Source organism: Piliocolobus tephrosceles, chromosome 15, assembly GCF_002776525.5.
Source record: "Piliocolobus tephrosceles isolate RC106 chromosome 15, ASM277652v3, whole genome shotgun sequence".
NCBI lineage: Eukaryota > Metazoa > Chordata > Mammalia > Primates > Cercopithecidae > Piliocolobus > Piliocolobus tephrosceles.
This window is the reverse complement of record NC_045448.1, coordinates 70,512,645-70,584,045: the sequence shown is the minus strand read 5'-3', so window position 1 is coordinate 70,584,045 and position 71,401 is coordinate 70,512,645. Positions and strand designations below refer to the sequence as shown.

At 43.0% G+C, this 71,401-nt stretch overlaps 2 protein-coding genes and 2 non-coding genes across 5 annotated transcripts; all 4 read right to left on the bottom strand.

The window, feature by feature from the left end:
* Nucleotides 1–5,659: 5,659 nt before the first annotated feature.
* Nucleotides 5,660–5,763, bottom strand: LOC111550632. Its single transcript, XR_002734129.1, has one exon. It is a non-coding gene; the product is annotated as a small nucleolar RNA U13 (small nucleolar RNA).
* A 12,917-nt stretch (nucleotides 5,764–18,680) lies between these two features.
* On the bottom strand, nucleotides 18,681–47,068 carry MXD1 (MAX dimerization protein 1). The gene is made up of 6 exons (XM_023223974.2): nucleotides 46,730–47,068; nucleotides 45,913–46,012; nucleotides 40,362–40,391; nucleotides 26,095–26,209; nucleotides 24,221–24,380; nucleotides 18,681–23,515 (listed from the first exon to the last, which is right to left on the bottom strand). The coding sequence occupies exons 1-6, from the start codon at nucleotides 46,800–46,802 to the stop codon at nucleotides 23,328–23,330; spliced, it is 666 nt and encodes a 221-aa protein (XP_023079742.1). The 5' UTR covers nucleotides 46,803–47,068; the 3' UTR covers nucleotides 18,681–23,327.
* Nucleotides 47,069–49,313: 2,245 nt separating this feature from the next.
* LOC111550633 lies at nucleotides 49,314–49,418 on the bottom strand. The gene has a single exon (XR_002734130.1). It is a non-coding gene; the product is annotated as a small nucleolar RNA U13 (small nucleolar RNA).
* Nucleotides 49,419–55,110: 5,692 nt separating this feature from the next.
* Nucleotides 55,111–65,770, bottom strand: SNRNP27 (small nuclear ribonucleoprotein U4/U6.U5 subunit 27). Of its 2 annotated transcripts, XR_002734068.3 has the most exons (7): nucleotides 65,652–65,713; nucleotides 64,470–64,590; nucleotides 63,289–63,401; nucleotides 62,381–62,460; nucleotides 57,083–57,147; nucleotides 55,912–56,083; nucleotides 55,111–55,825 (listed from the first exon to the last, which is right to left on the bottom strand). XR_002734068.3 is itself a non-coding variant. In XM_023223976.3 (6 exons), exons 1-6 carry the CDS (start codon nucleotides 65,683–65,685, stop codon nucleotides 56,029–56,031), a joined length of 468 nt encoding a protein of 155 aa, XP_023079744.1. In that variant the 5' UTR covers nucleotides 65,686–65,770; the 3' UTR covers nucleotides 55,111–56,028. The 2 variants fall into 2 exon arrangements, 1 of the variants encoding a protein (XP_023079744.1); XM_023223976.3 differs by having other exon boundaries at nucleotides 55,111–56,083; nucleotides 65,652–65,770.
* Nucleotides 65,771–71,401: the final 5,631 nt, after the last annotated feature.

Sequence of the window (71,401 nt, the reverse complement as noted above, 5' to 3'; positions counted from 1 at the left end):
TTGGAATAGTTTCAGAAGGAATGGTACCAACTCCTCCTTGTACCTCTGGTAGAATTTGGCTGTGAATCCGTCTGGTCCTGGACTTTTTTTGGTTGGTAGGCTATTAATTATTGCCTCAATTTCAGAGCCTGCTATTGGTCTATTCAGGGATTCAACTTCTTCCTGGTTTAGTCTTGGGAGAGTGCAAGTGTCCAGGAAATTATCCATTTCTTCTAGGTTTTCTAGTTTATTTGCATAGAGGTGTTTATAGTATTCTCTGATGGTAGTTTGTATTTCTGTGGGGTCAGTGGTGATATCCCCTTTATCATTTTTTATTGTGTCTATTTGATTCTTCTCTCTTTTCTTCTTTATTAGTCCTGCTAGCAGGCTATCAATTTTGTTGATCTTTTCAAAAAACCAGCTCCTGGATTCATTGATTTTTTGGAGGGTTTTTTTTTTTTTGTCTCTATCTCCTTCAGTTCTGCTCTGATCTTAGTTATTTCTTGCCTTCTGCTAGCTTTTGAATGTGTTTGCTCTTGCTTCTCTAATTCTTTTAATTGTGATGTTAGGCTGTCAATTTTAGATCTTTCCTGCTTTCTCTTGTGGGCATTTAGTGCTATAAATTTCCCTCTACACACTGCTTTAAATGTGTCCCAGAGATTCTGGTATATTGTATCTTTGTTCTCACTGATTTCAAAGAACATCTTTATTTCTGCCTTCATTTCATTATGTACCCAGTAGTTATTCAGGAGCAGGTTGTTCAGTTACCATGTAGTTGAGCAGTTTTGATTGAGTTTCTTAGTCCTGAGTTCTAGTTTAATTGCACTGTGGTCTGAGACACAGTTTGTTATAATTTCTGTTCTTTTATATTTGCTGAGGAGTGCTTTACTTCCAACTATGTGGTCAATTTTGGAATAAGTGTGATGCGGTGCTGAGAAGAATGTATATTCTGTTGATTTGGGGTGGAGAGTTCTGTAGATGTCTATTAGGTCCGCTTGGTGCAGAGTTGAGTTCAATTCCTGGATATCCTTGTTAACTTTCTGTCTCGTTGATCTGTCTAATGTTGACAGTGGGGTGTTAAAGTCTCCAATTATTATTGTGTGGGAGTCTAAGTCTCTTTGTAAATCTCTAAGGACTTGCTTTATGAATCTGGGTGCTTCTGTATTGGGTGCATATATATTTAGGATAGTTAGCTCTTCCTGATGAATTGATCCCTTTATCATCATGTAATGGCCTTCTTTGTCTCTTTTGATCTTTGATGGTTTAAAGTCTGTTTTATCAGAGGCTAGGATTGCAACCCCTACTTTTTTTTGTTTTCTGTTTGCATGGTAGATCTTCCTCCATCCCTTTATTTTGAGCCTACGTGTGTCTCTGCATGTGAGATGGGTCTCCTGAATACAGCACACTGATGGGTCTTGACTCTTTATCCAATTTGCCAGTCTGTGTCTTTTAATTGAACCATTTAGCCCATTTACATTTAAGGTTAATATTGTTATGTGTGAACTTAATCCTGTCATTATGATATTAGCTGGTTATTTTGCTCGCTAGTTGATGCAGTTTCTTCCTAGCATCGATGGACTTTACATTTTGACATGTTTTTGCAATGGCTGGTACCTGTTGTTCCTTTCCATGTTTAGTGCTTCCTTCAGGATCTCTTGTAAGGCAGGCCTGGTGGTGACAAAATCTGTGAAACTTAGTTTGGCTGGATATGAGATTCTGGGTTGAAAATTCTTTTCTTTAAGAATGTTGAATATTGGCCCCCACTCTCTTCTGGCTTGGAGAGTTTCTGCTGAGAGATCTGCTGTTAGTCTGATGGGCTTCCCTTTGTGTGTAACCCGACCTTTCTCTCTGACTGCCCTTAACATTTTTTCCTTCATTTCAACTTTGGTGAATCTGACAATTATGTGTCTTGGAGTTGTTCTTCTTGAGGAGTATCTTTGTGGCGTTCTCTGTATTTCCTGAATTTGAATGTTGGCCTGCCTTACTAGGTTGGGGAAATTCTCCTGGATAATATCCTGCAGAGTGTTTTCCAACTTGGTTCCATTTTCCCCGTCACTTTCAGGCACACCAATCAGATGTAGATTTGGTCTTTTCACATAATCCCATATTTCTTGGAGGCTTTGTTCATTTCTTTTTACTCTTTTTTCTCCACACTTCTCTTCTTGCTTCATTTCGTTCATTTGATCTTCAATTGCTGATACTCTTTCTTCCAGCTGATCAAGTCAGTTACTGAAGCTTGTGCATTTGTCACATATTTCTCGTGTTACGGTTTTCATCTCTATCAGTTCTTTTAAGGTCTTCTCTGCATTGATTATTCTAGTTATCCATTCATCCATTCTTTTTTCAAGGTTTTTAGTTTCTTTGCGCTGGTTACGTAGTTCCTCCTTTAGCTCTGGGAAGTTTGATCCACTGAAGCCTTCTTCTCTCAACTTGTCATAGTCATTCTCCATCCAGCTTTGTTCCATTGCTGGCAATGAGCTGCATTCCTTTGGAGAGGGAAATGAGCTCTGATTTTTTGAATTTCCAGCTTTTCTGCACTGCTTTTTCCCCATCTTTGTGGTTTTATCTGCCTTTGGTCTTTGATGATGGTGACGTACTGATGGGGTTTTGGTGTGGGTGTCCTTTCTGTTTGTTAGTTTTCCTTCTAACAGTCAGGACCCTCTGCTGTAGGTCTGTTGGAGTTTGCTTGAGGTCCACTCCAGACCCTGTTTGCCTGGGTATCAGCAGCAGAGGCTGCAGAAGATAGAATATTGCTGAACAGCGAGTGTTGCTGTCTGATTCTCACTCTGGAAGCCGTGTGAGATGTGAGGTGTTGGTCTGCACCTAATGGGGGATGTCTCCCAGTTAGGCTACTCAGGAGTCAGGGACCCACTTGAGCAGGCAGTCTGTCCATTCTCAGATCTCAACCTCCGTGCTGGGAGATCCACTGCTCTCTTCAAAGCTATCAGACAGGGGCATTTACCTCTGCCGAGGTTTCTGCTGCTTTTTGTTTAGCTATGGCCTGTCCCCAGAGGAGGAGTCTACAAAGGCAGGCCAGCCTCCTTGAGCTGCGGTGGGCTCCCCCGAGTTTGAGCTTCCTGGTGGCTTTGTTTACCCTCTTAAGCCTCAGCAATGGTGGGTGCCCCTCTCCCAGCCTTGCTGCCGCCTTGCAGTTAGATCTCAGACCACTGTGCTAGCAATAAGGGAGGCTCTGTGGGCGTGGGACCCTCCCGGCCAGGTGTGGGATATAATCTCCTGGTGTGCCGTTTGCTAAGACCCTTGGTAAAGTGCAGTATTAGGGTGGGAGTTACCCGATTTTCCAGGTGTTGTGTGTCTCAGTTTCCCTTGGCTAGGAAAAGGGATTCCCTTCCCCCTTGTGCTTCCCAGGTGAGGCGATGCCTCACCCTGCTTCAGCTCTTGCTGGTCGGGCTGCACCAGCTGACCAGCACTGATTGTCCGGCACTCACTAGTGAGATGAACCTGGTACCTCAGTTGAAAATGCAGAAATCACCCATCTTCTGTGTCACTCACGCTGGGAGCTGGGGGCTGGAGCTGTTCCTATTTGGTCATCTTGGGCGCGGCCCCGCATCAGACTTCTTGACAGAAACACTTTTGTCAGGAGGCCGCTGAAGAGTGCTGCACCACAGTTAGGAAGGCGTGGATTCAGCAAACAGGGGGCATTCTCTTATATAACCATGATGCAGTTATCAAAATCAGGAAGTTCACTGATAAACTACCACTATCACCTGATCTTCAGACCTGACTCCAATGTTTCCAATTATCCCAACAAGAACATTGTTGGCCCCCGAATTATTTTCTGGTCCAGGACCGAATTCAGCTACATATTGCATTTAGTCGCTGTGTCTCTTTCATTTCCTTTAATCTGAATAATTCCTCTGTCTTTGTTTTCATGACCCTGACAGTTTTGAGGACACCTGGCCAGTTATTCTGGAGAATGTTCCTCAGTTGGGCTGAACCTGATGTTCAGCTGTGGTGAGATTTGGTCTGTGTGTTTCGGACAGGCATACCCAGAAGTGATGGTGTGTCCTCAGTACATCGTGTCAGAAGGCACAGGTTGCCGACTTGTTTCATCACTTGGTCAAAGTGCTGTTTGCCAGGTTTCTACTCCATAAATAACTATTTTACCCCCGTCATGAGTAAGTGTCTTGTGGGGAGACACTCTGAAGCCATATAAATACCCTGTTTCTCATAAGACTATCACCACTAGACTCAGCACCCATTGATGGTCCTTGCCTGAATTGTCACTGTGATGTTACCAAATTACCAAATGATGGTGATTTTCTAATCTCCTTCTCCTCCTCTTCCTCCTCCTCCTCCTTCTTATTCCTCTTCCTCTTCCTCTTCTCCTTCTTTCTTCTTTCTTCTTCACAGGGTCTTGCTTTTTTGCCCTAGCTGGTCTCAAACTCCTGGGCTCAAGTGATCCTCCTGACTCAGCCTCCAAAGTAGCTGGGCTTACAGGACTAATTCTGTCCTTCTATACCTATTAGCTGGCCCTCAACTCTACAGGAGAGCTTTCCCTACTCATTTATTGGTTGATTTATACCATGTGGACTTAGAGATTTTTATTTTTCTATGAGTGATACTCATTTACAATCATTATTTATTTGGATGCTGAAATTCTTTTAGATTTGGCCATGGGAGCAGCTTCACACTGGCTTCTGTCTCCTTGGGATGTGTCCCCATCATCATCAGGGCCCTTCCTTATTTTCTGCCACAAGATGTTCCAGGCAGGCCGGGCGTGGTGGCTCATGCCTGTAATCCCAGCACTTTGGGAGGCTGAGGCAGGTGGATCACTTGAGGTCAGGAGTTTGAGACCAGCCTGGCCAACATGGTGAAACCCCATCTCTACTAAAACTACAAAAATTAGCCAAGCGTGGTCGTGCACACCTGTAATCCCAGCTACTTGCGAGGCTGAGGCAGGAGAATCACTTGAACCTGGGAGGTGGAGGTTGCAGTGAGCCAAGATCGTGCCACTGCACTCCAGCCTGCTGAAGGGGGAAAATCTGTCTCAAAAAAAAAAAAAAAAAAAAAAAAAAAGATGTTCCAGGCTCATCTTGTCCCTTCCCTGTACCAGCCCTGGGATCAGCCATTTCTCCAGGAGCCCTGGCTCCTTTGAGTAGGGTCAGATATTCAGAAACAAGGATCTGGGTGTCAGGTGTGTGTGCTTCTTGCTACCGGCATGTCATCACTCCTAGGATCTCTCAGTGGTCAGAGCTAAGAAGAAAACCATAGAGTACACTTCTCTATATTTCTTTTTTTTTTTTTTTTTTTTGAGATGGAGTCTCTCTCTGTCACCCAGGCTGGAGCGCAGCGGCGCGATCTCAGCTCGCTGCAAGCTCTGCCTCCCGGGTTCACGCCATTCTCCTACCTCAGCCTCCTGAGTAGCTGGGACCACAGGCGCCCGCCACCACGCCCAGCTAATTTTTTGTAGTTTTTCTTAGTAGAGACGGGGTTTCACCGTGTTAGCCAGGATGGTCTCGATCTCCTGACCTCGTGATCCGCCCCTTGGCCTCCCAAAGTACTGGGATTACAGGCGTGAGCCACCGCGCCCGGCCCACTTCTCTATATTTCTATCTCTTCCTCTCTCTATATATTAAAATAGGAGTTCATGCTGATACTTCCAATGCCAACCCCATACTTAGGGCTTAGTCTAAGCTTCCCCTTTATTTATTATTTCTCATGTTGCACCGCTAATGTGCCGATGTTGTAACAAGATGTGAGGGTGGCACATCACACACGCTCTCGCAAACACCCAATCATCACGCTTACAAGCTGCAAAAGGATCGTAACCTTCCCCTTGAGATTTGCAACTTCTTTCTCTAATAATGAGAAACCTGGCTCCAGGTTACTTATTTGCCCGGTTCTAAAATACCCAGAAAGTAGTTTCCGAATTGCTAACCCATGCGCCTATGAAAAAGAAGTCTGGGAGCCACCAGTCATTCAGGTCACCCACCCAGTGCCAGGCGTGGGTGGCCCTTGGCAGCAAATGAGAAAGACAAGTGAGGAATCCGAGTGCCACTGGTGGCGGGAGACTGGAGGCCTCCCAGGTGTGCAGGGATTGCCTCGAGGACCAGTGCGAAGGTGTGTCCTTATCTGACAACACGATGTGTCCATCAAGAGGGCAGCTGGAGTTACAGACTGAAGGCTACGAGTCCTGCCCTTGTGGCCATGCGAGGGAAGGGCCAGCCTCCATGCTCCAGGGAGGTGACCTGGTCCGTCCACCTGGTCCTCTACCACTGAGGAGATACTGGGGCAGCTGTCAGAACTGACGCCACCCCACGTTCCAGGCCCATCAGTCACTGCTCCTGTACTGACTCCACCGTTGCCAAGTAACCTTGGGTAAGGAAGCCTCTTGGCTGGGTAGCAAGGAGGGCAGACCCTGGTCAGGCCACTGTGACCATCCACTCCACCTGACTGTTATGTTTTCACTGCGGGCTAATCAATTGGCTTTCAAGTTTTCACTGCTTGATACTGTGGGTCAGTAAGCCCCAAGCCTGGAGAACTGTTTAACTCTGAGCTGGACTGTGGTGACTTCTCCAAGGCACATGTGGTGCTCTCCCTGTCTCTAGTCGCTCCTAGCAGAGCCTCTCCCTGCACTAGGAAGGGTGTGAAGGGAGCCCTGTCCTCTAGGACAGTCTGGGAGAGGGAGGTAGGCAGGACTTAGGGTGACCTTGTGCTGTGACCTCCTCCCCACGCCTGTGCTGGGTGGGACATTATGCGGTCAGGGACAGCTCCCTAGAGATCTTTAAGTGAGTCTTGAAAGACAGATGAGTTGATGTTTCCCAGAAATATTTAGGGTAGAGGGAGGAAAGGGAAGAAAACAGAGAGGCAAGGACCAGCCTGCTGGTGTCAGCTAACGGAGACAGGAGAAGACAGGGGCCAGCATGGATCCTCTCATGTGGCCTTTGAGGAAACTCCAGGAGACCAGGGAGGGAGATGCTGCTTTTATTTCAGCTCTAAAATGCACTCAATTCAAAAGTGTGTTTTAAGTGTATTAATATTTTTGGAGGAAACAACAACCACCTCTGCAATGTAAATGTATCTGCCAGTGGTATATCTGGATCTAAGAAGCAGTAAAATGGGGAAATGAGGGTAAAATAGAGAAACTACCTGACTTCTCAAGGACCAGCTCAGACCCAGGAGGCTGCCTAGTGGGCAGTGCTGCAAAGGATTCTGGGACGGTATTCAGACACAGCCAGCGAGATGCCGTGATTGATTAGTGATGTCTGGCCTGGGAGCAGGAGTGGAGGCTGAGCCCCTGCTTCCTCTGTGGTGGACCATGAGGAGCCTTCATTCTTAAGTAATGGGGAGCCAGGGCAGGGTTGGAGGCAGGGAAGTGACGTGATGGCTTCTGCATCATGAGATGCATCTGAACCTCAGTTTACAAACTCATAGATGCTGATGTGAGAGATGTCATTTAAGAAAGTTTTCCTTAATTAAAGTGAATTGGTCGGGCATAATGGCTCATGCCTGTAATCCCAACACTTTGGGAGGCAGAGGCAGGCAGATAACCTGAGGTCAGGAGTTCAAAACCAGCCTGGAAAACATGGTGAAACCTGTCTCTACTGAAAATACAAAAAAAATTAGCTGGGCATGGGGGTGTGTGTGCCTGTAATCCCAGCTACTTGGGAGGCTGAGGCAGGAGAATCGCTTGAACCTGGGAGGTGGAGGTTGCAGTGAGCCAAGATGGCGCCACTGCATTCCAGGCTGGGCAACAGAGTGAGACTTGCTCTCAAAAAAAAAAAGAAAATTAAGTCCAACTCTGAGTCCCCATTCAGCCAGGCATTTGAGAAATCCATTCTCAGTCACTTTGGCGAGCTCTTTTTACCGTGGATTGGGGGAAAGGTCCCAGAAACTTATGCAGCAATGAAGCATTGGAGAAAGGGGACCCTGCAGGTCAAAGCTGCCCAGTGGCAGTCACACTGTGTCCATGGAAATGCCCAGCGTCCCTGCACATGTGAGCCCTTCCGGCCACAAGGTTGTGCTGCTTTCTCTGCCATGCACGGGGCACAAGGAGGCCCTGTCTTAGGTCCTCCCTCTCTAGGGATGCCAGGCACCCACCCCTTGTGATGTCCTGCCACTTGCTTGAAGCGAGGCTCCTGAGAGGTGTGTGGGTGCCAGTTGTCCCCAAGATGGACCACTGTTGATCCCCTGTCAAGCCAGATCTGCCCTCTGCATATTTCCTTACTCATTCAGAGACCACCCACGACTCCCTGTCCAGAGCACTGGGACATACACTCATCCAGGGTTTAGGCATGCACAGAAGATAGGGAAGAAAAGTGTCTTGGGTCTTACACGCGACACTGGCTTTTGGCCCAGTAAAATGAAAGGCCTGGATACTTGCCTGAGCTGGGAGAAACAGGAGAAGATCAAAGAGCAAAAGCAGACCTTCATGTTTTCGTGTCTCACCCCTCTGTGCAGCCCCTGGAGGGAGGCAGGGCAGAAGGCCTGATGGAGGGAGGTTACCTTGGGGGTTCTGTGCTGCCCTGGTGAAGACTGAAGGGCTAAGCCAGCTAGTAAGAAAGGGGAACAGATTCCAAAGGTAACATGAAGGAGGAACCAACAGGACTTAGGGGCATTTGTTATGGAGGTGAGAGAGGGACAGGTCTAAGGCAATATTGGCAATGTTGGGGACATTTTTGGTTGTCACATCTTCCAGAGGACGGGGGATGGGGGGGACTACTGGCATCTAGTAAGTAAAGGTCAGAGGCTGCAAAACATCCTACAATGCATCAAGCAACCCACACAACAAAGAATTGTCCAGCCCCAGATGAAGTAACTCACAGCTTGCTTATGTGGCAATCTCTTTTCTCTTTTCTTTTCGTTTCCTTTTCTTCTTTTCTTTTTCTTTTCTTTTTTTCTTTTCTTCCCTTCCCTTCCCTTTTCTTTTCTCTTCTTTTCTTTTCCTTTCTTTTTATTTTCTTACAGGATCTTGCTGTGTCGTCCCAGACTGGAGCACAGTGGCACGATCACAGTTCACTGTGGCCTCGACCTCCCAGGCTCAAGCAATCCTCTCACCTCAGCCTCCTGGGTAGCTGTGACCATAGACGTGCACCACTATGCCTGATTTTTGTATTTTTTGTAGAGACGGGGTTTTGCCATGTTGCTCAGACTGGTCTGAAACTCGTGAGCTCAAGCAATCCTTCCGCCCAAAGTGCTGGGAGTACAGGTGTGAGCCACTGCACACAGCCAGGCAATGTCTTTCTAATTCTCGCAAAACATCTACAAAGTAGGTTTTATCCCCATTTAGTAGATGGGGGAATTGAGATTGGGAGAGGTTAATTTGCCCAATGTTGTGCAAATGGTAAGGGGCTGAACTGAGATTGGAATTTAAGCCGGCTTGACTTTGGAGCACTCAATTTAGTTAGCTGGAACAGTTTGGACAAACAAATATTTTATAAAAATGAATTTAGGTTGTTTTCATCTATTATAAACAGAGCAAGGCAAGACAAGGTGGGCAAAAATGAATTTGAAAAGCTAAAGTAACCAACAACTAGGTCTTGGTTAACTAAGCAGTATATATGGTTAACTGTGTATAACAAAACTCAGAAACCGTTAACTGTGGTTGGAAATATTCATCTAAAAATCAAATTATGAAAATAAAAAACTCACCAAAAAAAATCATCAAACAGGTAGAGGAGACATAATTGGCTAAAAATAAACTGGGAGAGAAAAACCCTCTAAAACCTCCCTAAAACTCCAAATCCTCTTTTTTGATTGTTCATTTTTATTGCTTTGTTTTTTCTTTCATGGTTTAAATTCCTTTTAGTATTTTCTTTTTTTAAATTACAAAAGCAACGAGTGAGCCTTGCGGGAAAAGCAGAAACTTCCATCAATCTATATCTAGATCTACATATCATACACACACACACACACACACACACACACACACACACTCACTTTTTTTTTTTTTTTTTTTTGAGATGGGGTCTCGCTCTGTCAGCAGGCTGGAGTGCAGTGGCACGATCTCGGCTCACTGCAAGCTCTGCCTCCTGGGTTCAAGTGATTCTCCTGTCTAGGCCTCCCGAGTAGCTGGGACTACAGGCACCTGCCATCATGCCCGGTTAATTTTTGTATTTTCAGTAAAGACGGGGTTTCACCAAGTTGGCCAGGATGGTCTCGATCTCTTGACCTTGTGATCTGCCTGCCTCGGCCTCCCAAAGTGTTGGGATTACAGGCGTGAGCCACTGCGCCCGGGCCACACACTCACATATTTTATATACATATGTAAGAACCTTGAACTCACTCACCATGCTTAGGTACAACACGGTGTATTTTTCTAGACCTTTCTCTATATACACTCATACGAATGTATTTTCTTTCTTTCGCTCTCACTCTCTCATTGTTGCCTTTTCTTTCTTTCCTTTTAACAAAAGTAGGATTACATCGTAATTTCTGTTTTGTAAACTTTCATCTTTATTAAACCAATCCTCTATTTTATCTTTTTTTTTTTTTTTTTTTTTTTCTTTTGAGACAGAGTCTTACTCTGTTGCCCATGCTAGAGTGCAGTGGCACAATCTTGGCTCACTTGCAAACTCCTCCTCCTGGGTTCAAGTGATTCTCCAGCCTCAGCCTCCGGAATAGCTGGGACTACAGGAGCCAGCCACCATGCCCAGCTAATTTTTGTGTGTTTGGTAGAGACGAGGGTCTCACCATGTTGGCCAAGCTGGTCTGGAACCGTTGACCTCAAGTGATCCACCCGCCTCGGCCTCTCCAAGTGCTGAGATTACAGGGATGCGCCACTGTGCCCAGCCTTCCCTATTTTTTAACATTTAGATAGTTTCCAACGTTTTGCTGTTATAAACCTCACAGTATGGTAACGAAAAGGAGTGTACTGCAACCACACAAGAAAAACGAATGTCACAGTGTTGAATGAAAGAAGCCAGACACAAAACACGTACAATATGATTTCGTTTGTGTAGTATTCTCAAACAGATAGGCAAACCTAAAGCCCAGCCACAGAGATGCATTCTTAGGACGCAAAAGGACAAAGGCAAAAAGGACGCAGTTACCCCAGCAGCAGGGTGGCTATGTCCTTCAGGGCTAACGAGGGTGCTGTGTCGGGAAGGACACTCAGGTGTACCTGGGGGCCAGTGATGTCCTGGCTCTTCACCAGTTGTGTTTTTGTGGGTTCTTACTTTATAACTATTAAACAGTACCTTTATGTTTTATGCACTTCTACATCTATATGTGCTGGCTGGGCGTGGTGGCTCATGCCTGTCATCCCAGCACTTGGGGAGGCTGAGGCCGGTGGATCACCTGAGGTCAGGAGTTCGAGACCAGCCTGCCCAACATGGCAAAACCCCATCCCTACTAAAAATACAAAAATTAGCCGGGCATGGTGGCAGACATCTGTAATCCCAGCTACTCAGGAGACTGAGACAGGAGAATCGCTTGAACCCGGGAGACAGAGGTTGCAGTGAGCTGAGATCGTGCCATTGCACTCCAACCTGGACGAAAGAGTGAGACTCTGTCTCAAAACACAAACAAACAAATACATATACATGTGCCAAATCATGATAAAAAACGTTAAAAATGAACAGAATGAAAATAGTTAACTAAAAAAATAACTAGAAATTTAAAGCACGGGGTAAAACTAAATATCCCGAAATGTAAGCAAAATACTTGAAAAGGCACAAAATGATGCAATTCACCTTCATGCTGCATTAAAATTCTAATTTTTGAAAAGTAATGTGGGGTATACTTTTAGACCAAATTGTCCTTTGGGTTGAATTGTTTCCGCTGCAACTTGTTCTCAACCAAATTGTTTTCTGTCCAATTGCTTTTGTTTTTGAACCAGTCACCTGGATTCTTCCAAAACCCAGGCATTTTTTGTGGCCCTCACTGTACTGTACAACTCTGATGGTGATCAAGTCCTTAGTTTTTAGTAGAAACCTCACTGGCTGTGTTTCACCACCTCTGCTTGGGGCCATAGGATACTGGAAACTCTTGTTCTGCCTTAGCTTTGAGCCTGAAGTTCACTTCTGTCTCTCTTGAAAAGCATTCATTCGTTCATTCGTTCATTCATTCATTCATTCATTCGCACATCCATCCACAAGTGGCCATTGCTGAGCACCCACAGGCTGGGCACTGGGTCAGAGCCGCAGGGGGCCTGCAGTCTCTGCTTCGGCAGAGCTCCATGTGAACATCAAACAGGTAAAATACAAGGTGTCAGGTGGCGATAAGAGAAAGTGAAATGCATCACTGCGGGGACAGCAGATAGAAAGTGACCAGGGAGCTGCGATTGTATACAGGTGGAGTCGGGGGTCCTCAAGGACACGGGGACGTTTGCAATGAGACCTGACTGAAGCGCAGTCTGCCGCAAGGGTGCCCGGGGGAGCGGCCAGGCAGGTGTCCCAAGTGGGGGCCCCCAGGTGTCCAGGGAAGAGTGAGTGAGGAGAGGGCTGGGGGTGGCCAGGGCCTGATCAGGTGGGGACCCGCCGCTGGGGAGGCCTGAGTGCTGTCAGCCGGACGGCATTTGCGGGAGGGCAGGGTTTACAGGGGAGGCGGGGGGCGTGGGCAGAGCAGGGAAACAGGGAGAGGAGCTCGGAGGCTTCTGTGGGGTCCGGTGGCCCTGGGGGCAGGGCAGCCCCCTCCCTCGGGGCCTCTTCCTGAGACCAAAGGCCTCCACTCTGCCGGAGCAGCCCGCCCCCTTTCCTCCAGGGCGCGCCGCGGTGTTCAGCACCGCCCTCCGTGGCTGCAAGCCTTCCCAGCCGGCCCTGAGCCTCCACTGATCCCTCCTAAAGGCATCTGGTCCAAGCTGCTCCCGCTGCGGCCTGTCAAGCACTTTTGGATCCTGGTTCTGTGAGGCCCTAAGTGCCGTCTGGCAACCACGGGGTCATTCCTAGACGTAGAGAATGTGCCATCCACACCCGACTGCAAATGGCTGTATTGAGGTTGACTGGAACAGGCTGAGGACAGTGTCCCCTCCATGCTGCTGGACAGCTTCCTGCAGTGACCTGTCTCCGCTAATCTAATCTTGGTGGGGCCGAGGGATGGGGTAATAAAATATTGAAATTTGCAAGCTATTAATTTTGATTGTTTGTTTGAGACAGGGTCTCACTCTGTGGCCCGGGCTGGAGTGCAGTGGTGCAATGGTGGCTCACTGCAGCCTCGACCTCCCTAGGCTCAAGCAGTTCTCCCGCCTCAGCCTCCCAAGTAGCTAGGACCACAGGCACAGGCCACCACCTCAGCTAATTTTTTTATTTTTTTTTTACATATGGGGTCTCCCTCTGTCTCCCAAGCTTACTCTTAAAAAATCTGTGGCCAGCCTCGGTGGCTCACGCCTCTAATCCCAGCACTTTGGGAGGCCGAGGATCACAAGGTCAGGAGGTCAAGGCCATCCTGGCTAACACGGTGAAACCCCGTCTCCACTAAAAATACAAAAAATTAGCCGGGCGAGGTGGCGGGCGCCTGTAGTCCCAGCTACTCGGGAGGCTGAGGCAGGAGAATGGCGTGAACCCAGGAGGCGGAGCTGGCAGTGAGCCGAGATTGCGCCACTGCACTCCAGCCTGGGCAACAGAGGGAGACTCTGTCTCAAAAAACAAAATAAAACAACAACAACAACAACAACAAATCTGTAACAGAGCGGATTCAAAGCTAGTTCCATAGAACAATTATTCTCCTTTACTTGCAATCCAATGAACTTTCTCCAGTTGAGGAGAAAGGGTGGCATTCCTTCCTGTTTCTGACAGGGGACTCAGACCCAGGTCAGCACTGCCACTGCCTCTGGCCTCTGGAAATCCCCCGAGGAGCCCCAGTTCTTCTAGACAGGAGGGATTGTTTCCAGCCCTGGGGCAGCTCCCTCCTACTCCTTGGCAAGTTTGTTTCCATAACCAAAACAACAAACAAAAAAACAAAAAACCCCTCACACTCACCTTCCCTTTCCACACCCTTGACCCCAATAACCTCACTCCTGCTTAGTCAACCTCACTTCCCTCTGCTTGCAAAGCGTTTTTTATTTTACACAGTGATTCTGCATGGCAGTATCCTCCTGTTCCCTACAAAGGTGGATCAGAAGTGACTTCCAAAATTACAAATACTAAAATAGGAAAAATGTTGAGTAAAAGTCAAGGCCAGAGAAGAGACTAAGGGGCAACTGGGTCACAAACATGCAAATTACAGGTTCTCACAAAATTACTAAAGGTGAAGTGTGAATTTGGCTCTGAGTTTCCTGATGGCCAAAGGGAGAAGAGAAAGATGATCTATTGCATGATTCACTGTTTCCCTGAGGTAAACACACCTGTTTTTCAGGGGAAAGCAATGGGATTGCTGCAATTAGTCCCAAAAGAATACTTTTCGCTGACATTAGAAAATGTGGTGACGAGAAAGCAGGGCAAGGTTCTATCCTGATTATCTCTTTACACTTCCACTGATACCTCTTCTGGGCCCCATGTCGTTCCATGCCCTGTGCTAGTCTGCATTGACTGGTGGCTTCTTTGACCAAGGTTATTAACTGCAAAGTAGCCAAGAATTGTCACAACCTCTGCAGTTGCTCAGAGGTCACACTGGAAGTGTAGAGTTGTTCCTGTCTTGGTAGAGGTCTAGCTACTGTTATTCTGAATTCGTAGTGCAAAGGTACATGTGAATGCTGGAACTGAAGTCATCTTGCACTCTTCTGACGAGATACTTGCAACATACGGGCATTTTAGCAAGGACTTCCTTCTGTCTCTCTTTCTCTGAGTCACCTCTGTATGACCTGGACTCTCTTTCTATGAGAGGAGCTGCCTTGTAGGATTGAAGGGGTCTTAGGTTCGTTTTGACCTTCCGAACAGCACCTAGGTGAGGTACCACCTGGAAAATACCCACCCCCCCACTGTCAATGCCCACATTCTGTCCCTGAGTCACCCTCTGCTCCCCCTTTCGGTTTAACCACTTCCTGCCCACTGTTTGTTGTCTAAACAGCACAGTCAGAATGACATATTTGAACACTTCCCCACCCTCTAGTGTAATTTTCCCTTCCAAGCTTCTTTCTTCTCTGAGTGTTGGAATTTCGTATTCTGAAAATCCAAGTCACGTGCCAGACAGTGTTCGAACGTTCTCTCCTTGGCTGGGAAAATGATCGTAATTGCTCATATGTACTGAATGCTTTCTGCATGTCAGGCATGGGGAAAAGCCGTTTGCATACTTTACCTTACTTAATCCCCCCAGCAGCCCTGGGAAGTACGTGCTGTTATTATCCTCACTCTACAGACCGGGTCGGTAGAGCCCCAGATACTTGCTTGGGGTCACCTAGGGTGTAAGGGTGGAGTTGGCATCGACCCTTAGCTCCATTTGACCAGAGTCTGTGCATGTGACCATCACCCAGGACCACCTTCCGGGGTACCTAGGGGACATGGGCACTCCCCCCGAGTTTCTGTTTCTACTTGGCCAGCCTATTCGTCTCTGTTGGTCATTATTGGCTTGAAAGCTTCGCAGCAATGGTGTTTTCCACCTTCCGGGGGATGACAGTATCAGCGTGGCAAGGCGAGTGTGTTGGATGTTCTGCTTGTAACTAAACGGACTCCCCAGCAGACGCTGGGTCTCCCATGCCTACTGGCCCCTGTACATGGCTGGGGGCTGCCTCCAGGTGTCACCCAGTCCAGCCATCTGGCTGGCCAATGGGGTTGGTTGGCCTGTGCCTTTCTTTCTTTCCCTTATCCCTCAGGCCCTCCCAGGTGCCTTCTCCTCCAGGATGGCTGCTTTCTTTGAAGGCAGACATGTTTCTGACACAGAGCTCCCTGCATTGACTGTCTTCCTCACCTCTGCCCCCAGGCGAGGCCAAGAGCGTCCTAGAAAAACCCCCTCCCTTTTCTCCAGGGCCTGAGTGGGCCTCTCCAGCTCCAATACCCCCAGTCCACCCGCTCTGACCTGGCCTCAGGTGCATGCCCTTGGCCTCTGTGCTGGCTCTTCCTGTGGTCATCCCTTTGGATGAGATGGTTTGCCTGTCCCATTAAATCCTTAGCCTGTCTTCACCAGACACGCTGCCTTCACCCACAGCCCGGGAGGCTCCCGGAAGCTTCAGCCAGTTAGAGCCTGCCCTGCCGTCTTCCTGAAAGGGGGTTAGTCACTCTGTCCCAACATAAAGCTTCCCTTTCCTCTGGGCAACATGTTCAACCCAGCTAGCAGCCAGCAGCCACATCTACCTCATCCAGTCCCACAGAGAAACTCACAGAGGCAATGACTCCAGAATTCTGCATGGAACAGAGTGGGCAGGGAGCTGCCTTGCCACCCAGTTTGGCCTGAGCCCTGAGCAATACTGCCTGCAGAGACCCTGCCTGTAGGGCCCTTGGCCACTGGAAGCCGAATGTCCTTTCCTTTTATATATATTTTTAAATAATTCCAACTTTTGTTTTAGATTCAGGGGGTGCATGTGCAGGTTACAAGGGTTTGCTTTTTTAGTTTTAGTTTTTTGAGACAGGGTCTTGCTCTGTCACCCAGGCTGAAGTGCAGTGGTACAATGATAGCTCACAGAAGCCTTGACCTCCTGGAATCCCATCCTCCCATCTCAGCCTCCAGAGTAGCTGGGACTACAGGCCTAAGTATCCTTTATTGACGGGAAGGCCTAAGTGGGCAATGGGCCTTCCATAATCTCTTGGCAGAGAGCCTTGGTGTGGCCCTTCTCATCTAGGTCATAGTGACATAGTAGAGGTGGACCAAAACTGCACTGGGTAATGGAGACCCCAAGGCTTAAGTAGGAGTCGTGTATGGTAAATACTGGTTGAATAAATAAGCAATGTCACAGGGTTCGCCACCAAGAAGACATGGGATAGAGAGAGTGTCTTCCTCTGAGAGCATGCTGGTTTACTCCCACCAGATCCCCAGGAGATCAGTAGTAGGAGGTCCTTCTTCACAATAGGCACAGAGGGAAGTTAAGTTTGAGAGGAGAGCCATGGCTTAGTAATTGCATTGTGAATTTCCAGTTTTCTGCTCCACTGTCTGGAATCTAAGGTCCCCTCCATAGAAAATAGGTAGCCTCGTTCAAAGGCTTAAAAAGGAAAAGATGCTGTATATGGAAGACTGATGACAATTTGGCACAGCTCTTGTAAAAATTGGGGCAAGGGAGTATGGGACTCAGCAGCCAGGCTGCTGACGCTTCCAGTCCCACCCCTCACTAGCTCTGTGGGCTTGGGGTAAAATGCCTCACTTCTCTCTCCCTCAGCTTCCTCACCTGTCAAGTTTGGATAACGCTAGCGCTCCCCTCCCAGAGCCAATGTGAAGGTTCACAGAGGGCAGTGGTGCACTCAGCCCTTAGCACTCAGTAAATGTGGGTTGACCCTCATTATTACATGGGCCCTTACAGCATTATAACAAGTGATATTTTTTCATCCAGCTACTGTGAACAAGTCAGGAAACTTCGGAAATAAGATTTGTCATCTTGTGGGGGAGGCTATTTTATGTGAAAGCTGTCTTTCTAATTATCCACACTTCAAAGCTTCCTCTCCACAACCACAGTAAACAAGGGATCCTGATGCTGTAGAGAACGTAGCTTTTGTTGAGGTTGTGACCAACGCACTATTAGGTGGGTTCCATCTGGAGCTTGTCTACGGTGATGGATCCTAGAATCACACATCCTAAAAGGGCCCAGCTGCCACCCCTACTCTTTGGAGAAAGCAGACAAGGCAGGCCACTTTCCGAAGTAGCAGTACCAGAAAGTTCCTTTTTCATCAGCCCTGCAGGCACAATGCCAATGTAGTTAACTCATAGGGCACCATAAAAAACTTTCAAAACTTTTAGGTGGTTTTTAGAAGAAGAAGACACTGGTCAACAAGGAGAAAGACAACTTTTTCCTTCCTCTTGACTCTGAAAAAGTGCTCTCCTGGTGTAACAAAAACAGGAAGACACACTGCACTTGGTGAACTTGCCAAGATGAGGACTTGAGCGCCAGTGAGACTCACGCTGGAAAGGTGGCAGCATGAGGCAGGGGGTTTGTGTGCTGTTCTTAGATGTGTTCTCACCTTTAGGACACAGCCTGATACGGAGCGGGTGCTCAAGCCGCATTTGTTCAGTGAATGAATAAATGTATACTAACCAAATGGGTTAGTATGTAAAAGAAAGAACATCCTCAGCCAATGCCTCTCTCCTCTCAGTGAGTTGTGCAATCCACGAGGTTTTTCCTTCCACGTGCCCCAGCCTCCAGGCCACACCGCTGCCCCACAAAGCTGGGCCCTGCCTAAGCACCTGCCTCAACTGCCCTGGATGTTCTCCTTCCCAGTAATGCTCCTTTCCCAGCAAACACTCACTCTTCCTCCAGGGCCTAGCTCGAATGCACCAACTCTGACTTCTCATGGAGCTTTACCGTACAAATTTATTCCACCACTAATTACACCGCATTAAATTGTGTGCGTCTCTTTCCCAGGCTACAGGCTGCTTGAAAGACGCGGAAGTCTTGGCAGTGCTTACAGCCCCAGTGCACTGCCTGCATCATCAGAGACACCCAAAACAAAGGGCAAGTCAGCCAAGAGTAAGTGAACCAGCAGGTGAAACCAGTAGGGGGGATGATGGGGCAGTGGAGAGGGTGGGACTGTGGCTAATTCTGATCAACAAATGGGCTCACTGGAGCCACACAATCTCAATCCTCATCACAGGCTCCAAGGGCTGAAAACTTTTAGCTAGTGATGTTTCCCTTAAATTAAAAGAAAAAAAGAAATCTGATGAACGCAGTTCTGCAAGGACAACCATGAAAGGGTAAACTGGGATACAAAACATCGGAAAGACCACAATTTCTTTAATAATGAAATAATTTATTATTTGTTAACGGTTGAACAATACAGTTTACATATACACAGCAAAGATTCTCTAAAACATGTAGTTTCTAAAAATGCATGTGCTAACTGTAGTAAAAAGCACCATTCTCTATGGTCTTGACACAGGATTTACATTGGCGTCATATTTACATAAAGAAACATCTGGAAACAGAATAGCATGCCCTTTCATCTGCTGCTCCCCTGTCAGGCTGTATGTAGCATGAGGAAGATGGCCCCCCCAAAATGATGGTAACAGCAATATTCCAAGAGCACCAGTTCTAGGGATGGGGGTAAAGGCAAGTTTGGTTGTCGGGTAAAAGCTAAAATGAAGAATGCTCCCTCAACTTGCCACCCCCCAGAGAGAAGAAATCAAAATGTAAAAATCTGGATAAATCTTAAAATTGGGTGCCTTATGATTTCTCACTTTATGATTTTGACAGAAGGTCAGATAATCTCTTCAGCCATTCAATAGCTGAATCTAGCAGTGCCTGTCAATTTCTTCTTTCAGAAGAATCTGAGAAAAATCATCCATGTAATATTGATAATGAAAAAAATCATGATAAATCACCTATTGCACACCCCACCCTCTAACCCAGTTATCTTTGAAAGCAAAGCATCCTACAGTCTATAGATATCAGAGGATGTAGAATGAGAAAACCACCTCATGGAAAAGGGCCTTTGGGTTGTCTTGTACCAGGAAGAGTTTTTAAATAGGAGTAGCCAGCTACTAGACACGCTAAACACGTTGCACCGGAGTCAAACATAGGAAAAGAATAGATTGACGTGCAGGAAATTGCGTTTAGCCTTTTACTACCTGATGTTCAACACTCAGGGAAGGCAAAGGGGGGCAGACAAACTTGGGGAAACAAAGAAGAAACAGAAAAGACCAGGATTTTAAAGTCTCCTGTGTGGTTCATGAAAAAATAAAAAATAAAAAAAGACCAAGACTTGGGGGAAGAAGTAGACTGTAAAGGACAATGATAGTGGTATTCCTGCCAATACAGTATGGTATAAAAACCTAAACAATAATGTGTGGTGTGTGTGTGTGTGTGTATAGACACTTTTCAAAGATAAGTTCTCTTGACAGGATGGGGAAGAGGCAAGAAGAAATAAGCCCACAAAATCCATTCTCAAGCTCTAAGATATTGCTAGACGGTTATTTTGAGCATCACAGTCCTACCTAGTTTATACTTTTTTCTTTTTTCTTACCCCCCAGGATTTGCTCTTGGCCACTTTGGGGATGCAGAAGAGAGGCCCATAGGAAACCTAGGTCGAGGCCCCTTTGTTGCTTTTGAAAAAGTAGAGGTTAAAGGAAAATGCCCACCTTACAAAATAAACAAAACAAAAAAACACTCAAGTGGCCAACTGCAGGATGAGGGCCTACTTCATGTTCAGTTCTGAATCAACACTGAAATTATTTTCATCTTGGGTTGACCGGGAAAATCTAGGTCCTGCCTAAAAATGTGATGTGTTTTGAATCACTAAACTAGCATTAGGTGTGTGACTACAGAAAGGAGCCAGCAGTTGCTATCAGCACCTTGAAGAATTCAAGATCTCTGCTTAGCAAAAGAGAACCAAAATAAAGACACCCTGGGTGCTCGGCCCACCATTCAAAGCCAACAGGGGATGGAAAGCTATGTTTTCAGGATGTTACAGAAGCACACATATATATTTTCTCACTGAATGAAATTAAATTAGACTGCGTACTCTTATTTTTCCCACTTGCACTATGATGGTATCAATAAGAGTGCAGTTTAGATTTTTTTAGTTTTTTAAAATCAACTTTCACATAAAAATATGCATGTGCCTATATTTATACACGTCTATATTTACGTACAATTGTCAAAGTCTTAAAGGCTGGGGTTTATATCTTTGCCCATCCCCTCCCAACCCCAAATCCCTACTAGAAAGGTTTTCATCTTGCTTAAAAAGACAAAACAACTAAAAAGACTATAGCTCTTAGCAGTCAGGCTGGTGGATCAGTGAATGAGAGAGGAGAGACTGGCAAACCAGGGCTGCCGGTCAGCAGCAGCGGGGAGGATGGGGTCAGGGGATTAGCTGCCTTGGGCTGAGTTTGCTGGTCCTGAAGATTACAGTTTTGGTTAGAGAGAGAAGCCTGTCTAGCATGCTGACTCGGTCTACCTTGAGCTTTGAAAGTAATGTCTAACCCTGCTGTCAGTTTATCACAAGTGCATTAAAAATATAGAGATCTATCAAGTTCCACATTTATATGCAATCAAATTGAAAAGGACCAGACAAACAGTGCAAAGGTCAAATAATTACTGTTTTATATTGGGACAGTACATTTCAGATTTCAACCAAAAGACAAAAATGCAGTTTAACTCAAAGGCACAACAATCGAAACACAGAAAATAATGGCATCTCTTGGATGCCTTATTTCTAAATTAAACAAAGAAGTACACAAATTTTGTTCCCTTCCCTCCCCCAGTGCAAGCCCACAAGCTTTTTCCAAAGTCTTGAGCTTTCGATGCTGACCCGCATCGTGGACTTGTGAGGCGCTTGGATGTAGCAATGAAACAAAATGCTTGAGAGGTCTAGTGAATGGCATTCAAAAGGGACCTCAAAGTGCAGACATATCTTTTTCAAACATGTTACAGGCTGAGCTGGCTCTGTGAACACCATCACTCTGCTTAAAATCCAGGAAGCAGGCTTTAAAAATGCAAAAGGCATACAAGTTGTATTTCAGTGCAAATCTTTAGCTGGTTGTTGGAAAAGATTCCAAAAATTAAAAAAGAAAAAAAAAAATCCTTTGTGTCACCTGCCCCTCCCCCCAGCCAAAGCTGAAATGAAGAAAAAACAAAGAAGAATTACAGATGATTTTGGAATCATTTAAGAATCCACTACTTCCAATTAGAACATTTAGAAAAATACATTAAAGAATCATTTTTTAAAACACATAAAAGTAATCTTGCTTTTTGAGATTGCTCTTCGGGCACAGAATGAGCTTCCGTGGGGCGTGCGTCTGAACTTTGACCTTAGCTGTGTGCGAGGTGCAGACGCTGGGGGAGCTTCAGGCTGTGGTGTGCGAGTGACCGCAGGCCAGCAGGCACGCGGCGGGGTGGCTGCCCGCGGCCGAGTCAGCCACTGAGCCCTTAGGTCGCAGTGCGTCCATGGATTTTAGGAATGTTCTCATCACTTTGTGACACACTCTGCTTCAGCATCACAGATTTTACAAATGGTTCAAATTCAATGAAAAAGATTCGCCAGAGGCTGAAAACATCAAGACCTCAAAAATATGAATGCAAAAATATTCAGGGGAATGAACTAATTTTGTAGATACCTACATACAAAGTTTCTAGAACATCTATAAAAGCACAAAGTCATAAGAATTTATTTTCCATTACATTAGTTTATATAAAATGAATAAATAGTATTTATAGATTTAATGTGTCTTATGTACATATACATGTGCTCTGTTTTAGCTTAAATAAAAATGCTACAAAGTCGGAGATCACTTAAGGGAGAAATCATAACCAAAAAGAAAAATCAGCCTTTTAAACTATCAACCCAAAAGCCTCCATAAAGAAGTTTCTGGGTGTGTCCAAAAATAATCAATAAGGAGAGGAGTTCTAGTAACGGTGTACCATCCTCTCCTGTTCACCTGCAACAGAGTAGAAACGTGGACTTTTTCTTTCACTGATAATGGCTACTAGCTCTGCTAGTGCCACAGCTCAGTTATTGCTGAAAGTTCAATAGGAAAATAGATTATAATTGGACCAAATGTCACTTATTTGGGGGAAAAAAAAGGATAATCACTTTGTGTTAAGTGGGAAATGGAGATCTCATTTATCTCTGAGGTAGGAAAAAAAAACGTTCCAGAGACAAGTAGCATTAACAAAGTTGGAGGGGAGAATGTGCCTCGAGATAGCAGAACACAACGAGGTCCCAAGAACATCGCACAAGAATAGATTGTACCGTTTTGTTTGTGAGAACAAACAATTTGGAACTTTGATGAGCTGTGCAACCCCAAAGACACACTATCACGGTGTCCATTTTAAAGTGAGAAATACTGCTCCCATCCACACGCAGTGCGTCGGGGGAATGAGCATGCGCAGTGTGAAGGGCATGTTTTCTAGAGGTATTCCTGACTTCCTCACTGGTGGTGAGGTCCATGGTTAAGTGCTCTTAAATGCCGCTTTCAAAGCTTACTTTGGAGTTCTGAGATCAGGATCTCAATTTCAAAAGTTTGTTTCCTTCAGTTTCCTAAGTACAAGACACACTTGGACGTTCCTCCTAGGCAAGTAACATAGTAAGCCAGAAAACTGGAAGAAAGGTCTGGGAGAGGACACGAGGAGAGCAAAGAGGGGGACTGCTGAGATGTGGACATTGCTTACTCGGTCTAAGAATTCTTGGATGCTTCAAATTGATTGGAATGTATAGTCTCTCAGAGACAAATTTTTATGGCGAGTAAAAGAGAAGCTAGTGGATGCAATCAGAAGCCCACAATCCTAAGCACTTCCTTGAAAACAGTTACAAAGCTGATTTTGGTCAAGGTGGGACACTGAAGTTTACGTGCAAGGGAGTTGTGGGCAGGTCCAATACGTTACCTAATCAGAACCAACAGGGAGAACCTTCAAGGAGGCAGCTGCAGTGCCCACTCTCTTAGAGACCAAGACATGCCTTGTGACTGTCCTGCAGCTTTATTCTCTTGATGCTGGCGCTGGAATAGCCCTCATCACTGCCGAGGCTCTGCATGCTGCCCTGCTCGTCAGAGTCGCTCACGCTGCTGCTGCTCCAGTCCAGATCACCCGTGAGATAGTCCGTGCTCTCCACGTCAACGTCGATTTCTTCTGCAGGGAGGACAAGAGAGAAGAACACTGATGAAAGTGCTCTGCAGAAAACTCAGGCGCAGTGGCTCATGCTTGTAATCCCAGCACTTTGGGAGGTTGAGGCGGGTGGATCACTTGAGGTTAGGAGTTTGAGACCAGCTGGGCCAACATGGTGACACCCCATTTCTACTAATACAAAAATTTGGCCGGGCGTGATGGCTCACGCCTGTAATCCCAGCACTTTGGGAGGCCAAGGTGGGTGGATTACTTGAGGTCATGAGTTTGAGACCAGCCTGGCCAACATGGTGAAACCCTCATCTCTACAAAAATACAAAAATTAGCCAGGCATTGTGGTGTGTGCCTGTAATCCCAGCTGCTTGGGAGGCTGAGGCAGTGGAATCACTTGAACCCGGGAGGCAGAGGTTGCAGTGAGCCAAGATCACACCACTGCATTCCAGCCTGGGTGACAGAGCAAGATTCTGTCTCAAAACAAAACAAAACAAACTCAGGCTGAAAACCAACCCCAATCAAACCCTTCTGTGGGTTGTCACCTAACTGTTAGCAGGGAGGAGGAACCTGTCACTGGAGGTCACACTGTTCGACCTCTCTACATCATACCCAATGTCTTAGTTCTTCTTACACTCTGCCTCCTGTCCGCAGCACTGAACCCCTGCTCTGGAAGTGGGAGAGGACAAGGGAGACAGGAGGAGAGCGAGAGGGGCTCACCCCTGTCGGAGTCGGAGCGCTCCGAGGAGACGGTGGAGCCGATGCTGTCCATCCGGATCCTCTCAATGCCCAGTTTCTCCAGCTGCCTCTTCAGGTGTCGCTGCTCTCGCTGAAGCTGGTCTATTTGGTGAACGGCTTTTCTGTCACAATCTTCAAGTTTCTGCAAGTCAAAGGGGTAGTTGTTGGGCCCCACAGGGAGATTTCTAAATGGTCAATGCCCCCCGCGTCTTCCTTTCTAGCAGTAGAATGCGCCAAACTTCTTCAGACGCCTTCTGGTGCCACTCGTCAAGCTTCTCCCTGAGACAGAAGTCGACTGGCCAGTGACTCCTGGCTTCGTCTGACTCTTCAGCATCGCCAGTGCTGGGGGTACTTGTCCTGTCACAGGGATTCTGGGACACATGGTGGCACCCTGGTAGCCCTCAGTTTTAGTATCAAAAAGACTGCAGGCAGCAGCCCCCAACCTGATCTCCCTTGTTTGCAGCGATCCTCTGAACACCTGATCTCTGAACTAGAAAACTGCACGTGATGGGAGCTTAAGAAACATGCTTCCATTTAAAACTATGTTTATTCAAGTACATGTCCCAATTACATAAGCACTTTTTTGTGTCATGCCAAATCTCAATTAACTTCTGTTTGTTAGCAGGAAATAATAGTCCCTTTTGATGTCCTGATTCTAATTTGTCCAACAGAAGAGTTTAGAAAACACATTTCCATATAATACTCATTTTTACAAATCTGCCCCCTAGCTTCTCATATTCTTCAGATAATTAAGAAGATTGTTTAATTGTAGCTGTTTTGCTTTAAATAGAGGTTTTCTCCCAGAATTGTCATGAATGTAGGCTACTAACCATAATTAAAGTAACATTTGTCCAACTATAATATGATTATACGAACATGCTAAACAGGGATTTTGGCTCTGCAGACTTTGAATCCAACTCCCCTTACCCTTTGCTATTCAGGCAGCATACAGAGTGTCAACTCTGTGCCCAACACCCTGGGAGGTGCTGGGGCTGCGAGGTGAGCACAAAGACCCAGTCCCCTGCCTCGTGGAGCATACAGTCTAAGGACTGAGACAACCCAGTGGTCACACAAACCACTGTCAAATGTCAGTTATGACAGGGCTAAGAGATACCCAGTGCCTGGACCACCTGTCACAGGAAGGAGGTCACTTGAGTCGGGAAAGTCAGCGAAGGATTCTCTGAGCTAGAGAGACTTGCACTGTGATCTGAAGAATAAGTAGAAGGGAACAGCATGGACAAAGGCCCTAAAGTAAGACAATATGACAGTGCCAGGGACTGGAAGAAGAGCTGGAGAAAGGGGAATTGGGGAACAAGATGGTGCTGCAGAGGCAGGTGAGGACCAGGCAAGGCAGAGCCTGGGGCAGGCCAGGTGACAGAGCTTGTCCTGAGCCACAGAAGAATTTTAAACAAGGTCACATGTTGATTTGCACCTTGAAAGGACTGTTCTCAGGAAGCATGGAAAGCAGACGGGAGGGACCCAGAGGGATACAGGGAGACCTCTGAGGATTTTATTGCAGTAGACAGTGGGGATGAAGATGGAAGTAGACCAGGCTGTAAAATATTTAGGCCTTGGAGATGGCCTAGATATATGGTTAAGGAGCAGGAGCTATCAAGGACTCCTGAGTTTCTGGCTTGTACAACTGGATGGAGAGTTGGATGGACCATTTAACCTCTGGTGCATGGGAGTGAGAAACACTCAGCTAGGTTTTTAACATGTTGCATTTGAGGTACCTGTGATTCATCCAATAGCCATACTGGAGGAGTTCAGGGGAGAGGACTGTCCTGGAGATATAACAACAGATAAACCCTCACTGAACAGGTAAGGATAAAGCAGCATCCCAACAATACACTTACCTTTATGTGCAATTTGGCTTTTGTTAATAAACTCAACGTAGTGTGTCGACTTGATTCGGGTCCAAGTGGTACCAGCCCCTTCAGCTTCTCCAGGCACAAGCGAAGATGAGCCCGTCTATGAAAACAAGACCACGGTAGCATCTGAGAGTTTCACAGTCGGCCAGAAGCACCCCATCAGAATGAGTTCTAAAAGAGTGTGAAGTTGCCCAGGCCTTGCTATGGCAAATGCTACCAATGACCTCTTGCTGAATAAACATATTTTGAACCAGACCATTCTGGTGAAAACCAATGAGAAGCAAAATCCAAGGTTTTCAAAGCTAAGTCTGTTGATAATACAAGCGTTGGGGTAGGGAATAATATCTGCTATTTTATGGTCATTCACATGTGTAAATACTATATACAGCAATGATCCCTGATTCACGATGGTTCAACTTACAATTTTTTAAAATTTATAATGAGTTTATTGAAGTATTAAATGCATATTAGACTTGGGATTTTTTTTTTTATGATGGGCTTCTTGAGACATAACCCCATCATTAAGTCAAGGAGCATATATATCTGTGGAGTTATTTGTTGAAGCTTTATTTGTAATAGCAAAGATTGAAACAACCCAAATGACCAGCCAGGAGGGAACTGGTTAAATAAATTATGCTATATCCACACCGTGGAGTACTATGTAGCTACCAAAAAGAATGAGAATGTGCTTTATGTCCTATTAGGAAAGATTTTCCAGATATATTGTGAAGTGGAGAAAAGCAAGATTCCAAACTGTGAGTATACCATGCTATCTTAAAGGCGGAGGAAAACAAGAATCTATATTCATGTTTTCTTGTATGTAGACAAACTCTGGAATGACACATAAGAAACTGGCTAGGCTGGCAGAAGGCAAGGAACAGTCAGACAGAGACAAGGAAGGAAGCGAGGGGGGTTTTTACTGAGTCATTTTTTATACTTTTTGTTCTTGGAGTATGTCAGACCGATGCAACAGCACGGAGTGGGAGAGGGAAAAGAGCTAGATGAAGAAGCAGACATGGCAACTGACTGAAGAGAGAGCACGAGAGTTGCTCCAATTTAGAAATTTACATTTCCTTGAAATGGTTTGTGCTTTATTCTAGAACCTGGAAGATTCTGTGAATGTAAGAAACAGCCGAGATTTGGGGTTTTTGCTTAAGCTTACCACCTCCTTAAAGCCTTCCCAAGCCATCCTAGCTCACAGTGATTCCTCTATTTTCTGAGCACCACTTGTTTATACTATTCACTGGGAAGTTCACTGTACTGCCTGAATTGTTTTGTAATTGTTACTTAACGATTCACTGCAGTCTCCTTAGAAAGTCAGGACTGCAGCTTAATCATTGCTGTGCTGCCACAGTGCCTCAAACACACATGTGCTTAATAAGTGTTTGCTGAATGGATTATGTCATCTATTCAACTAGACTTTAAGCTTCTAGAGGACAGAGTCCATCTCTACTGCATCTTTGCACCTTCAGCAGTGCTCAGAGTCTTCAGGTTTTAGATAACATTCATTGCCCACACACAACCTACTTGGAGCAGAGCTCCCTGGAGTCTAGGAGGCTACCCTCCAGCTGAATTGGGAAACAATGCAATGCCTTATAGGTATGCCGTTTTTCCTCTTAAGAATTGTACTGGGGCCGGGCGCGGTGGCTCAAGCCTATAATCCCAGCACTTTGGGAGGCCGAGACGGGCGGATCACGAGGTCAGGAGATCGAGACCATCCTGGCTAACATGGTGAAACCCCGTCTCTACTAAAAAAAAATACAAAAAACTAGCCGGGCGAGGTGGCGGGCGCCTGTAGTCCCAGCTACTCCGGAGGCTGAGGCAGGAGAATGGCATAAACCCGGGAGGCGGAGCTTGCAGTGAGTTGAGATCTGGCCACTGCACTCCAGCCTGGGCCACAGAGCAAGACTCCGTCTCAAAAAAAAAAAAAAAAGAATTGTACTGGAATAGCAAAAGTTGAAATGTAGACCAAAAAAAGGAAATGGCTTCAGAAAGCTATAGGACAGGTGAATATGCATGATATTAATGTACGAAGTCAATTCACACTCTCCAGGGAGACTTCAGGATGTTCCCCCAAGGCAGGTCTAGTAAGCGAGGCATTAGACTTCCTTCCTTCCGAGCCTCCTGCCTCCTCTAGGTCATGAGGAAGTAGTCCTGAACTCTCCAAGGGCACTCTAAGGTTTGGCAAGCTTCGGGAGTACAGCATTCATTTCTGAGCTAGGAAGAGGTAATGGGACAAGGGCTTTACTATTTTGTAAGTCTTTCACTTGTTCTGAAAACCTGTCCATGTGGCAGTCATAGCAAAGACTCACGTTACAGGTTTGCTCCTCCCACTACTACAACAGGTGGGGACGGGGAGGGGAAGGGAAGAAAACTTGTATGTAAAACATACTTGTTAATCTTGGATAATATTCTTCAACAAGAGCCATGAAAATAGATGTTATTAGAAACACTAGGAGAAAGTATAATTTATACATTTATAAATTTGTCTATTTCTTGTCATAAAACTTATAGACTAATTTTTTCTTTTTCTATTTTTGAGACGGAGTTCTCGCTATTGTTGCCCAGGCTGGAGTACAGTGGCGTGATCTCAGCTCACGGCAACCTCTGCCTCCCAGGCTCAACAGATTCTCCTGCCTCAGCCTCCTGAGTAGCTGGGATTACAGGCGCCGGCCACCACGTCCGGCTAATTTTTGTATTTTTAGTAGAGATGGGGTTTCACCATGTTGGCCAGGCTGGTGTCGAACTCCTGACCTCAAGCGATCCACCTTCCTCAGCCTCCCAAAGTGCTGGCATTACAGGTGTGAGCTAATTTTCAAATTAGAAGAAAAAGTTCAAAAATTAAAATTACATTTGGATATTTTTCAGTCAGCTTGTTATTTGCAAAGACTGCATGATTCAGTCTGCATGATTGTCATATTAGCATTTTTATGATGTTGGTTTATATGCAGATATGAGTGTGTGAATTTTTTTAGGAAGTTTGTTCACTGATAAAAATATAATAAAGTCATCTTTTGAAGCATTGTCATTTCTAGCCTTATAGGAGTCTTGCCCAGAAAGTGCAATTTTCACTACCTAAATGTGGGTTTCCAAAGAACACTCCTAGTTGTAAAACTAGAAATAAGCCATTTGACTAATTCCAGCTGAGGCTAATACTTGTTCATTCAGTGTCTTCTGGCCTAGTTCTACAAAAATAGGACCAGAATTCTTTCTGGATTTTTGCAGAGACCCAAAGCCAACTCTGTCTTTGGCAGGGTCTGCCTTGGCCTTCTCCGGCGCCTCACAGCTGCAGCCTGATGGCTGCCCCCTGCCCACATGCCACTGCCTGCAGACATCCCCACACTGGTGCCCGGGCCAACCACAGGAGAGCAATGAAATACATTAAGTAGACTCAGTTCCATCATATAGTAGTGAAATCCAATCCCCGAACCAAAAAAAGCAAACAGACCCCTCTGTTACGTACAGCTCCTACCAAGGCTCTCCAACCCTGACACACACAGACACACAGACACACATACAGACACACAAACTCCTGGGATCTAGAATCCCTCTGCCAGCCCTGAGTACCCACGGAGCTCCCAGATCCAAAACAAGCAGAACAAACACCCATCTCAGCATTCTCTTCTCAGTTCTGACTACTTCCCTGCCCTGCTGTCCCATTTTAAACAAGGTCAAACTCCCGTTTGGGGAACTAGCAGGGGTTTTGCTATATATCCTTAACAGGAAGCCACCCAACACCTCAATCTGACCCCTGCAGTTGGCTCTCCTCCGATCACATCTTCTTCAGACAGTCTTCACTCTGTTGCCAAGAGCTACCTCCCAGCTTCCTGGCTGCCTCTTCCTTTAGCACTGATCCACACTGCTTTGTACTTAGGTCATGAACTTTAACAAACTTCACCTTCTGACTCTTCAGAAATATAACTTTAATTATTCTGAATAGGCTGATAAACCTTTGGTCTACAGCGGCATAAAGAAACCAATCTTTGAACTATAATAAGTCATGCTCCCAAGCAAGTATGGCCTATAACTAGTAATAACGAATTTAGATACAACTATAGATTCTCCTCAGTAAGTTTTAAGTATCCCAAATTTTATTGATTTTTATTTAAAAATTTTTAAAAATATTCTGACTCTTTTAGTCACTATGCAACCAAACATTAATGCAGTGATTAAGAGTAAATGCCTGGAGAAATGTGGTACATATACATAATGGAGCAATATTCAGCCATAAAAAGAATGGGATCCTGTCATTTGCAACAACATGGATAGAATTGGAGATCATTAGGTTAAATGAAATAAGCTAGGCACAGAAAGACAAACATTGCATATTCTCACTTATTTGTTGGATGTAAAAATCAAAGCAATTGAACTCACAGACATAGAGAGTAGGAGGGTTACCAGAAGCTGGGAAAGGTAGTGGGGGTGGGGAGGAGATGGGGATGGTTAATGGGTTAAAAAAAAAATAGCTTGGAAGAATGAATAACACCTAGTATTTGATAGCACAACAGGGTAACTATAGTCAAAATAATTTAATTGTATATTTTTAAATAACTGGAAGAGTAGAACTGGATGGTTTGTAACACAGAGGATAAATGCTTGAGGGGATGAACACTACATTTTATGTGATGTGGTTATTATGCACTGCATGCCTGTATCAAACACCTCATGTACCCCATAAATATACACACCTACCACATAGCCACAAAAATTAAAAATTAGTATTAAAAAACCAGTAAATGTTTGAGATCCTGGCTCTGCCACTTACTTCCTGTGTGACCTTGAGCAAATTACTTAACTCTGTGTAGCCTCAGTTTCCTTATCAGTAGAAAGAGGATGACAAGCGCCTCCCTGGGAGGGCTGCCGTGGGTACTGACTGAGACAAGGTTCTGTATGTGGTAGCAGTTATCCTTTCAATCTTAGCTTCCTCTGTAGAAGGAGATTTACTGTGAGCAAACACAGATAATAATGGCCCTATAATATTCCTTTTACAATCAATAGGAACTCAAAAATGTCTCACTAGGCAGACAGAGGCTATCTGGCAAAATCCACTTTTCTGAATACTTCCTTGAAGAAAATGGACATCTTTTGTCATTAAAATAGTTAATGGAAAATCTAATCCATTTTCTGTGGAAACACAGAAAATGCTTATGCTAAAAGTACTATATCTTTACATTTACAAAATTAGCAAGGGTTTTATAAAGTCAATGAATGCAAAATAAAAGATTCCTTTATTTCTTATTCACATCATGGAGAGGCAGGGGTAGAAAGGATTCCAAGGTTGGGAGAGAGGCAGCTGCTTCACTTCTGCTTGCTGCAGGAGCAAGCATTCTGAAGAGCCTGGGCCTGCCTCCTTGATCTCTACTGCAAGGGCCAAAGGAAAATAAAAATAGAGGCAAATACGTATTGACTTGCGAAGTTCAAGCACACAGATCTTAAAATATCTCACGTGCAATAGCAAGAAGAAAGTATAACATACTGAGGAGCAAATTTAAAACAGGTTGGGAAGGATCTATGGGAAGAAAACTATAAAACTTTCTGTTGAAAGACACAAGAATATTTGAGTAAATGAAAAAAATAGCAGATTCCTGGATATGAACCCTCCAAACAAAAAATGTCAATGTTCCCCAAGTTTGTTTACAAATTTAACACAATTCCAAGAAAAAAACTCCCAACAATGTTCTTTTTAATGCTGGGACTACACTTCATCTAGAAGAATAGATGTGTGAGACACTGCCAACATTTTTGAAAAAGAAAAATAATGAGGAAGAATGTGCTGTACCAGATATTAAATTGTATTATAAAGCTTCAATAATTAAAAACAGTGTAGTACTAATACAGGAATAGGCAGACAAATCAAGTGAACAGGATAGAAATCCCCAGAAACAGACCTAAGAATAGATAGGAATTTAGCACATAAAGGAGATAACGCCATAAATCCTTGGGGAAAGAATGGATTACTCAGAAAATGGCAAGAGAGTGAGGAGGTTAACATCAAAATAAATTCCAAACAGATTAAAGATTTAAATATAAAATATATGCAGATACCACATATTTCTGTTGTTAGTCTTCCTTAACTCTTGCCAGCCATGAATTACGGAAAGTAAATATCCAAGTGAAGGAAGTTATTAATGAAGAAGGTGCCGAGCTGTCTGAGGCACCAGCTCCTACCAGAGCTTTGGCACTGATAGAAGGCACCTGGGCTAACCTGCGTGTCTCAGACAATTCTGTCGGTAGCTCTTCACAGACCATGCTTCCTTGATTCTATCTATGAATCTCTCTCAGGCTAGTAGATCTGCAAATTGGGGAATAGATTCAACAGAGTAGGATTATTAGGTAGATGGTGCTATCTGTAGATAGTGCCTCCTGTACTTAATATACTATCCTTAAAGTTCTTCCTGACTTGGATGTAATCAAGACCAGAAGTGGTACCAAATGAGGGGTGTGTGGGTATGTGTGTGTGTGTTTGAGGGAAGCACTGTTATCTGTGATTACTTCTCTTTATTGAAAGTGTAACAGGCTGGGCAGGGCGCGGTGGCTTACGCCTGTAATCCCATCACTTTGGGAGGCCGAGGTGGGTGGATCACTTGAGGCCAGGAGTTCGAGACCAGCCTGGGCAACATGGCAAAACCCCATTTCTACTAACAATACAAAAATTAGCCAGGTGTGGTGGCGCACATCTGTAATCCCAGCTACTTAGGAGGCTGAGGTACGAGAATCGTTTGAACTTGGGAGGCAGAGGTTGCAGTGAGCTGAGATTGTGCCACTGCACTCCAGCCTGGCGACGGAGCAAGACTCTGTCTCAAAAAAAGAAAAAAAAATCTATTATGTTATGTTCTGCTGCTTTCTTAGGTCCCAGGCTATATTTTCTTTTTTTTTTTTTTTTTTCTGCATTGTCAACCAGGCTGGAGTGTACTGGTGCCATCACAGTTCACTGTAGCCTCAACTTCATAGACTCAAGCAATCCTCCCACCTCAGCCTCCTGAGTAGCTGGGACTACAGGTGCACGCCACCACGCCCAACTAATTAATTAATTTTTTTTTTGGTACAGATGGGTCTCACTATGTTGCCCAGGCTGGTCCTGAATTCCTGGGCTCAACTGATCTTCCCACCTCAGCCTCCTAAAGTGCTGGGATTACAGGTGTGAGCCAGTGCCCCCAGCTAGTCTTGGGATACAATATTGAGTAAGATCAAGTCCCTGCCTTTGAGGTAACTAAAATTTAGTTGGAGTGCTCAAACATGTAGATGAATTATTGCAGAATGATTTGTAGGAGCTACATTCAAACCCTGACAGATATCAGCTCCCACCTAAAGTTATAGAATGGGCTCCCCTTTGTTCTTACCAAACATGTTCTTTCTTTTTCTTCACCCTCAAACATCCCATCTGACTTAACTTATTTCCAAGTTTTCATAGCCTATCATAACTTTCTTTTCCTTTCCAAATAGATCACCCTAAACAGGGTAGCCTATTTTGAGGTTTCACCATTTTATCACCTATCTCAGTGCGGGCACAGACTTACCCAATTAAATACCATCTTAAATCCTATAAGGTAATTGGAAGTTGAACAAAAATAATTTTAGATATGGGTATGTATGAGCTGTATAATAAGGAAAAGAAGGTATTTAGTAAAAAATAAGAAGGAACAAGTCTTATTAATGGGACTCGTAAAATTAATCCCTTAAAGTGTCAAGGGTCACAAGAGATTCTGCATTGAGAACAAAGCCCTACCAGGTGAAGATGACAAGTCATGCTTTGAAAAGGGAAAAAATACTTTCCTTCTTTTTCTAAAATGATCCTTTTATAAACAATTGCCAAGTGCATCATTATTACCAACTTAATTGGAACCCTAAAAGGTTTTGAAGATTTCTCACAGTTGTGTTGATAAATCTTTGTAGAAAATACAAAGATATTAATATACTCAGTGAATAACACATAAATAGCAGTTCACAGTGGCTACATTTTGGAGAAGATCACTTCTTTATTAAAGTATAAAATACATAAGTACACCTCATTAACATTTCCTTTTTAGAGCCTAATTTTCAAATGCAACATATATATTATAATCGTTACTTGTTGGCTCTATCCCACTGTTTGACTATTAATGCCTATGACAAAAAGTCAGGGAGTAGCCCCAGAGTTCCAGGTAGGAGACTGGAAATTGGTCAAATGACCAGCGTGTGTCTCTCCTCCAAGTCTTGCCAAAGGCAGGTGTCATCTACTCAAAGGTTATAGTACAAGAAAGATGATTCTTGTGGTACAAATGTGAGTTCTTCTCCAGACCATCAATATAGACTGGATTTATACACTGATCCCTGTGTCTCTCCTTCGTAATAACCTTACCCCATGCTGCAACAAACATGGACTTGTTACAACATCCCAGAGTGAAATCTGAATGTGGTCAAGAAAGTTCAGAAACAGTAAGAGTGATGCAACACATACCACAACTCAGGCCCAGCACAAAAGTCAGGCCCCAGCCCTTCCAATATAAGGGACTTGGTCATTTGAAAAATCAAAATCCAAAAGGAACAACCACAGGGACCTGTAATCAATTAGAATATTCTTCCAGAAGAGACCTGACTGAATTAGTTTCTCATGCCAGACCAGATGCCACTGAAATACTGTTTGACCAAATGGAAATAACAGCTTAGACTGGGCTGTGGAGTCTTCCCCATGGAGCCACACAGAAATCTTCTGTCCCAGGATCAGAAGACTCTGGCAGAGGTAGTAGCTCTAGACCAGGCACCTAATTCCAGCAAGAGCTGCATATGCACCATTCCAGAAAAATGGATGTCTACTATTAAAGGAGATGCCAGAGCCATCTTTTGAAAAAAGAGTCTATTCTGGGCCGGGCGCGGTGGCTCAAGCCTGTAATCCCAGCACTTTGGGAGGCCGAGACGGGCGCATCATGAGGTCAGGAGATCGAGACCATCCTGGCTAACATGGTGAAACCCTGTCTCTACTAAAAAATACAAAAAAACTAGCCGGGCGAGGTGGTGGGTGCCTGTAGTCCCAGCTACTCGGGAGGCTGAGGCAGGAGAATGGCATGAACCCGAGAGGAGGAGCTTGCAGTGAGCTGAGATCCGGCCACTGCACTCCAGCCTGGGTGACAGAGCAAGACTCCGTCTCAAAAAAAAAAAAAAAAAGTCTATTCTACCACCTGGCTCCTGACCTATTGGCTGTAGCTTACACATGTTCACTCAGTCTCCATTTGCTGAGGGGCTCATTGAAAGGCTTTATTTTAAAGTGGAGGAATTCTCAGTTAAGAGAAAGATATAGCAGAATTATCATCAACAACAAAATATTTAAATATTTTTATATTCCAACAATAATCAATTAGTTAACTAAAATGGGAAACCAATAGCAATCTAAAAATACACAAATCCAGGAATACCTTTTACAGGACATGTATAAGACCTGTGTGGAAAACTTCGCTACAAAACTTTGCTTAGAGACAGATCTGAATAAAGAGAGATCTCAATAAAGACACACACCAAATCCTGGATGAAAAGATCTAATATATAAGCATGAACTTTTCAAGGTTAATTTATATTGGAATTATGCAATGTTAATTTTTAAACTCCCAAAAGAATTTAAGGGTTGGGGAATTCATAGATTAAAGTTTTTTCCAGGAAAAATAAACTGGTGAAAATAGATAAGAGCATGGAAAAATAAAAAAAGGAGAATGCAAGGGTATGTATTGGCATAGGAAGAAGAGATGGATCAATGGACTGGAAGAAAGTCTAGAAAGAGACCTAGCCATAAACAAAAATTAAGTATACACCAAAGGCAGCAACTTGAATCAGTGAGGGAAGACTGATTCTGTAAAGCTAAATGACAAACTGGACAGTTATGTGATAGAAAAAGTGTCAGTATCTTTCATATACGTCCTTTATATTACGGAAACTTTTTAAAATAAAGAAAAAGATAAATTCTTCAGTAGAAAATTGGGCAAAGGCTATTGAATAGACAATTTGCACAAAGACATCAACACTGCTCAACTATGCTAGTAGTACAAGAAATGCAAATTAAAACAAGTTGCCTGTGCGGGTGTTTTTTTTTATTTTTTACTTATCAAACTCATAAAGGTTTTAAGTTATAACATCAACTTGTAAAGTATAGGGAAAATACTGCCTATAACCTGCCTGGTGGACAATCCAGCAATCCTAAAAACGTGTTCACCACCAATTCCACAGCTATAAATTTATCCTAAGGAAATAATTATGATGCTGGACAGAGATTTTTCTACAGGTGGTTTAAGAAAGCATTGTTTATTCTGGAAGAATCCAAAGTAGGGGACTGATTACATGAGGTTTAATGTATTCATATAATATAATACTGGGCATTAAGTAACGTTGGAAAAGGAGATTTAATGACTCTGGAAAATGTTTATAACTGGAAAAGATGCTACAAATTATTACTATATGATCCCATGTTGGTTAAAAAAAACTGTACACAAAAGTCTAGATGGATATAGAACAAATGTTAGCAGGTGTTACCTCTGAGAGGCCTATTACAGGTGATTTTATATTCTTTGTGCTTTTCTGAATTTTCTAACTTTCCACACAAAACTATATTTTTAGTTATTTTCCAAAACAATTGGAAAGATATATTTCCAAGTTCCATTGGTTTTCTCTGAGTGCCAGAACCATGGATGATTTAAATTTTTAGTATTGTTTTCTATATTTCTCAAAATTTTCTGCAAGATTAGTTTAAAAAAAGAAAAACCACACACACACACACACACACACACACACACCCCACACCCCCAAGGGTGTTTTCTTAGGAGCTCAGACCCAGAAAATTAGTTAAAATGCAGAGAAACACAGGCCATTGCTGACTGACAAACCCCCTGTAGAGTGATATTAATCTGAGCTTCTCCACAGCAGTGAGTAGCCTTTACTGGATTCTGTAGTCCCAGCACCTACTACATGGCATCTTAGGTGCTCAACACCTATTCTGTTGAGTAGAGAATACTACCACCACCATTCTAGAAGTCTTTTCATTTATTGTCCCACCAATGCGAAGATACTTCAAAGTGTTGGTGTTGGGTATAATATCCTTACAGTGGAGTCCTGGTAACATAAAGTAACACTAATTATTTAGGATCTCTAAAGTGCCATAGAAAAGGTTTCCATTCAAGAAAACTAACCCAAGTATAATCAGCTCTGCAATATCAAAAGGGAAAATCCCATTGTTAGAAGTTCTTTTCCTAAGTTGCCTTTTCTTCTTCCTTTTTTTTTTTTTTTTTGAGATCCATGGCAATCTTTTTACACTTGATTTTAGCCAAAAGGCCGAGAAGCAATGAAAGCCATGATAATCTTTTTATGCAATGTTATCAGGTAAAAAATGGCTAAAGCGTATTAGCATTTACCAGAGTGGTATTCTTTTATATAGAACTCAGCTACTAAAACTAGGAAGAGTACAAAAACAGCTGTTCAACTGACCGCCAAACCCTGAAGTTCGTAAACATCCACTCTAATAAGAGAGGGGAGCCCAGCAACTTTAACCTCCCCTGAACTGCAGCAACCAATGCTTGCTTAAATTAAGTAAACTGAGTCCTGATTTTCCTTCTCTTTTGTTCACATGCTCTAGACTAGAAAGATTATCAAGACCTTAAAAGACCAAATTCCAAAAAAGAAAAGAAGGAAACTAGATAACTAACCCTTCAACAAGCAAAACTGACTGGTCATATGGAAGCAAGCTCAATTATAGGCAGCTTGCCTAGTGGTGACTTCACGTCCACTCTTCTAGAATTTTTACCTCCAGCTTCTTGTGCACACCTCAATCTTAGCACTTAGTATATTAACTGAAACTGTCTCTGCATCTTTACCATTGGACAAACTGCACATTTATCTTGGATGAGGACCCTGCTGATTTAATACCCTACTATGAACGCATTTAATATCCAGTAACACGCACAAGTTCTGGGGCCACCATAGACAAAAAATAAACATCCCTGAGGTGCTAAAATAAACAATACAATTGACATTCTGTGGCATTCCTGCAGAGGCAAAAGTCACGAAGTTTTAGTAAGTCTTTATGTGAAGGGATCAAAATTTAATAATAATAATAATAATAAATACCAAAGTAAAGTATTAGAGGGGCGAAGAACTAGAAGACTTTTTAGTAGAAATAGTGCCGGTTTACCCACACCACTGCAAAGGCAGGAAGAAGGGAGAGAATCTGAAGAGAAAATCTAAAGATGAGAAAGAGAAGCCACACTGACTACCTTTCCACTTTAAGAGATACTTTTGAGTTTCTAGTTCATGATATGTAAATAACTAAAGCATAAAGGAAGCTCCAACTTAAAACATGGTCAGTCACGATCATAGAACAATTAAAAGGGAAGACAAAGGGATGAGCAGAAGCATATGTGCAGTGAGGCACACTCACCATCACACACACACACACACACACACACACACACGAAATTCCATAGTGGAGTAAAGCTAACCGCCCTCTTCTAGAATTCTGCCTGCCTGGGAAGGGTTTGGTCTGCCCTTTCACTGATGAAACATAAATATAATTCAGATCCTGACTTTCAGAGTCAGGCTCCTTTTTCAAAGAAGGTTGGCAGGAAATAACCACGTCTTTACAGAGCCATCATTACACATCCTTTTCTTGTTCATGCAGGGCACTGAGAAAGTACTCAATTTGGATGGGTAGCCCGCATTTCAAATTGATGGGAGCTCAGAGAATGAGGCTAGTTCAATGGTTCTTCGCCATGGCTGCACATGAGAATCACCTGAGGAGCTTTTGAAACATGCAAGTGCAGAGCCTCAACCCAAACCAGTTAAATCAGAATTGCTAAGGGTAAGGTCTGGGCATTATTTTGCTTGTCTGTTTGTTGGCTTTTAAAAGGTCCACAGAAAGTTATCATTAATTTTTTTTCAGTATGGTAAAACCAAGTGTTTTTTCTTTGTTGTTGTTGTTTTGGGTATTTTGTGGCTTTTTTTTTGGTGTTTACTAGAGATACAAGAAAATTTGCTTTAAAATACTCCACGGGAGAGGTGGTTTTGCTTATAGAAAACTGGCAAAATGCTGATAATTACTGAAGCTGGGTAATGGATACATAGGAGTTGATTACACTAGTCACTCTACTTTTGTAGATTTGAAATTTTTTCTTTCTTTCTTTTTTTTTTTTTTAAGACAGAGTCTCACTCTGTTGCCCAGGCCGGAGTGCAGTGGTGGGATCTTGGCTCACTGCAACCTCCGCCTCTAGGGTTCAAGTGATTCTCCTGTCTCAGCCTCCCTAGTAGCTGGGATTACAGGCACGTGCCACCACACCTGGCTAATTTTTGTATTATCAGTTGACACAGGGTTTTGCCATGTTGGGCAGGCTGGTCTCAAACTCCTGACCTCAGGTGATCCACCCACTTTGGCCTCCCAAACTGCTGGGATAACAGGTGTGAGCCACTGTACCTGGCCAGATTTGAAATTTTCTATAATAAAAAGTTATTTTATAGAATCAGCAGAAATAAAACTTTGTTCTCTACCCTCACCAGAAAAATCTACAAGTGTATGTGTATAATGTGTTTAATATAAAAATATGTTTAAAAATACACAGAAAGCTTTGCAAGTGATTCTAATGTGCAACCAGAGTTGAGAAGCACTCGGCGGCCTCACTGAAGGAGGGGCAACTTGATTTGGAAAATAAAGATTTAAGTAAGCAGCAAGAGGCAATCCAGGTGAGAGAGATTCCACTCAGGCTGTGGCAAGATGGAGTCCAGTGAGGGTGGTAGGCCTCCTCTAGTTAGGCACCATCTCCAACTTCTGCCATGCATACATTTGCCTGAATTTTGAGACTCTTCATTCACAAGTAAACTGCAAATACACATACATACACATGTTAATACACATGTGTTAATATATACACACATATATTATGTTTGTGTATATATATCTATGTATACATATTTTAGATAACATTGCCAATTATATTCAGTAGCATGTAATTTTTAAAAAACACTATTTGTGGAAATATTGCCTCTTACTAAAATGCTTTGGTCTGTGGAATAGTCATTCAAAGGCTTTCTTCAGGAGTGGGCTGGTGGGGGTGAGGGTTAGGGGTGTAGTCTTTTAACTGGCAAGCTCTATATCTACCTAAGTAATTTATGAGCAATGCTGCTTAGAGGGCCCTGGGTGAATTCTGAAATCAGGTGCTATTAGTGGGAAGAGTCAAAAAAGTTTGAACTTAATGAACAGAGAATGCAACAAAGCTCCCCGCATTCCACCTCCCAAATCCCCAACTCACCTATTCTTCTCCATTTCATTGTGAGTTGATCTGAAAGAGGGAACAATAAGAGAATAATAAGATATTTTTGTCTTAAAGCACTACTTCAACACCAACACAGTTCTTTTAACTTCTTTCTCTCCGAAGTTGATAGGAGAGATGTAGAAAGGGAGAAAAATTCACTGGGCTTTACTAAAAATATTAGTCCATTTGAAGAGTTAGATAAATGTAAATACCTAAAATAGAGTTCAAGGTAAAGAGACAAACCAAGAAGCATGCCTTCTCTAGTGGAAAAATAATCCATTTTAAGACAAGGAAGAAAAGGGGTCTATTTATACAAAAACAGCTGCACAAAGCAATGTGAATTTGCATTACATAATACGACAAAGCCTTCTTGAGGCTAAGGGTAGAACAATGGAGGTAGCATCCCTACCCCACCCCTGCAGTTTTCCCTAGGGGTAGCATACACCAAAACTTTGTGTAAAGTTGCTTGACTATGCTGTTTTAAATAGTAAAATAACCCTCTTCCCCAGTCTTCTGACTCCCTGAAGTAACTATCATGTACAAGATGCTACTGTTAAATAGCAACCAAATGCTTTTAGGAAGGGGTTTCCAAAGCTCAGCTCAACATAAAGATGATAGGTTGGTTAAAGCAGAAGTTAGTGAAATGTGAAGTCCAGCTTTGCCACTGATATGCTGTGGAATAAATAAAATTCTTTACCGTCCTGTCACTGGTTAACCTGTCTATAAGATGAGAATAAAAATAATTACCAATTATTTACTGAACAAGTATAGGCCAATGAGGTAGCAACTGTAAAATTGATCAGAGAGCCTTGGATGAAAGGTGTGATAGATATGAAACCATATGATTAGTGTATTTATGGCTGACCTTAAAGACAAGGTCTGGCCTAAGACTTTATGGACAAGTTACCACCAAGTTATAAGAAGTCAATGTGGCCCTTTTAGTGTCCTCCTCACACAACTCCTTCCTAACCAGTTATAAATTTGGAAGAAGCTACCAGCATTGTAAAGGAGCTGAATCTTGACTTTTCTTATGAAAATTCTCCGGAGTTTAACCAGCTCAGGAGTTTACTCCCTGCTTCAGCTCATGAATTCTGTTGGGCCATCCATAATCAGCACCTTACTGGGCTTAGGAAATAAATTCTCACAGCAATCGTGGAGGAATACCACCTCAAGAGTGCTCAGCCACTTATTTACATCAGGGGCACCACCACCAAGTTCACTCATCAGAGAATGGGGGTTAAGGACAGCGAATGTGGGGGGATGGCAGCGGAAATGAGGAGGTTGTCTTGAAATGAGAAATTTCCAACCTAGCATTAAACTTCTCTTCCACAAGGACCTTGGGAATCAATTTTTATTCACAAAGAAAAAATAAATGAGAAAATGACAGTATTTTAAGTTTAGAATATTTGTTTTCTAGGTAAACAACACATGGATCTCATGTATTCAAACCCATCCAAAATTGGTTAACTTAAAAGTTTTAGGCTGGGCGTGGTGGCTCATGCCTGTAATCCCAACACTTTGGGAGGCCGAGGTGGGCGGATCACAAGGTCAGGAAATTGAGACCATTCTGGCCAACTGGTGAAACCCTATCTCTACTAAAAATACAAAAATTAGCTGGGCGTGGTGGTGGGCGCCTATAATCCCAGCTACTTGCTTGAACGAGAGAGTCGGAGGTTGCAGTGAGCTGAGATCGTGCCACTGCAATCCAGCCTAGCGACAGAGGAAGACTCCGTCTCAAAAACAAAACAAAACAAAACTTTAAAATTGTCAGACATGGTGGCTCAGACCTGTAATCTCAGCACTTTGGGAGGCTGAGGCAGGAGAACTGCTTGAGCTCAGGAGTTGGAGACCAGTGTGGGCAACACAGCAAGAGCCCATCTCAATTAAAAAGAAATAAAAGCTTTACATTGATACACTTGGTTATCCCTCAGCATTCTCCAGTCACATTGTTCTGAAGGTTTATCGCCTTCAATGGCCAACAGGATACTATAGTTAACAAGTATCTGGCATATACTGCAAACCTTTGGCTGTAAAGCACGTGGCATTTTAACTTTAACCAGGACTAGCAAATTCAAAGTCTGACAGATTTTTTTAAATGGATGAAAGTAGATGGGCACGGTGGCTCACACCTATAATCCCAGCACTTTTGGAGGCTGAGGTGGGTGGATCACTTGAGGTCAGGAGTTCGAGACCAGCCTGGCCAACATGGCGAAACCCCTTCCTTACTAAAAATACAAAAATTAGCAGGGCATGGTCACATACGCCTGTAATCCCAGCTACTCGGGAGCTGAGGCAGGAGAATCACTTGAATCCGGGAGGTAGAAGCTGTAGTAAGCTGAGATGGTGCCACTGCATTCTAGCCTAGGCAACAGAGCAAGACTCTGTCTAAATAAATAAATAAATAAATAAACAAAATAAAATGGATGAAAGTATATGCCAGCAGTTGGTTCAGATTACCCTCTTTCACTGTAGACAAGGACCATCCCTTGTAGGTGGAGGAGAGGAAAGTGAATAGGTTGAGAAGACAGTAGAAAATAACAGCACACAGGAAATTCTTACCAAAATATTTCTGGATTCTTTGAAAATATATAGATAAACTAATAAATAGAGTTATATACTGATGTAAAATTTTGAATCCCCAAAATAAACTTTTAAACAAACTCCATAGGAAGCACAACTTCTTCTAAAATTTGAACAAAATTTTTAAAACTACAGATTTTCTTTGATTACTTGAGAGTGTTAAACACGTGGTGCTTTTTCAAGGGGGACTTATAGCTAATGCTAGAGCATTACTGAAGGGTATCCAGTTTACTGAAACTGAGTTATTAATAAAAAGCAGCCCTTTCAAAAATGATCAGTTCCGAGATGCCAGCCACCTCCATTGATGGGTAAACATTTACATTTTTAATTAAAGCATTATAAGAACACATTGATACCTTGTGTCAAAACTATTTTCCATGTGATTATGGAAAACAATGGATAACTCTGGAATCACTGATAAAGGTCAAATTTCACCATTTAAAAATACACTCTAATAAAAAAATAACTAAGTCAAATTATGGCGTATATGAGATAACCAGGAAAAATCCTTGGGTTCAAAAAGACTCCTCATGTCAGGTCACTCTAGCCACTATCTTATAAAACAACTGGGTGGCAAGTCCTGAACTTCCTCTTTCATATGAGTGCCAAAGCTTGCTTTACTCATTGAACAAAACACACTTTTAAAAAGTTCTAAATTTCAATTCTAAATAATTAGTAATTGACTTCAAAAATCAGTAGGAAAGAAACTTCCATCTTCCTACGGATAGTTTCAAAAACAACTGATATTCACAATTTCATTTTCGTTTTTGTTGTTTTAATAAGCAACTAGAGAAACGTGAATAAGATCTGCATTTTCAGTTCCCAAGAAGTTTCCTATGTGGCTAAATCTTATCTTTTATTGTCCAAGGAAAAGTAGCTCCCCAGACTCTACAAGCAAAAAGCACAGCATTTCAACCTGTATGAACAAGAGTAAACTGTTATCCAAGGGTTATGTAAACCAGCAGTAATCTCTCCCTATCCTTTACCTCAGTTCAAAATTCTGACCATACATGGCTGAGGATATAAAGCCGATTCAAACCATGGGGTCAAGCTGCTTTCTCCGTTATGATTGCTTGTTCCTCAAAAAAGGAGCTATTCCAAATGGTTCATGAAGGAAACGATCACACTGAAAGAAAACTACCTGCTCCTGCCTCACACGTTTGCCTAGTGCTACCTCTAGGTTTAATCATGGTCTCTCAGAAATCCTTACACCACTGAATATATTACACTAACTCACTATCAGTCAAGTATATGGACAACTGTGATAATCCCCTGTCTCTAACCATGGAAAGCAAACCAACCCATTAACAGAAGAATTTGTAGCCTTTTTTTTTTTTTTTTTTTTTGGCATAGTACTGATTATTAAAGAGAAGATACTAGAAAGAATCCATTTCTTGGCTTAAGATTCTTAACTACTATTATTTTTCTTTCCTAATCACCTTTTGGGACCAAACCACTTCAACATCTCATTTTTTTATCCCCACTAGTGAACATCCCCTACAACCTTCCTGTGAAACTAAGGAAAAAAATAAAGTGTTAAGGTATTAAGCCTCAATAAGTAACATGGACAATTCCTCTCAAATCATTAGTGGACAATAAGGACAATAATGAAAGCCAAAATGGACTATGCTTTTCCAGAAAAATTAACTGAAAGGCCTCAAAATTCTTCTAAACAAATTTAAAAAAAATACTGTAATAAAATGCAACACAGCTTAATTGTTTTTATACCATTGCATATTACAAGTCAGTATTAACATCCTTCTTAAAGTGCCTTCATATCCATGCACAAAACTACAGGCTACCACCTTCAGGTAATGCTAAGATTAGAGGACAAGCAAAACCCACCAAGTAATTACCAGGTTGATTCTTCATGTGCCATTTTTATTCAAGGGCATGGCACAAGTAATGCTGCTCACATCCTGTGGTTCCACCACCGATACTAATGAGGTGAACCAAGTACAGAAGACGCAGCAAGAACAAGTGAACAAGTGATTTTTAGGTTTAAGTGGGAAATTCCTGGTCTGTATTAAGCCACAGAGGATATCAAATAGACACTTGCAAGGAGTTATTCATGAGGGTGAGGGAGGGATGAGGATTCTAAACCAGTGACGAAAAATTCGACGCTTTTAATTTAATGGCAGGAAAGGTATAGTTGAAGGAATCTAATAAAACGAATATCCTAGCCAACTACATTTTAAGGGCAAAGAAGGGAGAAAAAGGGCAGTAACATTGATGGACTATTTATATGTACCAGAAACTATGCACAGGACTTTAATATGTGATTTAACTGACCATTAACAAAATCTCCAGTGAGATTCACAGCTTTTAAGAATTATGGTATGAGACAATCTATAAGACTAACATGGAAAGGTTGTAGCATATTAATATTTCAGTATTATATATTCCTCTGTCACTAAAGAGGTAGCTTTCAACCTCAATCATTCCTCTTTGCCATTACAAATAGAGGTGACAAATTAGAGTATCAAACAAACCACTGTATTTAATTTACATGTCAAGTATGAGATCCTACCACTTATGCCAAATCAGGTACTTTAATGTGTTTATAAAATCATTACAACGAAAAGTAAAAGAAATGGATAATGTCCAGCATTTTGACTTATAGAAAACTTGCCCTGATCTGCAACTTCTGAAGGGAAAATATTGTCACCATTGCTAATCTCACTTGAAGCTTTCACAGATTCTTTTGTTCCAAAAGGGAAGAAAAGCGAAATTAAATTTTGAATAAAGTTCATAAAAAATGTAAAACATTTCTATTTTTCTTTTCAGTTCCCTCAACCCAAACAGAAACAGCTTCCTACAATGTCTTAAGTCCATGTGTACATTACTGAATCATGACGGCCACAGTGTAATTTTATAGGGTTATAATCACAACAGGCAACTTACATTCAGCAGTTTGTGTCACCTACAATATAATCTAAAAGACAGAAAGAAGTATTTACCAAATTACCTGCTACTGCTGTTATTCTTTTTGGATTTGTTCCTCCGTTTTAAGGCATCTCTGTCCTTGTTATTGTATGGTAACATGGAGGCATAACCATGTTCAGCTTCTAGAAAACAGGAGGATCCAGTTAATGAATGGGCCCAGAATATTTAATACTCTCTCCTCTCTACAGTATTTCCTTTTTCCTTTATTTATCTTTAAAAGAATATTGTGGAAATAATTAAAAGGGGTAAAGTGGAATTATGAGAAAAAAAAAAAAAAAAAAAAAAAAAAAAACATTGTGTGAATACCCTCAGTTCGGAGCAGGTGTAAAGAGGATTCCAGCTGCTCATTGTTGAGAAAGACACAGTAGTGGCTAAGCTCACGCAGCCTGGGTTTCCCACTGGCAACGTCCAGCAGGTTGGTGCGGGTTAAGTGGAACCAGCCTCAGGCGAAGGTGCAGGGCAAGCACCGTGAGGGCAAGTCTCCTCTGCCCAGGAGACTGGGGCGCTGGACCCACCTGGGGGCCGGCCGGGACCAGCCCGGGTGAGGTAAACCAGGGAGGCTATCGGAGGGGGCCCCGGCCGCCCACTCGGGAGGGACTGGGGAAGGGGCGGCGTTCGGGACCCCGGCGGGCGATAGCTCCTTCTCCATCCCATTCATTGCTCTGGGGGCAGCGGCAGCCTCCCTTCGGACCGCGCGTGGGGAGAGCCGGAGGGGTTGGGAGCGCTCGCGGTCTCCCTGCCTCCAACCACCCCCGGAGCGGCTGGGCGCCCGGACCTGAGGCCGGCCCCACAGGCCCCCCGGCCTCGGTTCGAGTGGACCCCTTCCCGTCCCCGTGCACCTCTCTCCCGCCGCTCCAGATAGTCGGCCGCCTCCAGCAGCATCTGGATGTTCATCCGAACCGCCGCCGCCATTCTGCACCGGGGGCCGGAGCCACGGGACCAACCCCCACTGCCCACGGGCTCGCTGCCGCCGCCGGACCGCTATGGAGCCCGCTGTGGACACCGCGAAGCAGGGCTGAGGGAGCCTCTCTGGCAACCACGCTAGACAAGAGAGGGAGGGGGCCAGTGAGCTGGGCACCGCCGACACCGTGACAGAACCCGGAGCAGAGCCGCAGCCACCACCGCCGCGGAGTGTTTATCCCCGACTCACCATCACCCCGCCCCCAGCCCCTTCTCTTGACAGGCCAGCTTCGGCCGCGTTCCTCATTGGGCCCCCCAAAGAATGCCCCGCCCCCAAACTTGTGCGATTGGGAGAGGGCTTCACGGCTCCACCTCCCAAAGTCCGCTCCTCTCGCTGGTTGGTCACGCTTGACAAGGCCCGGGCTCCACCCCCTCTTTCCAATTGGTGACAGGATTCGCAACTCCGCCTCGTGCTCCTTCCTTGTTTCCCATTGGTTCTATACCAACAACCCGGGCCCCCTTTTGCTTTGTTAGTATTGGTCAAGAGCTGTAGCAGGCAAGCACCTCGCCGGTCTCCCATTGGTGAAGCCTTCGGAAACCTCCCAGCTACGATGATGTCACCTTTCTCCAGTCCAGGCGAGCCCTAAGTGGCTGATGGTCAGCGGCCTGCCTGCTCCTCACCAGGTGTGGCATTGGCTGGGAGGGCCGGTCCGGCGCTGGGCGGCGCTGATTCCCCGGCAGCCGCGGAGCTCGGCTCCACCCGGCCTCGCCTCGGACCTGTTGCCAAGACCTGTCCCCGGGGAAAACTTCCGGGGACCTGCCAGGCGTCTCTCGAATGGAAGGCTGGCACCTCGCATCGCCTGGGCGCTCTGTCCCGCTTGGGTTCGGGGCCGGAGCCCTGGGTCTGGTGGCCGCGGCCCTGGAGGTTCCGGGCTTCGCGGAACTCTGGCTGGCGAGGGCCCAGCCGCGAATCATCCCGGAGAGCGGTGCAGGATAGTGGCCGGTGAGCCGAGAGCTCGGGCAGGCGCCACGTGGCTGCTGCGGGGCTTGAGAAGAAAAGCCTGGCCGTTGTTAAAATGCTTGCCACCTGGCGTTTTTCCTGCCCTCAAGAAAGAGCTGGAATCGGGCTCCAGTATACAGCATTGAGCTCATGCGCCTTTTCCGCACCCCCTTCCACCCCCGATGGAATAATTAATTACTTTCACGCGAGTGGGTTTTTAAAGCTCAGAGACTTCCTGAACCTACAGGATGGCATTAAACTCTAAGATTCTTTGACTTAAATCTCTTTTAGGGTTTTCCCCTCCCTTTTAATTCTAGATGAAGACACTCACAAGATTATTGGGTTTTTTTGTTTGCTTTTTGTTTTGAAAGGGAGTTTTGCTCTTGTCCCCCAGGCTGGAGTGCAATGGCGCAATCTCGGCTCACGGCAACCTCCTTCTCCCGGTTCAAGCGATTCTCCTGCCTCAATCTCCTGAGTAGCTGGGATTGCAGGTGCCCACCACCACGCCCAGCTTATTTTTGTATTTTTAGTAGAGACGGGATTTCACTATGTTGCCCAGGCTGGTCTCGAACTCCTGACCTCAGGTGACCCACCAGCCTCGGCCTCCCAAAGTGCTGGGATTTCAGGCCTAAGCCACCGCGCCTGGCCAAGAATACTCTTTAAGATGTCTGCAAATGGTGTGTTTCCGCATGGGGTGGTACCAATATAAATGCTTAATAGAATGTTATGTATAGAAAACTAAAAAGTTAAAGATCGTTCCCTAAACCTATCAAAATTTTTGAGATGAAAGCTATATGGCAAACCAAGCTACACTGCCAATGTACTGACAGACATCTCCAATTTTAAAAGTAGAAATAAAGTTCTTGGTAGGTTGAGTCCCCAAAATACAAATGAGTAAAGCATGAACATATTTCTTTTTTTTTTAAAGTTTATTATTGTTGCCAATATATAATAGCTTACTATGTGTAGGCATCATACCTACATTATCTCTAATCTTCAACATAGCCCCGTGAGGTAGGTTGTGTTAATTACATTTTGCAAGTGAAGAAACTGAGGCCCAGGGAGGCTAAATGATTTTCCTTGTCATGCATTCAGCTGCAGACATGGAAACTGAATCTAGGTCTATCTCACCCAGAGCCCAAGTTACCAATCCTCCTGTTGGTAGTTGTATAAAGACAAGGTGGTTTAAACAGATTTCCAGACTGAGTCACAAAACACTGACAACTCAAGTACTGAAGAAAAGAAAGCCAAAAGTGTAAATGTAATTATGGTAGGAAATATTAAACATGTATTTTTTTAATGGTCCACAAACCCACTAAAATTAAATCAACTCAATAAATAGAATAAACATGTAGTAAATCATGCCTGACATATAGGCATATTCTGGTTTCAGTGGTTAACTGGATCTAAAAACTGATTCTTTAGGAAAATACTAATGAAATACACATACCGTAGGTAAAGGTTTTCAAAGCACAATACAAAGTTGGAAATGAAGGTAGAAATATAACTTTTTTTTCCCTCCCCATCAGACAGGTAATGTGCCAACACTGTAACAAGCTCTTTGGGGGGGCACGTCTCACACATGAATGGGAACACCTAATTACTATATTTATGAACTACAAAAGGATCTAACAGTTTTTAAAGAGTATTTTTAAATTGCATGTTATTTGTAAAACAAACTTGAAAATCATAAATGAATGCAATTCTACTAAAGTACCCAAAGCGATAATACTAAAAATGCTTTGATTTCTTTATCCTAACATTTTGGATTTTGTGTATATTTATATTTTCTCTTTGATTTTATTACAAACATTTGGCATATGTCTTTATTCTTTTACTCTCAACTCTTTATTTTAACCAAGTCCTATTTCAGTATCATGACCCTTCCTCTACAATCACCCTGACTGGAAAGTCACACTTATTTTTGTCTTAAAAAGGGGGAAAAAAGGTTGAAATCTGACCCAGAAACAGCAAATAATTTAAATGCCAACAAGTCTAGCTTAGACTCCAAACAAAAATACTACATTATATAAAAATTAGAGAATCAGACTAAAGAATAGACCATGTTCGTTCCTTGGTGGTGGACGCAATTATCAATCAGCCAGCAACACCAACTAGGAATTAGTATAACGAAGACCTTCAAAGGGTATTTGGTGCCATCTACTGGAAATGAAGTAGTAAGTATAAAGCAAAGGTTTTGAGATTCGGAGTTTCCTAGAAATTATTTTACACAAATGTATGGGATGACCAGTTAATTAAGAAAACCTGAAAGTATAAGTCTTGAAGAAAGAACTGAGAATCCTAAGATAATGAAGAAGTGGTGACTTTCAATACCTAGTGCCTCAAAGGCATGATACAAGCATTGAGTGCTGTATCATGACTGAGAGTCACAGCTCCAAACATAGAAGTTGTGAATTCTAGGATATTTGAACCTGAGTTTTATGACCAGAACTTTAAATAAAAAGCTATGTGTAATAGCATAAACATGGGATGACAATAGTTTATATCTCTGAGCATATATCAAGATAAACTAATTGAGATATACCTTGAAAATGGGGAATTACAAAGACCTAAAATACTAGACTTGTCAGATAATTTTTGCTGCCAAGTAAATCTCTGCCCAGTCTCCTCTGGGGGGCTTATACTCCAGATGGGCACAGGACAGTATATTAAGAGGTAAATGCCAATACTGAACAAGCGGCAGGCTCATCACACGCTATGGAGTTCTTTGCCAGAGATGCCGCTTCAGAGAGCACCCCAGAGTGGCAGGGAAGACAACTGTTACTGTATTATAATCCTGACGTGCCTAAAAAGTTCTATCACTATGAGAATTAAAGCCCCCTATTTATAACTGAGTTTGATACCTAACTACTATGACATTAAAATAAATTTTGCCTCATAAGGTTTTGAGGAATTGATTTTGTCCCTTGAAGTGTAAATCAGGATTTCAAGTTTCTGCTTCAATAGTATCATCTCTTTCTTTGTGGCTACTTTGGACACACTAATATGATACCTAACATCATAATATTAAATTTTAAAAACGCTGCTTTGCAAAAATTAGTCACTGTACAAATCTGTGATTTAGAAAATGAGGCAATGGCCAGGGACCGTGACTCATGCCTGTAATCCCAGCACTTTGGGAGGCTGAAATGGGAGGATCACTTGAGCTCAGGAGTTTGAGACCAGACTGGACAACATAGTGAGACCTCATCTCTACTCAGAAAATAAATTAGCTGGGTGTGGTGGTGCAGCCTGTAGTCCCAGCTACTTGGGAGGCTGAGGCAGGAGGACTGTTTGAGCCCAGGAAGTTGAGGCTCCAGTGAGCCATGATCGCACCACACAGCACTCCAGCCAGAGCGGTTAAAAAAAAAAAAACAGCAATGGCTAAACTGTCATATGTACATCACACAAAACACTATGCAGCAGCTTTTTAAAAGGTAGATTTACATATACTGGCAAGAAAAGATCCCCAAGGCACAGTGTTGAGTAAATACATTGTAAAATAACCCTTACAGCATTTTCTTTTTAAAGGCGCAAACTATGTATTTTCCCAATTTCCTACTCTGTTATATACATAGAGGCATGGACAAAAGATACAAAGCAAAGGATCAGCAATAAGAATGGGCAATATCATTCTGAATACTGTTCGAAAGGCTTTGTCACAATGTTTTAAGACTGTTACAAGAAAGAGGCTTGCCACAATGATATTTCCTAAAAGAAAAAAATGTAATATTTAACTTTTCTTCTGTTGAAGCAAGATAAGTGAATTGCATATATCAAAAATAAGATTTTCTTACTTTACAGGAAAGAAGAACTGAGATCCTGTGTTTTGAATGCAAGTTAAATACAAAATAAAGTACTTGGGTAACTAGATGTAAACTGAAGATCAGGGGACTCGGTTAGTGAAAAAAGGTTACAGAACTATATTCACAAATTCAAGACATGCATTGAGTGTTGTACTCTGTGCCAGCCACTGTGTGGTGCTGGGGCTGCAGAGCTAACCAGACAGATGCCCCACTTCTCTGAGCTTGCTGTCTAATGGAAGAACCAGACAATAATAAAAGAATATAGAGTATGTCAGGCAGTGATAAATGCGGTGAAGATAAGTAAAGGAGGGTTTGGAGAGCCACATGGAGAAACTGGAACCCTCATATATTGTAAATGGGACTATAAAATAGTGCAGCAGCTTTGAAAGACAGTTTGACAGTGCTTTATGTTTAAGTCAAACATAGTTTCCATATGACTTGGTAATTCCACGCCTAAGCATACTCCCAAGAGAACTGAAAATATGTTCATTCTAAAACTTGTATACAAATGTTCTGGCACCATTTCTTTCTCTCTCTCTTTTTTTTTTTTCTGAGATGGAGTCTCACTCTGTAGCCCAGGCTGGAGTGCAATGGTGCGATCTCTGCTTACTGCAACCTCTGCCTCCTGGGTTCAAGCAATTCTGCTGCCTCAGCCTCCCAAGTAGCTGGGATTACAGGCACACGCCACCATGTCTGGCTAATTTTTGTATTTTTAGTAGAGACGGGGTTTCACCATGTTGGCCAGGCTGGGCTTGAACTCCTGACCTCAAGTGATCTGCCCACCTCGGCCTCCCAAAGTGCTGGGATTACTGGCGTGAGCCACTGCGCCCGGTCATGGCACCATTATTTCTTAATAGTCACTAAGTGAAAACAACTCACATGCCCATCAACTGATGAATTATAAACCAAAATGTGGTAATAAATAGAGAATGGAATATTATTTGGAGACAAAAAGATGATGGATATACTGATACATGCTACAACACAGAGGAACTTTGAAAACACTATGCTAAATGAGAGAAGCCAGACACAAAAGGCTACATAGTTCAGAATAGGTACATCTGTAGAGACAGGAAATACATTAGTGGATTCTAGTGGTGGGAGGGGGATGAGGAGTGATTATTAATGGATATGAGGTTTCTTCCTGGAGTTATGAAAACATTCTGGAATTAGGACTGATGGATGCGTAACTCTTGAGTATATTAAAAACCACTGAATTGTAAACTTTAGAAGGGTAAATTTTATGGTATATAAATTTAATCTCAACTTTTTAAAGGTTAAGAAAAAAAAAAAAGAGTAAAACAGAGTGCAGAGATAGGGAAGAAAGTTTGCTCTTTTGGATACGGTGGTCAGGAATGACCTTAGTTTGAGCAGCGATCTGAACAATGTAAAGAAGTTACTTGTGCAAATCAAGGAGGTGGGGGAACATTTCAGAAGGAAGAAAGAGCAAGTGAGAAGACTCTGGGAGTAGACATAGGCCTGTTTTGAAAGAACAGCAAGGAGGCCGGCCAGTGTAGCTCAGTGCAGTGAGCAAGGGAGTGAGGCTGTAGAAAGCCAGGGTCTAGGTCATGTGGAGGCCCTGTAGACCACACTGAGGACTGGACTTTATTCTAAATGATTAAAAAAAAAATCACTGGAGCCAGGAGAAATATGACTAGTTGCATATTTAATTAATTAATTAATTTAGAGACAAAATCTTGCTGTTGCCCAGGCTGGAATGCAGTGGTAAGATCTTGGCTTGCTGCAGCCTCTGCCTCCAGAGTTCAAGCAATTCTCCTGCCCCAGCCTCCCGAGTAGCTGGGATTACAGGTGCATGCCACCATGCCCAGCTAATTTTTGAATATTTAGTAGAGACAGGGTTTCACCACATTGGCCAGACTGGTCTCATACTCCTGACCTCAAGTGATCTGCCGGTCTCAGTCTCACAAAGAGCTGGGATTACAGGCATGAGCCACCAGACCCAGCCTTGATGTACATTTTAAAAGGTTCCTCTCTGACACTGGGTGAAGAATAAACAGCACCAAGAGTGGAAGGAGGGAGACTTGTTAGGAGGCTACTGCAGTAGTCCAGGCAAGAGAGATGGCTTAGGTTAGCATAGGTGGTGAAAAGTGGTCAAATTCAAAATGTACTCTGATGTTAAAGCCAAAAGAATCAGCTAATGAATCAGATGTAAGGCATAAAATAAAGGAGTCAAAGACAACCCCAAGGACCATGGTCTGAGCAAAGGAGTGAATGAAAGGGCCATTTACTGTGATGGGGAAGCCTCAAAAAAGAAGACTGGGCAGAGTTCTGTTCAGTTAATCTTAAATTTGAGGTGCCTAATAGTCTAGCTGCATACGTGTGATTGTAATTCAGTAAAATGGTCCGACTGGAAGAGTATAAATTTGAGAGCCATGGCAGAAGGTGTTTGAAGCCACACAAATGGACAGTTCACCAAAGAAGAGATTGGAGAGTTCAACGACTAAGCCCTGAAGCACTTAACATTTAGACACTTAGAAAACCTGGCTCAATTTACATCGCCTATGAGGATGAGCCTCTTAGAGGAAGAATACAAGGATGCTGCACTTTGGTTATTCTTCCAGAATTAGATGATCTAATGGATAAAAGTTCCTTCAAACCAAGACTTTTGGGATCAAAGGTATCTTTTCTTGATTTTTCAAAGATTTCCTCTTCCTCTATTTCTTTAGTGTTAGCTCAGAGAGAGCAGATCTGTTGACCTACTAGATTCTCTCAGATTATTTATCTGCAAAGTATGCTGCCTTAAGGATTTCAAGTCAAATCTCTAGCAACACAATTTTACAGGTACCAATAAGAAACCATCATAAGATGTATAAGATGTACGTAAACAAAGACTAGGTGCAGAACAGTAGGAAGAGTTTGCTTCTATCTATATGTATAAGATATATATATATATATATATATAAATATATGGTTGTGTATATGTGGAATATCTCTGAAAGGATATACAATTAATGCATCACTAGATATCCTTTGTATCATCTGAATTGTTCCACGTTTGTAGTACTTACTCAGAAAAATAAGTTAAAATCTAGCCAGACAGCCTCAACTACCAGCAAAGTCTACAACAGAATGGGTGATGGTTATTATCTTCAATATAAAAAGAGTGTTCTTCAAATGAAAAAAAGAAAAGCTTGACAAAAGACAAATATTAATAGATCCAAGATTTAAAATTAGCATGTCACAAAAGAAATATGGCTAATACATTTAAAAAATATTCATCCTCCCTAGAAACGAAACAAAAACACAAAACCAAATAGTACCATTATTTTACCCATCAGGTAGGAAACTTTAAAACAAGTTTTACACTTAATATTTGTACATGTGTCTGAAACAAGAATGCTCATACTTTACTGGATAGAGTTGGTTGTCACCTTCTAGCCAGAGATACCAAACGTCTTAAAACATGTATACATAGCCCTTTTAATCTCACTCAGCAATGCCACGTCTAAGTATGGAGCCTGAGGAAATAATGAAACATACAAAAATATGTATGTAATGGAGATAGAGTAGTCACAGTTTTAATTATAATGGCAAGTCATGGGAGGCAAGCCAATGTTTACCAATAAAACATTAGTTAATAAATTATGATACAACCAAGTAGCTACTAAAAGCTAAATTTCCAAAGAATATTTAAAAGTACTTTTTAAATGTTCACAGTACATGGGAGGAAAAAGGGTTAAAGAAAGAACTGCATACATATTCTGATCTCATAGATGGGATCAACCCAAAGAAGCCTGGAAAGACATATACCAAAATGTTGAAATTGATTTTTTCTGGGAGTAGATAACAGGTGATTTTCTGCTTTTCTTTTACTTTTTGGTTTCTCTCAGATCCCTTTTTTTTGCATGTAACGCTTTTTATACTTGGGGAGAGAACCATAAATGGCATTTTTTTGGGGGGGACTATAGAAGATAGAAAAATCTAGTTATGCTTTTTCATTCTTCCTATTTTTAAACTACTAACAATCAATATACTTAAATCTATGCATGAAAAAAAAAAAGAGCATGTTTAGGGAGATTCTTTAGTAATAAAAAATATTTATCAAATCTAAAAGGGTAGAAATACTGCTTTATTGGATAAACTTACTTCCAAATTACTTTCATGTTTTTTAAGAAGTCCTAATGAGCATTCAAGAAGAAAACATATACTGCTTCCACAGGAATAAGGACAAATAAAATGGGGTTGACGCCTGCCACAAATGATATTTCCTAAAAGAAAAAAATGTAATATTTAACCTTTCTTCTGTTGAGGCAAGGTAAGTTAACTGCATACATCATAAATAAGATTTTCTTACTTTACAAGAAGGGAGAACTGAGATCCTGTTTTTTGAATGCAAGTTAAATACAAAATACAAAATCCACTCTCTGACCAAGATGAGGGGGGAAAAAATCATCCTTCAACATTTCAATTCTCATGCAATGAAATCCAAAGGTCTGTTGAATCCACCTTTTCGATTCATGTACTGCCTGTGATGAGAAGAGAAAATTCATTGTTTATTTTTTTAATCCTATACTCCTCTTATAAAAAAAAAACATGCTTCAGAGATTAAACCTATAAACCATCTTTATAATAGCAAAGTCTAGGGTAGAAACTATTCAAGGTAATTTAATGTATATTTAGAGATTATTTTACTTTCAAAATAAACCAAAGACTTTCAGATTTCTTTTAACTCCAAATAGTGGTATGGAAGTTTAATTTTGAAATTATTTGAGAAGATTCTACGGACTTAAAAAAAATCAATTGAAAATCCTTATTTATTTTAGTTAATAAGAAACATGTAATTTAGAAATAGAGAAAAGTTCCAAACAGGCACCCATTGAGCCAATTCAATTGCACACTGTAATGATTCTCCCCATAAGACCTTATTTGAAGGTAATTTTACAAAAGATTGTCCAAAATGATTCTAGTACCTTAGCTTATAGCATTTTCAATCACATGATTCATAATCTAAATTAACTGGACTATTAATCTTTTATCAGTGATAAAGTTAGAGAGAAAGGCAATATTTGAAAATATCTTGACTTTTTCATTAAGAATTCACGTATGGATTGGTTTGTTCCAAAACTGTGGTACAAATAAAATATCCCTATATGTAACAGAAGAATATATTTACAGTTGAAATCATTACATAATCAATCTAGTTCAAGAGGGATCTATTTTGTACCTAAATTATAATGAAATCAAAGCCCACAGACTTGAAATTATGCTTTTCTGAGGAAATTACTATCTACAGTCCTAAAATATTTAAGCCAACTACCCTCTCTCTCTAATAGCTATTAGCTCACATGTAAATGGGAAAACAATTTTAACACGCCAGAATATAAGCAATGAAGATAATATTTCATTCAAACAAGGAACTGTATGGAAAACTGCTACATTTCCTACAAATATGATTATCCCATAATAAAGTTCTAAGTACAAAACTGATTTATTAGTTCAGACATAATAATGGGGGCCATGCATACCTGTACTTCCTCTTCTGAGAGACATTTATGGCATAGGCATTTACAGAGCCATCTACCTTCTTACCCTGAAGAAAAACAATAAACAAACAACAAACAAAAAACCAGGGAGGATACATTAAATCAGGATACATGAAAGCAGGTGTGGTGGCAGTGGCATGTACCTGTACTCCCAGCTACTTGGGGGCAGGCTAAGGTGGGAGGATTGGTTGAATCCAGGAGTTTGGGACTGCGAGGAGCCATGATTACACCAATCCAATGCACTCCAGCCTGGGCAACTCAGCATGATCCAGTCTCAAAAAAAAAAAAAAAAAAAAGAAGAAGAAGAAGAAGAAGAAGAAAGAAGCAGGAAGGAAGAAGGAAGTAGGGGAGAAGGGGGGAAGGAGGGGGAGGAGGAAGAGAAGGAGAAGTAGCAGAAGAAGCGGCAGCAGCAGTGGAAGAAGCAGAAACAGCAGCAGCAGCAGCAGAAGCAGAAGCAAGAGCAGCAGCAGCAGAAGCAGCAGAAGCCAAGAGCAGCAGCAGCACAAGAAGCAGCAGCAGAAACAGAAGCAGAAGCAGCAGCAGCAAGAGCAGCAGCAGCAGCAGAAGAGGAAGGAGGAGGAGAAGGAGGAGAGTCCAATGAGGGAGAGATAATTTCCAGATCCTATGAACTCCCAAGCGGTACAACTCTCTGCTCACACTTTTACAATTGTACATAAGCAATTAATATTCAAACCAACAAACATTCACAGTGTATTATGTACTATGTGCAAGGCATGCTGAGAAAGTAGGGTAGCAGAATCTAATCTTTTCTGGTCAAAGAATACTTTGAAACCAGATAAAAGGCATAATCTCCAGAAAAACTCACATTCACACAAAATTTAACTTACAACGTTAGCTAATAATATTCTCATATCATGGCTGGAATGGTTGCCCTTGCAATTTTTTGTTCATTTTAAAAATTATTATTTTTTAGACACAGGGTCTCGCTGTCGCCAGGTTGGAGTACAGTGGTGTGATCATAGCTCACTGCAGCCTCAAACTCCTGGGCTCAAGTGATCTTCCTGCCTCAGCTCCCGAGTAGCTGGGACTACAGGCACATACCACCAATCTGGGCTAATTTTGAATTTTTTTTTCCTGTAGAGATGGGATCTCACTATGTTGCCCAGGCTGGTCTTGAACTCTTGGTCTCAAGCAATTCTCCTGCATTGGCCTCCCAAAGTACTGGAATCCCAGGCATGAGCCATTGTGCCCAGCCCAATTTTGATCTTTAAATCAAGAATCAGAACAGAATAACAGACACAAATGTTAGGTTATGTGTCACTCCGTCTTGACCTTTCTGAATGTAGCAACCATTCTCTTTTTCACAAATTCTTGTTCAGGTCTTCTAATCCAGCCAAGTCAACTCAACATACCCACTTTCTCCCATGTTGTTCCTCATGCCTGAATTGCCTTCCACACCTCTAACTTGAACTATCTCGTTATTATCTATTGTTCAAGGCCCAATTCAAGCATTCCAGTTGCTAGGAAGTGCCATCTTCTCTAACTGCAGAAAAATGTTAACTGTGCTTTCCTCACAGTACCCTCTATTTTCTTTTCTTTTTCCTTCTTTTTTTTTTTTGGAGATGGAGACTTTCTCTGTCACCAGGCTGGAGTGCAGTGGTATGATCTCGGCTCACTGCAAACTCCGCCTCCCGGGGTTCAAGCGATTCTCCTGCTCAGCCTACCGAGTAGCTGGGACTAAAGGCATGCGCCACCACGCCCAGCTAATTTTTGTATTTTAAGTAGAGATGGGGTTTCACCATGTTGGCCAGGGTGGTCTTGATCTCTTGACCTCGTGATCCCACCCCGCCGCCTCCCAAAGTGCTGGGATTACAGGCATGAGCTACCACACCCAGCCCAGTACCTTCTATTTTCTGCCCTATAAAACCATGACGTACATCATAAAGTTATTTTCCCTATGAGACTTCAAGCTTCTTGATGGAGGGATATGTCTGAGAGTCACCTTTGCATTCTTACATCCTAGGTAACTGCACTCCCAGGTATTCAGAAAATGACTTAGATGAGTATCATTAGTTAATGTCATGACACACACAAGTGACCCCCACCTCCTCCCTCTCCCATTACTACCTATGCAAGAGTAGCCTATCTGTGTAGTGTATTTAATTAGATATTGGTGTCAGGGCAAAAACCAATTCTGACCCACTGGCCAAAAGGCATACACAGATTTATATATATTTGAAGTGGGGCTAAAATAAATGTATTTGGTCTTACTTTTCTATACCTATTTTCATGTATTTTTTGGGGGGTGGAGGGTGAGTCCTCAACAAATTACTTGAGGTATATGATTTTGAACTCCCAATAATAGGAAGTAAGCATGACTGAGAAACTGGTCTTGGGCACAAAAAAGTAAATGGTGATAACCTTTTTACCAAGTTCGATTCCTAAAGGTTAACTGATTTCTGGCAACTATTTGCAGAGTTGCATATTATTAGCTCTATCCTCATTTATTTACATGCTGGCATAGAAAATTATCCATTAATAAACAAAACCAAACTTTGAAACTTCCTAGAAGAATGTTATTGAAATAATTGCAGTTTTAGCCATCATTTTCAATGGCAAAAACTGTAATTATGTTTGCACCAATCTAATAAAATGAAAGGGAAAAGCCAAGCACATTGCTGTGAGGCTATAGTCCCAGCTACTTGGAAGGCTGAGGCAAGAGGATTTCTTGAGCCAAGGAGTTTGAGTATAGCCTGGGCAACATAGGAAGACTCCGTCTCTTCAAAAGTAATTTAAAAAAAAAATGGACTGAGGCAGGAGGATTTCTTGAGGTCATGAGTTCAAGACCAACCTAGGCAGCACAGCAAGACTCTATCTCTGCAAAAATTAAAAAAATTATCCTGGCATGGCAGCATGTGCCTATACTCTCAGCTACTCCAGAGGCTAAGGCGGGGAAATTGCTTCAGCCTAGGAGGTCAGGCTGCAGTGAGCCATGATCATACCACTGTACTCCAGTATGGGTGACAAAACAAGAACCTGTCTAAAAAACTAAAAAATGAGGCTGGGCACAGTGGCTCATTCCTGTAATCCTAGCACTTTGGGAGGCCAAGGCAGGTGGATCCCTTGAGGCCAGGAGTTCGAGACCAGCCTGGCCAACATGGCGAAATCCCATCTCTACTAAAAATACGAAAATTAGCCAGGCATGGTGGCAGGCACCTGTAATCCCAGAAACTTGGGAGGCTGAGGCAGGGGAATTGGTTGAACCTGGGAGGTGGAGGTAGCAGTGAGCTGAGATGGCGCCGCTGCACTCCAGCCTGGATGACAGAGTGACACTCTGTCTCAAAGACTAAAATAAAATAAATAAAATAAAATAAAATAAATGAAATAAAAATAAAAAAATGAAAATACAATCAAATGGAAAGGAAAATGGGTGATGACTACACTGGCATATGAAGAGGTCCCACAATAGATCAATGATGAAACATCACAAGATACACATTACTTAAAAACACAAATGAGCTGACTTTATAACTGATAGCCATGAAGCCAACTGCATATAAACTAAATTAACGTCCTTGTAGATGTCATTTTAAAAAACTGACATCACTTAGTGTGACGGTACTCCATAATTTTTATAAGATCTATGACTTTTCACCTAATTTTTCCTTTATAAGCAAACATCCTCAACACTGACTACATTTAAGTGATGGGTGGCACCACCCTTAGATCTGACTTTCAGGAACTTCAAATCTGACATCAAACAACAGGAAAACCAAAAAACAAAATAATTCCATTTTCTTTGGGGAAAAAGTTCCCTCCCCATTCTTCTAAAGACAATAAAACTATAGTTGCTTTACTTTTAATGTATTTTTATTCACCCAATATATATATTAATAAATTTTCATTTATAAAATACTCTTTGGAAAAACAAGTAAGAATTTAGGGCATTCAAGGGAAAAAAAGCTGATAAATAAACTTCATTAAATTCCAAAACAGAGTTCACATAACCATTGCAAGAACGAGAGCTTGTTCTTAATTTCTCACCTCAAAACAGTCATCCTCAGTACTCCTAAGTTACACACTGTCATTTTAAAACATGTGAGCCCTACACAGTCACATTAGTTAGAAAGAAACTCTTACAGCAACTGCGATTACCCCACTCCATTAGCAACTCAATGGAATACAAGACTTGGGAAAGTGGATTATTTTTGACAATTTTTTCTCAGACATCTCTATTTCCATTTGCAAAACTAAATAGAAAGACTTAAAATTCTAGAAAAGAGATTTTGAAAAATATATTGTTTTTCTTTCCACACACCCTCCCTCTCTCCATCTCCTCTCCTCTCCTCTTTCCTCTCTCTATACCTCTCTCTCTCTTCCCCCATCTCTCTCTCTATGCGCTCCCTCCTTTACCTAATCCCTCCCTCTTTTTCCTCTTCCCTCATCTCTCTGCTATTATGAAGGCTAGACAGCATTCACTTCCCTATCCACCCTACTTCTAAGCTGTGAGACATGTATGCAGCTGCCCAATGTCATCTCCATCTGGCAGCTGGATTTTGTTCTTCCATTTCCCAGCAGTTCCCCTTCCAGAAACTCTGTTCCGGGTTAACTGTATCACTCAGGGTCCCAGCCTGACACCTGAGAGGCATTACTAACTACTCACTCCCACCTCCCCCAGCTCCTGAATCGTTCTCAACTCAGTTCAGGCCTTCATCATCTTTCACTTGCACAAATCAGCAGTTCTCCCCACCTCCAATCTAACCCACCTCCCATCTGTCCTCCATGCTGCCCCCAGAGTTATTGTTCTAAAACACACATATAACCATGCCACTCCCTTATTTAAAAATCACTACTTCCTCTCCTCAACACCTAAAGAATCAACTCTGAATTCCTTAGCATGACTAAGGGCATCAAAAGCCCTCTGTGATTTGCCTCCTACCTCTATTTCTAGTCTAAGTCACTAACCCATCAGAACCCCTTTATCCCCGGCAGAATTTGAAATTCCCACAATACACTGTGCTCCTTTACAGCTACATGGCATTTTCATGAGCTCTTCCCTCTACCTGAAATAATCATCTTCCTCTTTTTGTCTGATCACTTCTACTTGCCCTTTAAGATCTAACTCAAACATCGTCCCTGGCAACCACTCCCCAGATTCCAATGGCAGTTCACTATTTCCTCCTCTGTATTCTCAATGTCCTTCAAACAGATAATTATTGTCTTATAATCAAACACATTTGTATAAATGGAAAAGAACATGGAAAGACAGGACAGTCATAACAGATTAATTCAAATGAGAATGTTGCACGTTTTACTTACTTTTGTGGAGTCAAAGGAGGCAAATCCCATTAACTTCATCATTTCTATTTCTTCCTCTGTTTTGCCTTCTAAGTCTTCCTCTGCAAAAATGAGTAATTTTGTGACCTATCATTTCATATATATACATAAACAAAAAGAGAGGTGGTAACAGATTAATAATCATTCCACCTCACTAGCAGAGAATACACAAAACAATTAGCTGAAGATGAGTCTAATGAAAAAATTCCTCTTACATTTGGACAGAATGTAACTTATGGCACAAGGAAAAAGTCCTCTCCTTGAAGCCTTTAGACAGGATTACCTTTTTAAAAAAAATCTGGGTTTCATATTAAGGACTACCTTTAATATCAGGCATGACACTATCTAGTTCTGAAGATACTTCCAAAATAGAATATTCTCATGTTTCTAACTACCCTTCTATATCAGGAGCACCACAGATAACCAGCAACTTGCTAGGGTGTAATTAAAACGAAATCTCACGCTGGGCACAATGGTTCATGCCTATAATCCTAGCACTTTGGCAGGCCCAGGTGGGAGGATCATCTGAGGTCAGGAGTTTGAGACCAGCCTGGCCAACATGGTGAGAACTCGTTTCTACTAAAAGTACAAAGATTAGCTGGCATAGCGGCGGGTGCCTGTAATCCCAACTACTCTGGGAGGCTGAGGCACGAGAATTGCTTGAACCCAGAAGATGGCAGTTGCAGTGAGCCAAGATCGTGCCATTGTACTCCAGTCTGAGTGACAAGAATGAAACTCTATCTCAAAAAAAAAAAAAACAAAAAACAAAAAACTCAAAAGCATATGCAATGAACATTATAAAAGGCTTAACATTTAAATGTTCAAAATTAAACTTTTATAATTTTATCATCACTGTACTTTTACTACAGTTATTCATCTAATAACATTACCAGTAATCTGCCGTTCTTTGCTCTTTGTTTCTTTTGTTTCTTTCTTTTCCTCATCTCTTCTTTCTTTCAGTCGAGAAGGGGAAGGAGATGTGGATCTATGTCGTCTTGGAGATCTAACATTTACAAGTAAAGATGTTAGAAACAGACATATCAACTTCGTATCAATCAGCACAGATATACAGGAGCCGAGCTCCACAGAACCACCAGTCATTCCCTATGGCAAAGTGAGGAAAAAGGTTCTGCCAAGGCCTTGTTAACAAAAAAAGTTTTAATGTAGTTTACTGCTTAATCATTAGTTGCCTTCAGTACAGTTAGAGCTAGAAAGCTTTCTGGAAGGCAGAAAAATGTAAATCCAGCACTTTGGAAAGCTGAGGCAGGAGGATGGCTTGAGCCTAGGAATTCAAGACCAGCCTGGGCAACACAGGGAGACGCTCTCTCTCTTTCTCTCTCTCAAAAAAACAAAAACAAAAACAAAAAAAGACTCAGAACCCATTTCTGAAGTTCTTCCAAGATCATCCATTCTTGATTACATACTTGAATAAATCATTATCACCAAAAGTTAATAAAAAAGAAACAAAAGGCCAGGTGCAGTGGCTCACATCTGTAATCCCAGCACTCTGGGAGGCCGAGGTGGGTGGATCAGGAGGTCAGGAGATTAAGACCATTCCGGCTAACACGTTGAAACCCCATCTCTACTTAAAAAAAAAAAAAAAAAAAAAAATAGCGGGTGTGGTGGCACATGCCTGTAGTCCCCACTACTCGGGAGGCTGAGGCAGGAGAATCGCTTGAACCAGGGGAGGCAGAGGTTGCAGTGAGCCGACATTGCGCAGCTGCACTCCAGCCTGGATGACAAGAGTGAGACTCCGTCTCAAAAAAAAAAAAAAAAGAAAGAAAGAAACAAAAATGCAAAATACTTACTTCTTCTTCTTGCCAAGCACCATGCTCTGGGGTTTGCATGCATTATTTCTTATTTACGCCTCAAGACAATTTTGCGATGTAGAGTACTGTTAGCCCCATTTAACCAAGCTGAATGTTAGCTTTAGAATAAGGTTGGATTAAGTTTCCTCCATTTCAGGAAACTGTAAATCCCCTTATAAGCGATCAAAACAAAGTTAAGAGCAGCGACCAGTTTCTTAGGGACTTTCGGTAAATAAAGCTCTTGGCTTATTTTCTACCCTTACCGGGAGCGTCTTCGGTGCGGGGATCGCGAACGGCTCCTTCTCCGATCTCTCTCCCGAGACCTGGACCTTTCTCGGCGCCTGCGTTCTCTCTCCCGGGATGTGGACCGGGAACGCCTACGTTCTAATGGAATCACACACAAATTGCAGAACTGAAAATTACCTCAAATATCTAGAGCTGCGCCGTCCAGTAGAAAAATAATGCAAACCATTACTAGTCACATTAAAAAGGTAAAAAGAGGCCGGGCGCGGTGGCTCACGCCTTTAATCCCAGCACTTTGTGAAGCCCAGGCGGGCGGATCACAAGGTCAGGAGTTCGAGACCAGCCTGGCCAATGCGGCGAAACCCCGTCTCTAATAAAAATACAAAAATCAACCAGGCGTAGTGGCATGGACGGGTAATCCCAGCTACTAGGAAGGCTGAGGCAGAAGAATCGCTTGACCCCGGGAGGTGGAGGTTGCAGTGAGCTGCACTCCAGCCTGGGCTGGCGACAGAGCGAGACTCTGTCTCATTAAAAGTAAATAAATTGATTAAAAAAAAAAAAAAAAAAACGAATCAGGGGCAGAACCGAGGGTCTAAGTTAGATCTCCTGATGGAAGTCCAGCTTTCTTTACATCGCGCTGCCTCATTTATGGGGCTAGGAGCCAGAAAACATTACGAAGTGAGCTCCCAGGACTCAAAATTCTTAACATCGATTTCCCTGTAATGACTTGGGCAGGAATCTAACATTTATTAAGTATTTAAGAACTAGGCAGAATCACATACTGTATCTTATGGGATGTGACATTAATGATCACATCAGTTTTTAAAAGCTGGCAATAGTACCCTCAATGACTAATTCTGGGAATTCGATTCAGAAAGGCTGAGTAGTGACTTGCCCACCGTCGCCCAGAAATTCAGCAAAGGAACTGAGGCCTAATTCTAAACCCACCGGCCACAGTGTAATAAAGGTTATTGTATGAAGGTGACAAAGACTTAATGAAACGAATTCAGAGACACTGCCTTCAAACCGGAGAGGGTGGGCTGAAGAGGGCAGGGCCCAGGTCTACGTTCCACCCCTCGCTCTCCTCCTGGGGAAAAGAGCCCACCTCTCTGCTACCCGGCTACCAAAAACAAAACAAAATAAAACAAAAGGGACGGGCCTCCAACAGAGCCCCACATCCTCCGAAATGCTACAGGACTCACCCCTCCGTGGGGAGCGGCTACGACTGCGACCCATTTGGAGTCCCGCTTCCCGGAAACAACTGTGCAACAACTTCCGGGAGGGCCGGGAACCGAGGTTTTTACCGCCGACCAGAAAACGTCAAAATGAGTCGCGAGGGTTCCGGTCTTCTTTTGTTCACGGTGGGCATTAAAACATGCGATTTGGTATTACTATAGAAATTCCTGGAAAATTCAGCCGTATACTCATTATCCTAACACATCTTTCATTTTTTCCCCCATTTTTGTCCACGTGCACAAAATACAGCAAACCAATTGTAAACATAGCAAACAGCTTATGTTTTTCCACATAACATTTATAAGCAGTGAATATACTAAAGTTCACCGTCTTTCTCTGTCGCCCAGGCTGGAGTGCAGTGGCGCGATCTCCGCTCACTGCAAGCTCCGCCTCCCGGGTTCACGCCATTCTCCTGCCTCAGCCTCCCGAGTAGCTGGGACTATAGGCGCCCGCTACCACGCCCGGCTAATTTTTTTGTATTTTTAGTAGAGACGGGGTTTCACCGTCTTAGCCAGGATGGTCTCGATCTTCTGACCTCGTGATTCGCCCGTCGTGGCCTCCTAAAGTGCTGGGATTACAGGCGTGAGCCACTACGCCCGGCCCCCGTCCATCTGCTTTATATTTTCTCATGCCAGCATTGAGAAGGCACCCAAAACCTCCTACCGGCCCTTGGAAGGAAAACTAAAGGCCCCAAATTCCATCCTACCCCACAGAGTACTTCCCCGAAGTTGCCTCTGTCCTCAGGGAAAGCAACAGCAACAACAAAAACTTTAGAATGTTCAAAACTACAAAAATTAGGAGAAAGACTATCTTGCCCCAAGGCTGAACCATCTGTGATAGAGCATAAATAAGCTTACCAGGAAAGACTCAAACCTCTTTTTATTTTATTTTATTTTATTATTTTATTTTATTAATTTTATTTTATTTTTTATTTATTTTGTTCCAGGGTACATTTGCAGGATGTGCAGTTTTGTTACATAGGTAAACGTGTGCCATGGTGGTTTGCCACGCCTATCAACCCATTAAGCCCTCCATCTATTAAGCTATTCTTCCCAATGCTCTCCTTCCCCCCAGCTCCTCCCCCTACAGGCCCCAGTGTGTGTTGTTCCCCTCCCTGTGCCCATGTGTTCTCATTGTTCAGCTCCTACTTATAAGTGAGAATACGCAGTATTTGGTTTTCTGTTTCTGTGTTAATTTGCTGAAGATAATGGCTTCCAGTTCCATCCATGTCCCTGCAAAGGACATTAACTCGTTCCTTTTTATGGCTATATAGTATTCTATGGTGTATATGCACCACATTTTTTTAATCCAGTCTATCATTGATGGGCATTTGGGTGGTTTCTATGTCTTTGCTATTGTGAATAGTATTGTAATGAACATATGCGTGCATGCATCTTTGTAATAAAATGATTTATATTCCTCTGGGTATGTACCCAGTAATGGGATTGCTGGGTCAAATGGTATTTCTGGTTTTCGGTCTTTGAGGATTCACCACATTGTCTTCCACAATGGTTGAACTCATTTACATTCCCACCAAAGTGTAGAAGTGTTGAACCTCTATTTCTAATCAAACCAACTCTTTTCAGTCAGTTCTCTCCAGAATTATCAAATCTAGTGACCTGGCTTTTAAAATAAAAAGAGCTGGGAGATGGAAAGGGACTTTATTAGGTTGGAAAAAATGCTCACCAATCACATACATTTTTAGTTAGATTTATACATTCAGAGTGGCCTCTTTAATACCTGTTCCAACCCAGACTTCCAGGAAAGATCGAGCCATGACATGTAGGATTTCTACCACCAGCCCCGACCCCCAGACTCTTTTGGAATTACCCTGGCAAAGCATGCACTAGGTGTAGAATGGGGAGGTTCAAGGGAGGCACAGGCCCCAGGGAAGAAGATTTAGGGACATCATTGGAGAAACACACCACTAATGAGGACGTGGTGGTACATGCCTGTAATCTCAGCTACTTGGGAGGCTGAGGCTGGAGAATCGCTTGAACCTGGGAGGCTGAGGTTGCAGTGAGCTGAGATTACGCCACTGCACTCCAGCCTGGGTGACACAGTGGGACTCCGTCTCAAAAAATAAAATAAAATAAAATAAAAAGAGAGAGAGAGAGAAAGAAGAAACACACCACTAATGATTGAAGAAATTGTCCACAGGGAAGACAGGGTTTATGGGAAACCTAAGGGGGTATATACTAGATGTGAAAGAGAGGAAGAACATGGTGGCCTCAGGTGGTGGCTGAAAACACTCCTTCTCTTTCTCCTTGTCCCCTCAGGGGTGGGGTCTCATCTGATGAAAATGCTTTTGAAGAAACCCCTCTAGGACTAAAAATGATTGGAAGGTATGCTGGGGATCAGTTGAATACACAAAGATTTTTTGAATGCATAAGATGCACAGGACACTATACCACTTTGGCACTAGGATGAAAGGATGAGTAAGACATGGTCCCTGCCTCAAGGAGCTTGCACTGTAGCTGTGGAGGCAGACAGAGGAGACACATCTTCACTATAATGTGGTAAGATAAAATATACACAGTGTGCTATGGTGACATGAAAGAAGGCTTTTCAGCCCAATTTGTCTAAGAGGGTTTCTTGGAATAATAATAGTAGCTAATACGTACTGTGCTAATTATATTCCAGGCCCTGTTATAAAAATGTTTATGTACACACACATTCACACGCGCACAATTATTTGAGCTGTGAGACTCAAAAGAATACATTGTCCAGGTAAAGAGTGGGAGTAGCAGCAATAAGAAAGGCACAGAGATGTGTCACACTACGACATACACAAGCACTAAAAGAGGTTTGATATTATCATCACTTTGAGTTCACCATGGTGGACCTTACTAAGTACCTGGGACTTTATCCTTATGGTTACAAGAGGCCACTGGAGCATTTCAGGCTGGGGAGTGACCTGACTAGATTTACATTTTTAGATGATTCATCTGGATCTAAAGACCTGACCCAGAAAGAACAAGTGGAGGGAATGAGGGGTTGCACTAAGGCAATGATGGAAGAGAATGAGAAAGAACAGAATCAGGAGACATTTGAGGAATAGCATGGCAGGTCTTGGAGACTAGTTAGATCCAGGCAGTGGGAAGATAGAGAAGAAATGACTTCCAGGCAGGGCCAACTTTATAGGCATGTGACCTGTGTAGTCATACAGGGTCCTGGGTATAGAAGGGCTTAATACTCAGCTTTTGCTACTCTTGAAATTCCTGCTAATCTTTGAACAAGAGGTTCTGCATTTCCATTTTGCACTGGGCCTAGCAAAAAGTGTGTATCTCATAGTGATGCCTACTAAAGTGAGAAAATCACAATTTGTCAGTTTACTACTTAACTGAGACACAATGGTGAGTCCATGTGGGAGATGGTGGAGAAGGCAGTAAAAGGGACATCCCTTTTTTATGTGAGAGGCCCTCTGTCAGTGATTAGTATGGGCCCTTCCCTGCCCCTAGATCCCCCCATATCCATTCAGGGGAATTCCTTTTGTACATGTTTGCTCCACAGTGTGAGAACCTAGTTACACTTCTGCCTTTGGTGAGAGGGAGAACATGAATTTCATTTTAGAAGATTATTAAGTGTGAGGGACTTGACGAACATCCAGATAGATATATTTTTGGTAGGCATCTGACCAGCTACAGACTGAGTCTGATAATTACGGGGAGCAATCAGGGCTAAAGATAGAGATGGGGGGGATGGGCATGGTGGCTCATGCCTGTAATCCTTGCACTTTGGGAGGCCGAGGCGGGCATATCACGAGGTCAGGAGATCGAGACCATCCTGGCTAACACAGTGAAAGCCTGTCTCTACTGATAATATAAAAAATCAGCCGGGCGTGATGGTGGGAGCCTGTAGTCCCAGCTACTCGGGAGGCTGAGGCAGGAGAATGGTGTGAACTCGGGAGGCGGAGCTTGCACCAGTGAGCCGAGATCACACCACTGCACTCCAGCCTGGGTGACAGAGCAAGACTCTGTGTCAAGAAAAAAAAAAAAAAAAAAGATACAGATGGGGGAGTGATGAATCACAGAAGTCCATGAAATTGTCCCAGTGAGAAAAGTGTGCTAGGTGAGCAAAGGATGGCCCCCATGTGGGATTAAACAGAAAAGGAAGGGCCCACAAAGGAAGCCAAGATGCACTTGTCAAGTAGCAAAAGAAGAGTACAGAACAATGTGCCAGAATTCAGAGGGGTGGAGTTTTGAGAAAGAATGAGAACGGTCAGTGTAGCAAGCTGAATAATGGCCACCCGAAGATATCTGGTTCTTTCCTCTGGAACCTGTGAATATTACCTTCTATGGGAAAATGTTTACAGATGTGATTAAGAATATTGAGACAGGGAGATTATCCTGGATTATCCAGATAGACCCTAAATGCCATCACCAATGTCCTTATAAGGCACAGGCAGAGGAATGTTTGATACATACATGAGAGAAGGAGGCAATGTAACCACAGAGGCAGAGATTGGGTGGTGCAGCCACAAGCCAAGGAATGCTGGCAGATTCTTCCCTACAAACTCCTAAGGGAGCACACCCCTACTACACTTTGTAGTAGGGTTTGGCCCGGTAAAACTGGTTTTGGATTTCTGGCCTCTAGAATGGTAAGAGAATAAACTTCTGTTGTTTGAAGTCATCAGGTCTGTGGTAATTGGTTGCAGTGGCCTCAGGAAACTAACACCATCAGCTGTGTCAAATGCAGCAGGGAATCCTTTAAAACAGGGGTCCCTGGCCGGGCGCTGTGGCTCAAGCCTGTAATCCCAGCACTTTGGGAGGCCGAGACGGGCGGATCACGAGGTCAGAAGATTGACACCATCCTGGCTAACATGGTGAAACCCCATCTCTACTAAAAAATACACAAAAACTAGCCGGGCGAGGTGGCGGGCGCCTGTAGTCCCAGCTACTCGGGAGGCTGAGGCAGGAGAATGGCGTAAACCCAGGAGGTGGAGCTTGCAGTGAGCTGAGATCGCGCCACTGCACTCCGGCCTGGGCGACAGAGCCAGACTCCGTCTCAAAAAAAAAAAAAAACAGGGGTCCCCAGTTCCCAGGTCATGGACCAGTATGGGTCTGTGGCCTGTTAGGAACCGGGCCATACAGCAGAAGGTGAGCAGCTGGTGAGCCAGCATTACTCCCCGAGCTCTGCCTCCTGTCAGATCAGCGAGGCACTAGCTTCTCATAGAAGCGTGAACCCTACTGTGAATTGCACATGGGAGGGATCTAGGTTGCATGCTCCTTATGAGAATCTAACTAATACCTGATGATCTGAGGTTGACAGTTTCATCCCAAAACCATCCCCTGCCCTGTCCCGTGGAAAAACTGTCTCCCACAAAACTGGTCCCTGGTGCCAAAAAGGCTGGGGACTTCTGCTTTAAAATAAGAACTGAAAACTGTCCACTGGATTTAGCTTTATAGAGGCCATTGGTGAACTTGCTGAATATTGTTTTTGGGGAGAGTAGGTTAAGACAAATTACAAAGAATTACATTCATCTTTCCTACTCCCGAAATCCATACCAGCATGGGACATTAGGGAAGATGCCATCAGCAGACCAGAAGCTGAGGAATTTCCAAACCAGAAAAAGCATACCTAAGGCAATGGCAACTCAACACAACAAAAGAAGTGATGACTGAAAAGGTGAGCAGATCTCTCTCTTTGTAGTCACATTCGTCCACCTCTCCTTCACCACCCCAGGCCTGTGGCAACCACTAAGCTTTTTTCTACC

Coding starts and splice junctions, on each gene's coding strand:
- SNRNP27 (XM_023223976.3), bottom strand. CDS start 65,685: ATGGGTCGCAGTCGTAGCCGCTCCCCACGGAGGG. Junction 64,591..65,651: donor TAGCCGCTCCCCACGGAGGG/GTGAGTCCTGTA, acceptor TGATTCCATTAG/AACGTAGGCGTTCCCGGTCC. Junction 62,461..63,288: donor CAAAGAACGGCAGATTACTG/GTAATGTTATTA, acceptor TCATTTTTGCAG/AGGAAGACTTAGAAGGCAAA.
- MXD1 (XM_023223974.2), bottom strand. CDS start 46,802: ATGGCGGCGGCGGTTCGGATGAACATCCAGATGCTGCTGGAGGCGGCC. Junction 40,392..45,912: donor AAGAATAACAGCAGTAGCAG/GTAATTTGGTAA, acceptor TCCCTCTTTCAG/ATCAACTCACAATGAAATGG. Junction 23,516..24,220: donor GCGCTCCGACTCCGACAGGG/GTGAGCCCCTCT, acceptor TCCTCCCTGCAG/AAGAAATCGACGTTGACGTG.